The sequence below is a fragment of the Trichomycterus rosablanca genome, chromosome 12 (genome assembly GCF_030014385.1).
Source record: "Trichomycterus rosablanca isolate fTriRos1 chromosome 12, fTriRos1.hap1, whole genome shotgun sequence".
In the NCBI taxonomy this organism is placed as follows: Eukaryota; Metazoa; Chordata; class Actinopteri; order Siluriformes; family Trichomycteridae; genus Trichomycterus; species Trichomycterus rosablanca.
In genome coordinates, this window is record NC_085999.1 from 8,277,261 (window position 1) to 8,349,349 (window position 72,089).

Below are 72,089 nucleotides of genomic sequence, written 5' to 3' on the forward strand. Positions count from 1 at the left end.
GTGTGTGTAAAAGAGAGAGAGAGAGAGAGAGAGAGAGAGAGAGAGAGAGAGATGCTGCAAGTGCCATTTTCATACTATTTAATAATATTAAATAGGAATTAAAAGCAATCACCATTACCAAACACAGTATGCATGCTCAGAACAGCTGGCTAAGATTGAATACAGCTGTTTGTCTAGTTAGGTCCAACAAATGTTGTATTACTTTAAACACTTTTCTGTTTTAACACGTTCAATGTGTTCTGATTTAAAACACAAATCAGTCGGAAAATAAACTTTTTGTGTAATTCAAAATCTTAAAATATTAAAATGATTATATGTATTGTTGTGTTTATACACATAGCAGCATATTACAATTTTGTAATAAACTAAAAATTAAAAGTTATTAAAAGTTTGAGTAGTTTATTATATTACTATAGACTAGATTGACACTACTTTGTTAGGTTTTCTGTTAATATTTCCTTTGTACATACAGTTGTTTGAAATAAATTACTTATCAATAGGTATTGTTAACTGAATAATTGTATGTATATGGATGTGGAGTGGTATTTATGTTTAAAAATAACATTAACGTTATGAAAAGCATGTTCACGTCGTGTCTGTAAAACCAAACTATTCCATAGTACATGGATGTAAAGCTGAGGTAATTTGAAGTTTTTGCGTCGACCATATACTCCCCTAGAACCGAATCTGTGACCGTGATTTTTTTACACAAATTCGGTTCTACAGGGTATATATAGACGACGGAATTTATGCGACCAATTTCTGCTTCTGGTCAACATTTATTCTTGCTAAAGTTTTAATGGAAAAGAGCAACTATTAATAAAAAACATGTTTTCTTAATTGCCCTATTTAATTTTAGCAAATGCCCTATTTAATGCACCTCCAAATACCCGATTGTAATGTAGCATATTTGCAGATGCATATCAGTTTCATTATTTCTGACAATATTGCACAATGCATGCTATTTGGATATATAAAAGGACATTTATTATATTTTTAGATATTTTAGCATAGTAAAAATATATGTCTGGCATGTTTCTAGAATCGGAGGGTCTCACACCAGGTCCTCCAATAGACAAAGAGTAAACGTATATAAGCAAAAGATGGAAGGGCGAGGGGTCAACCCCAATCATTTACAACTCACATCACAGAGTTTCATTATTTTTTTAAGCAGTGGTAGCAACATCGGAAGAGCTCTTAAGTTCATAGATTCAGCTTGACCTCGCCATAACCTGCACCAGTGGCTGCTCATTTCCCGCTACGGGAAGCACAATATGAATAAATCACAATAGAAGCGAGAAGGGGGGCATTAAAAAAAAAATATATATATATATATGTATATATATATATATATATATATATATATATATATATATATTGGTCGCTTTTTTATATATAATTTTGTCATGTGATTAAACTCAAAGGATCGTTTACCACATCCGGATGAAACTTTTATTGTTCACTTTGGATTGTCTGTCACTACACTCGACAAAAAAGTATTTGACAATAAAATTTGCATGCCTTTATACAATCTGATAATACTTATATCAATGACAGCAGCAATAACCTCAACAACAGCAACAATAAAAATACATTTCCATAATAAATTATAAAGTTAATAAAATAAGTAATTTTGATCCAGTGAATAACATAAAGCAACGAAGCTTGATTTATGCATAAAACATTTGCTTTCTCTAAATAAGCTAAGTTATGTCTTGTTATGTTCGAAGCGTTCTGCATTTTAATGTGTTAGACAGGTTGACCCGCGTTTCACCTTGCCTTGCGACTTGTTCATGCGGGTCAAAGCCGAGTTACTGATAAACAAAAGAATAGAAAAGTCAACGTTTGACGTGATCTTTGGCTTAAAATTTAACAGGGTCACACTTCTTTTACAAGCATTTCAAAATAATTACAATTCATGCTCCCTCGTCGCGAAATAAAATAATAATAAACATTAAATGTTCCAAAGCGTAGCCTGGGTGTATTTTTTAATCTAATTTGGGAATTCTAATCTAATTTTTACTGTTTTTATATTTTAAAGTTATTTATGTTATTTTATATAATATAAGTTAAAACATGTTGATTAAACAAAAAAAACAAACAAAAAAGAAATATCCCTTTCTAAATTACCTGCAGGCAAATAAACATTGACAGTCTTTACTTATACAGTTAAGCTTCCTTATAATTCTCCTAAATTCATACGTAATAACACAAATAATCAAAAGGCGAACACCTCTACCTATTCATTTTGGTTTGTATTGTTTATTCTGGTTTTAAATTAAAAAAAATACACATTTCAATATTTAGCATTGCCATATGTAGAAAAATAATGACATTACGGTCAAACGTGGTCTAAATTAAAATTATACTTCGTCAAATAACATTGTTTTAATTGATCATAATACATCTTAGTCTGCTATAATTTTGGCATACTGTAATTGGTTTATAGCACTTAGCATATTAAATAATTTAATGCCAAAGACATTTAATCTGGGACTGAGGGCGCTAGTGAGCATAATTTTAATGAATAAAAAAATTACAGTTTACATTCAAGTAAAACGAAAATTTAAAAGACATTTGTGATTAAGGTAAAGAATTCGTTTGTTTGTATCCATGTTCAATCTCGCTGCCAATATCAACAGTTTTATCTCATTTCAATGGCAAATTTTTGCCATTTTATCTACGCTTAATATCTATCACCTCTCTTTTAAGGTTTTTCGTTTAAATATGAATTGATTAATTCACGGAGTGCCAGCCCGTAACATTTTTTTCTACTGAAAACGTGGCACCCGTACAATTATGTAAAACGTATCATGATACAACAACTAATCTAAATACGCGCAGTTTCACCCTTCACAAATACTCTGTTGTAAGCGCGCTTACCTCGAGGGACTTGCTGGTCCTGGAAAGCGCAAAAAGAAGCGTGGATATCCATGTTTTTAACTAAACCAGCACTTATGCTGCCTCACGCACCGACACTGTGATCTACTCAAATCGTCTGCAAGGCCTTTCCAATACACAATGTGAATTATATTTTGGCTTGTCAACTCCCTGGTCATAAAACAAAGTTTAATGGTATCACGTGCTTCCCAACAGCCATTCATGACAGCGCGCGGGTGCCATAAATAACCCTGCAAGTTGCACTTATTCAATAAGAACGATTACACTGATGTGAAGAGGAAATAAAATAATTAATTTTTCTCATAAGGGAAAACATTTGACTACTGAAAGAGAACAAAAACATGATTTCTTTCTTTACACAACTATATGTTTGTTGTAGGTTATTTGAATGTGTGGTCAGTTTTGCCAGTGCTCCGTACAGCCCATGTGCACTATAGCCGTGATGTGCATTTAAAAAGACCAACGTGTGAACTTCTCTGGGGTTTTTTCTCACTACAGGTTTAAAGCAGTAAACAGCAATAAATCGCATTCATGTTGTAAGCCCTCGATGTGAACTAATTTAAAGTCCACGTCCTTTATCTATTTGGCGACAGTATAAAATGCTGCTATTTAGCTTTAAAGATGTGTATTTGTAGCCAAGAATTCATTTTGTACAATATGCAGCATTCCAAAACAGATCTACTAAAAACCCAAGTAGAAATAAGGCAACACATCCTCTGAATGTAACCTATTTTCTGAATTTAACATGTAAACAACTAAATATGAGAACAGCCGAAAAAACATATAGACAAAAAACTTTAAAAAATATTTAAATGGGCCATTACTTTCACACCTAATTTGTACCAATTCCCATTCTAAGTTCAGTAAATAAACAACTGTTTCTTAAAATAAGTTTGTTTTTGAAACCTAATTTTCATTTGTACTGTTTTATATTTTAAAGTCATGTATGTTATTTTGCATAATGTATTAAGTAAAACATGCTGATTTAAAAAATAATCTAAAGAAAAAAATATCTGAAGACTAAAAAACGTTGTCAGTCTTTACTAAAACAGTTAAGCTTCCTTATAATACTGCTAAATTCAAACGTAATAAAAGTATTGTTCATTTGCCACCTAAAAAATAAATGCAGCATGGATCTTGACCAAAAATGCAACATTTGCATAAAATGCTTTTTTGGAAAAACAAACTGTTGCTACCACAGGCAGTGAACTGCCTTAGTAATATAATTAAAAAATTGAAGATTTTTGTAGTTAATGATTTTATAACCCCCCCCCCCTTCCCCCCAAATGTCATTGTTTATTTACCAACTAGCTTCAGAATTTAAGAAATGGCAGAATAAAGATGACGCAAACACGGCCACGGAAGTCTCTGTGTGAGACAATAGTGCCGTCTATCGGTAAATGCGGTAATTTCACACACACACACACACACACACACACACACACACACACACACACACACACACACACACACTCACACACAAACACACACACACACACACAAACACACACACACATACACCGCCCTTATTTTCTTTATTTGTATAACATGTTTACAGTTAACAAAACTTGTTACACTGTAGCAATAGCAATTCGGCTGTCATTATTCTTCATATCATGGAAATATATACTTTAGGCGTTCAACATGCACCGTTGCAATACAAAAACCCTTTAATGTTCTTTTTTCGATTTTGATTCTCTAACATTTTGTTTTATTTGTTGTTTTGTTTTTGTGGTGTGTTCATTTGATTTGCGTTAAAATATTAAAGCCATTAATAAACCACGTGTCTCACAATGTGATCAGCACATAGCCAAATTCGTCATCCTCAGCTATCTTTTTTTATAGCTATATTTATTATGCGTAACACTGACATACGTTTTTTTTTTTTTACCTTCAACCACGATTTTATTTAGGATTATCTTAAAGAACTGGGTATGTTGCATATTGTTAAAGTAACCAGATTTCTCACAGTCTAAACAAAACCTGCTTGAAGCGTTAAAATCACGAAATAATTGAATTTATGCTTGGCTGTTCTTGATACATTAGCGTCTCTTTTGTAAATTTGTAAGAAATAGAACGAACTGTTTGCTAGCGACTGTGCGCTATAGTTATTATGCTCTCGATTCTGCACATTTCTCTCCTTCTCTTGCCGCATTGCAGTAAGGCTGTAAATAGTTGTGCAGCTGTCTGTCAGCTATTGGTGAAATACTGTCTTTGTTCCGCAACCCCCAACTGCCCACAAGACTGCACCATTCTTACAGCTTGGAATGAAATGCACTATAAACACAACTTCTGCAGTTTTTTCCCCTTCATGTATTTTATACTTAGAACGAAACGTTTCTTATTTAATATTGTAGAAGAAGGTATTACCTGACAAATGTTCCTGTTGTTTACAGTATTGTAGATTATTGAATTTTCGTTTGCAATAATTGGAAAATGTTTTCAGAGTTGGGATTTTTTTTTTTACATTAATTTATCATTAAGTACGCTTTTTTTTGTCGAACTCTGCTATTACAACAATAATACAACCAAAACAATACATTGTCATTGAGGATAATGGTGATGATAATGATATCAAATTATTATGATATAATGATTTTTGTTATTATTTTAAATAATAATACTATATTATTTTTATTAATATCAATAACACCAACAACACCAGCAATACTACTAGTGCTACTACTACTAATAATAATAATAATTATTATTATAACACAAATAATAATAATAATAAAAATTATAATCATAATAATAATAATAAAATGATATATAACAATATATTATTGTTGTTGTTATAATAATAATAATAATAACAATAATAATAAAATATTAATAATAATAATAATTGTTATTCTATTATTATATATTTTATTATTATATATTATTATTATTATTATTATTATTATTATTATTGTAGCAGAAAATATCTTATGACATTTTACACGTTTGAGAGTGTTGTATTAATTGTACAGTACAACTTTCAAAGCCCTCAAAATAACACTAAAAAATAAAAATGGTAATCAGCCGTAGTTTGTAGTACCTGTGAAGCTGTATGGAAATTTCAGTTGGAGTTAAACGTTCAGCCTTCTTGTTCTTTTAATGTCATGTTAAGAAAATGTTTTTTTATGTTTATTTTGAAAAACATAATTTAAAAAATCAAAAACCCGAAAAAGCTTTTAATACACTAAACTAGTTGATATTAGCCTGTAAGTGAGCTATTAGTGTCAGTTTAAACAAAAAAAACTTGACAAATCGTTGGTGGTGCTGGCTATACATGAAAAACTTAATAAAAATACAACTTACCCAACAAATCCGGATAATCCATATCGTTGAGTCAATTGTCAATACGAAACACTTTTATGTTTTGAAACCATACAGTATGGGCGCTCTGTCGTCGAAAAGAAAAGAAAAAAGGCTTTGCGAGAAGCGCGTTTATCTCACTTCATAATCTTATAATTGTATGAAAAACTAATGCGAGCACAGAAAATGTGTTTGGGTTTCAAGGCTTTAGCTGCAGAATGCGGTAAAAAAATCGCTCGTGAAATCAGGAAAAGGGGCCATGAAGACGCTTGCCTTATGCACATGACCAGTGGCATCCAATGACAGGCAATGCAGGCCCATAAAATGCTTTATTGCCAAGCCGTAAATTGTCTTCTAACAAAAAGGAATGCAGGGGCTGCTGCAAATTCTCTCTGTTCTGCGTATATGTCAAAGGTTGTCTTACTGCTGCGAAAAATGCACAATTTAATATAACAAAATGAAAGTATATATATATATATATATATATATATATATATATATATATATATATATATATATATATATATATATATATATATATATATATATATATACAAGACAATTTCTACTACTACAGTAAATAAATAAATTACATGACATCTAACCGTATTTCTAGGTGGAGTCTTTCTTAGAGGCATGCTTGGTATCTGCAAATAATAAGCAGATATAATCATCGGCAACCTTGAGAGCTCGTGCAAGTGGACGTTGTAGAAGAAGGGAAATTCTGATTTAGGCGCCGATATTAACCGAGGTACAATTTGAAGTTGGACTATAGTAGTAGGCCAGCCTGTTGCGGTGTCGTAAAGAGCTTCTGTCTTACAGTCTTCCTGAAATGTAATTCCACATACACAATTCCACGTAATTCTACAAGCGCTTGGCTAATAATTTGCAGCTTCTACCTATGAAGCTTTTTTAAAAATCACATTGCGTAATATTCGGACGTGAATACACTAAAAAATACGCGGTCGATTCTGTATGGTGGTTGGGACAAAACAATTTAAATGCTAAAATACGCTGAACAAATGTAATTAAATGCAGGTGTTATTGAACGTTATTTAATCAATCACACACTAAAAAAGAATGTTTTATACACTGTGTCCATATTACAGTATCTAAAACATATTATTTGTTTTAAAATAAATTTGTCTTAAAAGAATGCTTTCGTCCTATTGTATATTGTGTTTGTTTACAAGCCTTTGTTTGGTTTTATAATACAAATACATACAAACAAATATAATTTATTTGCAGTACCCATTGGTACTTTTGGCAGTTTTGTCTGTTAATTGCTTCATATTTAAATATGTGTAAAGTTGTATATTTATAGACACTAGTTTTATTTTTCACCACCATCTCGAAAATATTTTTTAGTTTAGTTGCACATCACCATTTTCTGGATTTCTGTGGTGTAATTATTAAACAATTCGTTTGTATTTGAACATTTTTAAGCGTGAGTGAACGACTTACGCATTTACTTGAAACAGCCACTAAACGCAGTAGCCTAATTCCAAAGAACCATATTGCCCTCTAGCGGTAACATTTTATTAAAACCTTTTACATGTTAATAAAATTAAGCCTTACATTTATTTTTGAAACAAACTTAGTTAAAACATTTATTAAAACTAATTTCCCTGAAACATTGATGATTAGTGACAAGAATTTTTTTTATTAAAATTTGCCCTACTGAGAAAATGACTTTTTTATTTACATTTTTAAAAACTCCATTGATCAAGTAAAACAAATCGTTTACCGATAGTACTACGTACATCTAATAAGTGACAATTAGATTTTAAGCGACAGTCAAAGTTAAGTGTCGAGTGGAAATGCATTTGGCGAATAAACCTGACTTTCTGTGTGTCGGGGGTCGATTTCTTTTCAGTCTCACCGACAGGCAATTTATAGACCAGGCACCCCGTAAGAAAGTGTCTGCATTTTTGTTTGTCAGCAACAGACTCAAACACCCAAATAGAACGTTTTCAAAGCAAAGTGCAATTACTGTCTTCGACCATAAACTCATTTAGACCAGACGTCTGGTCTTCTCTATGGCTTTATTGGACCATGTTTCCTGCTCTTACACAATTCTAAAGTAAGATAAAATATATTGGGGTTCTATATAGCAGCATTTCTCAGTGACTTATAAAATATGTATTTTAACATTGTAACTGTTTTATAGAAATGTTTTTAAACACTACACATTTTGTCTTAACAGTGTTTATTATTGCAGATACAGTATATATTGTAAAAATGCATGTTTTATTCAGTGTAGACCATGCATAGACGTGCATTACTTTGCCAACAGGAAGGACAAGTATTGCGGAAAACATAAAAATAAAAGACAACAATCCTTCGTCTACACGTTATGTGTATGGCCATCGTTGAATGCAGTTGTGATCTCTTCTTTTAATGACATTGGGGACAGACACAAATTAGATACTACGAACAATGATATCCTAAAGTTAAGCTTTATTTTTAACAATATTTTAAAGCCTAAATGAAGCGTGTAACTTGTCTTACGTCTATAAAATTAATATAGACCTATAAGTAGATCGGCCTTGTGCACTATTTAGATAAATTAAGTGCATTAAAAAAAACACCAGCAAAATGCAGGAGCATAATTGGCGGGTTTACATATTTGTTCAAACATTTGTAATACGAACTAACACATATGAATTATTCTACAACTTTCCAGTCCAAGATCTCCCAGTTCAAGAGAACGCAAATGTAATGTAATGTCTTCTCCATGGGGTTTTGAAAAAAAATATCCAATGAGGCCCTAAACAACCTGTATGTAAATGTTACATATTCCCCATATACAGAGAGGACACGAAGCGATACTGTCCGCAGTTATTTATTGAAGCTCTTGGCTACCCCTTTCTCTGTTCATCTTTTTCATTTTCATTCTTCTATTTTGAAACCAAATCTTCACTTGCCTCTCTGTCAAATTAAGAATTCGTGCAACTTCGTAACGACGATCTCTCGTTAGATACATGTTATAAAGAAATTCCTTCTCCAGTTCCAGTGTCTGGTATTTTGTGTACGGACATCGCTTCTTTCTCGTTGAACGTGCATGAATCCAGTTTGCAGCTGGGTTGCCTGTAAAAAAAGTAATAACCCAATAAATTTAGGTTACAAAAGTAATAAACAGCTGTACAACTTACACGAACGGGGAGGTGGTGATTTTAAATTAAGTGATTGCATTTTTTTCTCCTGTGTTTTGTTTATATGTAAACACGTATGTAAATATTATTAATAGCATTAATGCAGTTAATATTACGATTGTTACAAATGCCTGGTTTACAACATCATACATTTCCTAGGGCCTGCGGTAGCAGTTCAGACACTTTTATTGGTTAGTAAAACCTTCAGCTTTACACACCCTGCTCGTACAGTCCTGACGGTTGTAAATCGAGAAACAATTTCTTTCACTTACTTGAGTCAAGTTGTGGATGTTTTTCGTCTTTTGGTTCGCTTTGGTTCGAAAAATCGTTGCCAGTCGTTTCTTTGGTAGTTTTTTGTGCGCACTCTACCAACGCACTGCAGCTGTAGTCAGGGGTCGCTGAGGAATCTGGGCCACACTCCGAACCTTCAGTTCTTTTCGGCGGCAAATTTTCCGTCTTTGTCCCGTACTGGCGACTGCTCGAATGGAAGCCAGAAAAAGAGAAGTGGTTTGAGATCGGATCAACCCAAGAGCGCACGTATCTGTTGTCTGCACATGAAGTATGAGACTGGTGAATGTACGGATGATAAATTCCGGACACCGTGGACGGCTGATGAACAGATGACCAGGATGTGGGGAACATGGTTGTCTTGGGAGCGAAGCTACACGCATTAAAATCCGTATTTTCCTCTACACCTGACGGCCTTATGGTCGCCGAATTGGAGCTCTGAACACAACGCGCTGCGTACACGTCCTCCGGCTCGTGCCCCATTATAGAGTCCACATAATAGTTGCTTAAAGCTGAACTGCTCGTCATTTTCGGATCCCCTCGTAGTCATATAAAAGGTTACACTGTTACGGAAACGTTGCCTCCACAATCATAGTATTTTTGCTGGCTCAAACTTCAGTGATTGGATACATGAATCACGTGATCATATTTACCAATACAGAGACTAAATCAATCCGCTGATAACGGTATGGCTAATTTTGTATTTGGACAAGATTAAACGTAAAGAGGAATATTTTAGTGAGAACGGATATCTTGGTAGCATTTTTAAGAATATCTGCGTGTTTGTAATTCGCTGAAAGAATAAAAAGGGGGAGGGGAACGGACTATTTTTATATACCCAAATTAATATTAATATTTTTATATAACCCAATTAATTGATACACCCAAACATTTTCAAAGATTGCCTCTTTTCTCAGTATTGGTGCCTGCATTTAAAATTTTAAGAGTAAAATCTTACAGGCTCTCGTCTTGATATGCTCTATGTTCCAACCTTGTGAATTAATAGAGTAGTGAGTTTTAAGCCCTTGTAAAATAAACGCAATAGCATGCCATAAAGTTACGAACCACATTTCTTCGTAGATCCAAACAATTATTTTACCTTATTTGCATGGTTTTTTATTTTGCCTTGTTTCGTTCATAAACTGTTTATTGATCGTATTTATTTTAAATAAAGTATGTGATTATGCCTATCAATAAAATCTTTATGAGAAGCATCTGACTGTGTATTAAGATATCATTTATAGAACAGACTGTTGACGGTATAAAGTAAAATATGTATCTATGGCTGCTTTAAAAATAATAATGTAACGACACATCGTCTATCCTCGGCTTATTTCACCATTTAAATTCTTGCAAGTTAATATAATTAATTATTATAATATAATATTAAGGCAGATATAATAATATAATACTATAATACTACAATACTACTATAATAATATATTACTTGCCTGTCAAAAGTAGTTTTTTTTGCTATCTAACAACTAATTTATTTACACATTATCACTATAAAGCATTTTATATATTTGGTAATGCTTTACATATTAAATATACACAAGTAAATTTATTGTTAGAATGCATTTGACATCAATTTCTTATCCTTATTTGCAAATAATGCGCTTATCATTGTAATACTTTCTGCGATATATTGAAACGGGACTATATACATTTTCTGTTCAATTACAATTAAAAATACATAGAATACATAAAAAATCAGTTATTAAATTGTATTTTAAACTATAGTGTGTATTTGTTTTCTTGTGAATGTAAATTGAACTCTTGTTCATGTAAACAGTGTATATTCGTGTGTTAGAAAGCAAGAGAGAAGTACTTCGCTAAAGTATCGTATAAAAATCTTTTGTATTTTGTACAATAAAAAAAAATTAAGATGTTTTTTTGTTTATTCACGAATAAATCACTGTTTTGTATTAGAATGCATATGTTGTTTTTAAAACACATTATAACCTAAATTAAACATCGTAAATTCTAAAAAAAAAACAGACAAAAAAAAGATACTTTGCGAAATCATTATCATTCAAATTACGACCAATTTAAGCATAAAAAGCAAAAGTTTGAATTTCTGCTTAAAAGAAAACAGACCTTCTATTACTGGCCTAACATCTATTGTCAATATTTGATTTGACCCATTATAGTTAAAATTAATAAAATATTTTTTATATAAATAACATTTTATTAACGGTTATTTAAATAAAACTGTATTGATTTACAGCAATTACTGATGCCATAGCCCAATATATTGCCATAGACTCAACCTTTAATACACACGTTTGAAGTGGAGTTATGACAATATCGCAATAACAGATCAACAAAACGATTTTACAAAGGCAAGAAAGACAAGACCATACCATTAACAGAGTTCGTGCCATATTTACATTTTATGGCTTTTGATAATGGAGTGGTTAGGGGAACAGTGTTTACACATAAATAGCTACTTTGACAAACTATTTATTACCGGATACATGCCACAAACATGCACTGTGGATAAATATTTTAAATTTAGATATCACGTTTACTATACAGAACCATTCACATGGTAAGAATTCACATAAATCTACAAGTTTATTTGAAGATGAATGGATAGCATACTCTTTGCTTAAAAACCGTAAATGTGCTTTCAGGTCCAAAGAAACAGTTTTCCACGAATTTCAGTTTTGTCTCGTATATTATACTGTCCCCAATGAAAATAAGCACACAATGATTTGTGTTTTTGTCACATTTAGACCACTCCATAACCCGTGAAACATAAATGATATAAACAAGCCATAATAATACTTAATTACTGGTACGTACAGTAAAATAATATTCTGGTGGATTTTACGATCACAGTATCTTAGCGCGAAAAAACTACAATTGTTCAATGTCCGATAGCATCATGTTAAAGCATGTCATGTAAAGACAGAGAAAGGAGGTCGATCTGGAGCATAAACTTCACGAAATGTTCACGAAAAGGTAAGATTTGAGTTAAGTTCCCGGATTCGGTTTTCTCTGCTCATCTTCTTTAGCTTCATCCTGCGGTTTTGGAACCAAATCTTCACTTGTCTGTCGGTGAGGTTTACGCTTTTACTGATCTCTAGACGGCGCTCTCGAGTCAGGTACATGTTGAATAAAAATTCCTTTTCTAATTCCAATGTTTGATACTTTGTATATGGGCATCTCTTTTTCCTGCCACTCTTCGCAGTTAACCAGTTGCTTGTAGGTGTATCCGTTTTGCAATCTGTAAAACAAACATAAAAATTACATTAATTAGCATGGGCTTTCTGCTGTTTTCTTCGTTATTAAGCTATTGATTAAGCTATTGCCTGAAAGTAATAAATAAACAAATAAAATACCCATTTAAAGATTAAATAAAATTATTATAGAATATTGAATTGAATACGAAAGTTGTTTATAAGAATGATCATATTTTAATTTGTTTACACAACACGTTAACACGTTAGTACTTTATGTTCTAAAGTTCAAGTGCTGTAGAACAATTTACACTATCATTGTTATTGTCTCGTTCATGTTTAGGCTTTAAAAGAGGCTAATCATTTAGACTAGTTGCATAATTACATTATTAATACAATATTTTATCTTATTAGAATTTCTGGGGAAAATGTATTTGTATTTAATTATTTAATTTGTACGAATTTTTCCGATTAAAAATACATCGTATGTAGATGTGTTGCAAATATAATATTACAGCTACATTATCCAAGGAAATAAAAGTCTTTTCAGGAACCGGCAACAAAAGGAAAGCTATTTAATGTCAACGCGCGGCGCCGTTTCCTGTAAAGTCTTTTACTGCAACCCGAGCAAGCCTCTCATTAAACATTACGACTTTCGGGGTTGTTTGTGTTTTATATTGGGTTTTATGATGGTGGAGCGTTCGTATTACAGCACGACGCGATTAAATCCTTTTATTGTGCCCACCTTTCGTTTCCTTGTGTGGCAATTCCGGGCTGGAGACAGACGCTTCGGCAGTGCTACTCTTCTCCTCCTGAGAACTCGCCGTGTTCTCCGGACTTGGGCTGCGCGTCTCTTCCTCGGTCTCCGAAATCTTCTTTTCCGCTTCGGCAATGGAAGCGGAGTGCGGTTTTGGAGTCAGTCGGTTCAGCTGCATCAGTGTATTTGGCGTGTTCGTCTCATGGCTATAGTCCTGGTTTTTTGCCGTCGTGTACGTTTGACTCAGTCTGAAATAACCCGGGACCGGAATCTCCGGACCGTCCACTGTACACGGCTCTGACATTAGATTCGAGTACGCGGGCATCTCGGACGAGCTGACCTTTGCTCTCTTGTCGGAGTACATGCAGCAGTTGCTTTCTTCTTTTATGTTCTGGGAAAATGTGCAAGAGGGCATCTGGTTAGACGCCTGCTCTATTCGGCAGGATCTAGTCGGGTCTGCCCAGTTATCAAGCTGAGGTATGTACGAGTGCACGTTCATGCCAACATTTTGGTGGTTTACTTCCCCCCGTTTGGCAAGAGACGGCAGGAGTCCACAGGTTTGCATTCCATAACTTCCCAATTCTGCACTGGATGGCATATACATAGCGCTGCTGGAATAGAAATTATCTGTTCTGCACGCCCCAATCAAGGAATCTACCAAAAAGGTGTTAGCGGTTGGAGAGCTGCTGGGGTAGGACATTTTGGAGCGGTTTTAAAGAAGACAGAGGTGTCCTTTGTAAGCTGACATATCTAGCAAAACAATCCCCGCGTAACCCGGAGGGTCTCTCTGCAACCACATGACAATCTCACCAATGAAATTTGAAAATGGACTTGAGACGCAGGCTCTTCCCTGTCACGTGTGCAAGCGGACACTTGATTTGAAGCTACATGCGTGTTTAACAGCGACACCTAGAACGCAGACTTGAAATTGGTTTCAAGACGGACAAAAGACGAAGGATTTTAAACACAAATGTTTGTTTTACATGTACAATTAATAACAAAAGCTAAACTTGGAAAGCAGAATTGCCTTTATTTTCAGAAGGCATTTAATCAAATACTATTTGCAGTATACTTTATATGACAAGGAAAATACAACGAACATTGTTATTTAATAATTACTCGTGTTTTCCAACACTGAATTGTAAAAATGTAATTTGTGATAATGCAATAATATTTACTAATATTTTGACGTATTTAATCATGTATATGAAAGCCGGCTAATTCCTATTTGATCATATATAACAGACACCTACACTTTTTGCACCTAAAATTTTGTTCCGTTTGCTGCAGTTTTTTCTCTGGAAGTTGTTTTTTTAATTATTATTTTAATTAAATGCCAGAGTGTGTAAGACTTAATTTAATTACTACTATGTAGTAGTTGGAAAAATCATAATAGTAACAGCAGCAAAATAAATCATTTAAGGTTTATGTTTGTGTTTTAAATTCTGACTTCATAGTGTGTAAGTAAAAATATGATTAAAATAATTAATAAATCTCTAAGTGTTACATGTAGCATAATGAAATCAATGTGAACATAATTCAGTTCATGATGTAAATAAATAATCATGGTTAGTACGTAGTATTTGTATCTTGTAGTTTGTCTTTAGAAACTAAAACAAAGCATTAGTAGTCTTTTTTTGTTGTCTTGATGTAATGCATGTGTAGCTTAATCAGTAAACAAAAATAATTTAAACAAAATAATTTAAATGAAAAGTATTTTATTAAAAACCAAAATACTTATAATACTATATTGTGTGTATGTATGTTTGTGTGTGATGTGATATAAATATATATATATATATATATATATATATATATATATATATATATATATATATATATATATATATACATTTATAGATAGATTAGTTAATACTAATAAATAAAATTCTTGAAATATTATATTCTATATGCTAGTATTTTATACTTGAAAAATACTTGACTAATCCCATAAAGTTCAAACATTTCTATATGTTTTTTGTTTACAGTAATCTGTTTTATATTTTGCATCTCCTACCAAATTGTTGTTACCAACATAAAGTTATTAATAATATTTTCTTTCAAGCGCAGCTGACGATCGAACCTTTGACAAGTCGAAAGAAATCAAATACGCAAACGTTTCTCACATTTTGTATTGCCTTTATGTTTTAATTTATTTTATATAAATGAAATATGTGTTTTCTTTTTTCTCCTACGAATACAAACATTCTGGTTTACACATCAATTTTATTCACTTATTTTCTAAATTAAAAGGCATCAAAATTATATTTACTAAATACATTCTATTCTATATTCTAATTACATTTGCGTATTTGTGCGTTTTTCGTGCTTAATAAATACGTGCTTAATAAATACTGTAGCCATATAATGTATTATTTTAAGGCTTGTTAAACGCATATGATGGTCTATGTATTTAAGTCAAATAAACCATAAGAAACCACTGACCGGAAAATGAAAATAAAAGCAATGCTTGTTAGCAGTAATAGTTAATCTGTGACAACTCAAATCATAATATACAATAACAGCTTCACTGAAATGTGTGGTATGTGTAGCGTCAACTACATTAATGTTATGGATACTAAAATGACTTTCTCGTTACGATGAAAATATGCTATTTGTTTATCTCTTCGGAACCTAAAATCAGAATGGCTAACGATTCTATATTTAAATATAATTAGCCTATTTTAAATATTATTGACTCAGTATTTCATTTATAGTTTGCTTTTATTTAAAGCATTTGACTATGGACTGTGGTCTATTTACATACTGCCACAGTGATATGCTGTTTATACATTTTTTAGAATAAATAAAAACGAAACAATTTACAGTACTATAGTAATATAAATCTTTTACATTCTACATGGAAAACTGTGTATTTTAAAAATCGTTATGTTGCACTGACGACAAGAAGACGAAAAGATTAGTGAAAAAGAACAACAACAAAAAACAGCATTTTATCTAAAATATATAAAATATTTTTAATATTTAAATATTATTAAACAAAACGTGTATTCATTCTTAAGGATCCTGGAAAAAAACATTTTAACCAGACTACTATGTTTGCACGATAACTCAGATGTTGAAAAGAAGATACCTTCAAGATCACAGTCATTGTTGTTGGGGTGACTACACACTTGAATTACACTGCAGCAGTTTCAAACATGTTGTAACTGTGCCCTCGTGTGGCCGCAGAGTGTATGACATCATACCAAGCAAATTTTAGTTTTAACCTCATTTTACAGAAAATATGGGTAACTTTACCTAAACATTAACAGTAGCTCAAACAGCAGCAGTCTAAACATAAACTAAACAGCCTAGTTGAAAAGTATGTGTACTTTAAACAGTTAAACTGTTTAATAGCGTCTAAAAAGTCTTTCAATAAGACATTTGATATATTAGATTATAGATATTTACCACGTCTAAATCTAAATTAATGTTATAATGATGTTATAAACTATATCATTATAAACTGATATTATATATATATATATATATGTATGTATAATTTGTCCTGAATTACACGTGGTATAATAACATTTTAACATTAATAGAGTATTATATATTATATATATATATATATATATATATGCACTAATTTTTATTATTTGCACATGGGTTTATAATATCATTATAACATTAATACAAAACAGTATAACTGTTTAAAGAACACATACTATTTAAACTAGACTGTTTAGTTTATGTTTAGACGCTGCTGTTCATGTAAAGATACGCATAGCATATATATATATATATATATATATATATATATATATATATATATATATATATATATATATATATATACATACACACACACACACACACACACACATATTCATTAGTCGTATTTTAGAGCAAAACAGTTAACTGAAAGGTTGCAGTGTTACCATGTTGTAGATTATACAAGTATTAGGCTAAAATAATTTTTATTATATTATTTTAAAATAGAAAGATCACAGCTGCTTGTATTTACAAATTTATTGTCATTTAACAATGCATAAAGATGTAAGATTGTGTAACATTACTATTAATTATTAATGCGACACATCTCAAATAATTAAAACATCTCAATTGCGATTTGGCAATTATGTATTGATCATGACCTGCCTAGTCAGAATACCAGAAATGTTTGGTGCCATGTATTTTAGAACTCAAATCATTTTACAATAAAGCTACGTAAATTCGTTTAATCTTATATAGAACTGACTGCATTATATGTGTGCATTTTTTGTGGAACCATAGCCTTGTTCAGGCTAGAGAGCTAAGGAATGCAGCTGGTTTTCAATGGGAGGAAGCAGAGCGTTGCGCAGCCATGTTTGTTTATGCTGCAGTGTGGTATATTTCGGAGGGCGTTTCTCAGTTACAACCGTGGAAAATAGGTACTGTTGCTTATTCAGTTAGGTTTAGGTGTCGACCTTGACATTAGAGAAGTTCACATCCAATTTTAATATTTTTGTACACGTTCTATTTTATGCAGTTATTTAAATAAGACATATGCTGTCAATATGCATGCAAAACATGTCTTTATATAGCAATGAATTGAAATAATGTGTAAGATTTTCGTACTTCGACGACTTTTTTATTTTGAAAATTAGTTTTTGTTTCTGTCTGAATATCTATGTTTTTACATACACTTACCTATTAAAAAAAACAGTAAAGCCATGTGCAGCTTTCAGCGCCAAAGTCGCATTTACCCTGGTCAGAGGCTCGAATTGCCCCCAATTTAGACCTTTACAGCTAGACTTAATTGTACTGTCTAGACGCGGTTCAAGGTTTGGTAAACATCCTTGGTGTAAATGAACAAAAAAGTATAAAAGGCATTGAGCGTTAGGCCTTCATGGATCCTTACGCGTTTAGACCATGTACGTTAAGATTTCTCAGTTTTAAAGAAGTCTGCCAACCAAACCATTGTTATATAACTCAATATTAACGAATAAATATAAATTGTGTATATTTTCTCTTTCTACTCCCATTCATACATACATACACACACATACATACATGCACGCCTGTATATAACGAATACATTTAAAGCAGATCTTAAAGAAAGTTTAAAGTATGTACGTTTATTTACTACATTAATATCACATGCTACCAAAACAAATGCATACACCATCCTAATCTAAGGGAAACACGTACTGATTATTGTAATCAAAAAATAGTTGATGCTTACTGCAATTGTGACTTACGTAACCTTACATGTACCATGTAAATTGCAATAAATAAAAATAGATATACAATGTAAGTATAGATTTCAGTGGTAATCATAATCACACAAAAGTTCATGTAAAGATTGTCGTATGTCGAGGTAAGCTTTTTTTTTATGTTTCTTGCCAACGGATCAATTTAGATCCATTTTACATACAATGTACTTAAACTGACATGATACTTTATTGTTTTAATACCAAAAGTTTGCATAGTTAAAAATATACATTAGACCATGTGGTTTTTGCGCATGTGTTTGGTTGAATGCACAGTGTCCCAAGAACATACATAATCATGACGCTGTGGTCTGGCAAAGTGGTCAAAGTCATCATTTTAGAATAAAGGGTTTCCTGTAAAGTACTGTAGACGATCTCGGTTGAGCTTTTTCTCTTTCATTCTTCTGTTTTGGAACCAGATCTTCACTTGTCGGTCTGTAAGGTTTAGCATTCTTGACAACTGCAGACGCTTCTCTTTATTTATGTACACGTTAAAAAAGAATTCTCGTTCAAGTTCTCGGATCTGGTATTTTGTATATGGACACCTCTTCTTTCTGGATTTTGAGCCTAAAAACAAAACAAACCAAAAGATATATCAGGGTTACATAGCCATGCATGTAAACAGAAATTTTGCTCATAATTTAAAGCAAAAACTTATCTTGTTTACATGAAGAACACAAATAGCAACATATGTATATGTAGGCATAATAAACGAACAATTAATATAGCTGATCGTGCACAAATATACATTTTGTACAAAATATACACTTTGTATTTACTTTTCAACAAAAAACTGATAGATGATTTATAGAGACAGAATATCGAGAAACTTAGACGCGTTTGGTTGCAGCAACACTGAATTTGTTGTGTATATGACAAGAAGCTGCTCATGAACATATATATCTTGTAATTAATTAAAATGTTCACCACTCATGTCATTGTTACAGGTTTTTAAAGCAGCTTTTCTGTCATAAAACATTTACAACATTCTTATTGGGTATATAAAACATTTGTATGCTTATAAAGCTCCACATAAAATCGAACCGACAAAGTAATCGTTTAATGTGTTGAATGCGTTTACATACTTGAGGCGTTGTTCCTTTCCTCCTGTCTGTATGTTGATTGTGAAGATTCTTCCTCTGTGGTTTCAGCTGCGTCTTTTTTCGTTTGCTCCATGCTATTTGAGGACATTTTATTACATGCTACATCTCCGGGGACAGTAGACTCAGTCTTTTGTCTGGAGGCCTCAGGGTTGGGCTTTCCACCACTTTCGAAAAACTGGTCAAAACCCTGAGGAAGTACTCCGTTTCGGCCGACGTTGGTAAAAAAATTGCACGCCGAGTTAGAGCTACCGTGATGACTGTAAACTGCCTCGTTTTTAAATAACATTTCTGCCCTGTTTGATGACTGGAGTAGCTCTCGGTGCATTAACTCGTCCGTTGAATAGTAAGAAGCGTAATTTCCCCGGTAATGCCATTTGCTCGGGTGATCCAGTCCATAGTCCCTGAAAGCCACTTCTCGAACAGGTTGTACTTGAGCAATGTTGGACGAGTACGGGAAATTTACTTGACACGACGATGACTGCGGTAAAAACGACGATACTGATGAGAAATCAGGCGCGGAAACATAGTATGTGCAGTTCGATAAATACATATTAGACGCACAGTTTCCGTGATCATCGTACTCCGTCATATCTTGGTTTGGCGTAAGAGAGCACAAACAGGCAGCTTGACTGCGTTAAACTTTGTTCATCTATTGCACCATAGGCGTGTGTTCAGGACTAGTGAGAGAGAAAAAAATCGGAAACCTATGCTGACGTGCAATTCATCTTGATCGATTCTTGAGGTAATTGTGTCATGTGATCCAGCAGAGAAATTATCATATATCAATATCGGTCATCAAAACAGTCTCGAACGGCTAATATGCAAAAGCGCATAGCATGCTATTGGTTGCCTGCGTATTTAGAAACTTCAGCGATTATCTCCCTGTCTCCCTGTCTGCACAACGACAGTAGTAAGTAATAACTAAAACGTTGCAAAGCATAAACGGTTTTGCTATATAAATACGTACTATACACAAAAGAAAGTATATAATAACAATATAAATAACACTATACATTTACACTGGTCAGAGCTAAATTAAGTTAAAATTTTAACTCATACATAAGAAGTATTTCTTAGATAGATTAGAATTTATATGCTTAGGCTTAATCCATATTTTATTAGTTTGTCATTTTTTCTTTACTCAAAAATTCAGTGTCCAGTAGCACATGTTGACTGTCTTTTACCTCTTTTCACATTTTAGATCATTGGCTTTAACACCAGACCCATACAATTTTATTGTCACGCAACATTTAATAACAATAGGAGGAAAATTTGTAAGAAAATTAAATGTAAGTTATTGACTTAAATTATGGTGTTATATTGCGTATTTTATTCCGACATCAAACAGTACTTAAATCATAAACCATGTGGTCTAAATTTTGCGTATATTTCCTCTGCAAAACATGTACACAAACAATAACATTCAAAACCTTTTTCTACTACTTCTTTCATTACTACTACTATTATTATTACTACTACTACTACTACTACTAATAATAATAATAATAATAATAATATTAACTATTCTTATTCTTACTCTTATTATTATTATAGTAAGGTAATACGTTTACGAATATTGCTGCTACTACTGCAGATACTACTACTACTACTACTACTACTACTACTACTACTACTAATAATAATAATAATAATAATAATAATAATAATAATAATAATAATAATAATAATTTATGTTGTCGAATTCTTTGTAGTATTTGTTGTAACAGAAATATTAGGGATTTTACTTACGTCTTTTATTTACAAATCCAAATCAAATTTGTCGAATGTTGTTGTTAAACATCACAACTGAACAAGTAAAATGCGTTAAAGGCTCTTGAAATTGAAGCTGCAGTGGAATTACACTGCCAAGTCCAAAACAACTGGCTTTGAACGTCTGCGGTCTGAGACGACGCGCAGCCGGCAGTCGCTAATAACCGTCAGCACCTAAATCATTTTATTGCTCAGACAAAAGGATGAGCTCTGGTTTTAGCGCCTCTTGAGTGAGTTGTGTAAAAGAATATAGTTCGACACTGGCGCTTTGCTTTCATAATTACAAAAAAATCCACGTACATTTTCATTTTATTTTGTGGATTATTTAATTTCGCATTTGTAAAATTATCCTTTGACTTTATGACTTAAAAGGGTATACTGAGCCTACTGAATGAAAAAACTTTTTTTCTTATTTATTGTATTGTAGTGTTTAAGACTCACTTTTAAAACCGAAATCATGTAGCTTATTTTAGTCTATCTGTAATTCTTAGTTCAACTTTTTTTCTAAACAAGCCAAATCACATATCACATATAATAAATACAATAAATAGTACATATCCACATTGCTAAAGAAGTGAAAATGTGAAAGTAAAAAACAAAAAAAATGCATGGTTGCTCTGTTAGCCGTAAACTAGCACAACAACAAACAGTTGTGGAGTTTTTTAATTTGAATAACTCATTGCAGATTGGTCAAGCCTTTTAATGAGCCAAGTAATATTAGTTTTGAAGATTTCTAACTCAATATATGAATAGGATGATCTGTTTAACGTAGATATTCATGTTAGATGTATTTATTTATTGACTTTAACCTGGCCTGGGTCGCGGTAGATAATGTGTGAATGTGGCTGTAGTAGTGCAAGAGTTCGGACTAACTTGACCTTAACTTTCAGATGGTATATTTTTCGCGCTAAAACAAACCCTTCTCCTGCTAAACACGTGTAACGTGTATTTCTAAATGTTTTATCTTCATGTATTTTCAACGTAGCGTAGTAAGAATGAATTAAAGTTCTGTAATGTTCTGATTTTTATCAATCATATCAATTATAGATTACAATGGTAATATTGTACTAAATAACAAACACAGTGAACAACGATAACCATTTAACATCATATGTGAAAAAGAGTATAAAATATTAAAATAAAAACTTGTTGATAAAAATTAAAAAGCGAACCTTTAGGGTTCATAGAAAAAGAAATAAAAGACTGGAAATCGGAAAATGCATTTGTACTTTTATTTTCAATTTGTATTTCTACAGCTTTTATTCAGACTGATTATACATCAGAAATGTACTTGATTTGATGAATATTCAGTCCGTATGAACGCGGTGTAAAAACTAATTAAAAACAGAAGTGCAATGTACTGTCTAATTTTATGCAGTTATTTTAAATACCTCCGTCAAAATTTTCGCCTGCAAACTTGTGTTCAGAATAGATTATACAATATGCATTATTTCCTTATTATTATTGTTTAATAGCAAATCGCCAGTCAGCATGTCTACCCAGATTTCTTAAATGTCCATGCGCCTTGTTTTAAATACTGTGTTAAAACGTTTAGAACCACAAATAGTCATAATAATAATAATTATTATTATTATTAAACAATTATAAATAAAAGCATATTAGGTCCTAAAACAACAGAAGACAGGACAACACTTGACTGTAATACAGTGATTCACAACAACAGGACATTTGCATAGTAGTAAATCATTCTCAGTAAAGCTAAAATCAGGTAAGATAGGCCTATTTGATGTATAAAATTGTAAAGTTTTCAGTTTACATAAAGGAGATTCGAGTTGAGTGTGAGCCTTTAAACAAACATTTTTATTATGAAACATAAAGGCCTTTAAGAGCAAAATATCTAAAACAATAGTCGTAGGTAAATAATTTAACACAATATATCTTACATTGTAATACGCCCGATTAAATAAAACACTCACATACACACACGTCACTTATCGTTAAAGACAAAGTTAAATGTAATGTTTATACTTTATATTAAAATTATATATCATACAATAAATACGTAATATGTATAAAGAGTAAAATCGAAAATTGATACATTGAAAAAGTGAAAGTTTATGTTCTTGTGCCCATGCAGCAAACATCATTAGCAAATATATCTGCGATATTAATATAATACAAATTTAGCTTAAATGTCCAGGTGCCTTTAACAGTCTTATGCACTTGTAAATCATTGCCAAGGTGAGAAGCCACTTGTCCTCTGGGGTCAAAGCAACCTTTGGTTTTCCTTTAGTAAATGGACAAAGCTTGCTCTCGCAATAACAGCCGTTTCTTTTTCATCCTACGGTTCTGAAACCAAATTTTTATTTGCTGATCACTTAAGTCCAGTCTGCCCGACAGTTCCCTTCGTTTCTGTCGGTTTATGAATTCATTTATCATAAATTCATTTTCAAGTTCAGCCAGCTGTGGCTTTGTGTAAGGTTTTCTCTTTTTTCTGGATCTCACTTGAGTGGGGCTCCTAGATAAACCTATGAGGAAGAAAGACAACAGAATTTAGTTTTACCATTGTGAATCCCAGACATTTCATTTATAAAATATTACGATTGCACACGTTAACAGGGACAGCTGTAAAAGTAAAATAATGCTCTAATATTCTTAAATAAATGCAGCAATACATGTAATTGCTCAAAGAAAACCAATCATCGGACAATACTGACTTAGACCTAAATTGTGCCTCACAATAAAATTACTTTCATAACAAGTCAAAATTAATTTGCGTACCATCCGAAAAAACTGCACCGGTGTTCTGTAAAATCGATGAGGGTTGAACTGGGTGCACAGGCTGCTCAATGCCACTGGTTATCACACGGTCGCTGGAATCCCCTTCAACTTGTGCCAATGTATTTTGCATCTGTCTGCCATAGTTAGAAAACTTACATTTGCTGGTTATTTTAATTCCATGTTCACTGAGAAAAGCGGTCGTTTGTCTCTCCGACAACACTTCATTGGGGTTTGCGTACTGGACGTAGTATTTGCTGCAACTTTCCAAAGAACCATTGTAATGTCCATTTACAGCCACTGAGTTAAGGAACGGTTGCGAATAGCCACTAAAGGCGAGGCTTTGTGGCAAGATCGTGCCTGAACTTGGACAATCCCGCGAATGTGAGCACACCTCTCTCCTGTCGTAGAGCTGTGTGAGCCCGGATGGATGGGCACCGTTGGGCCGCAAGTTGGAAAAGTGCAACGATTCCGCAGAAGGATAATTCAACAGAGAGCTAGCATAGCCAGTGCGGAGCAGACTGTGCTCACACATTTTAAGGAGCAAACCCGTGCGATTCTTTCATAGGTTTTAGTAGCCTCTTAAAAATAAAAGCCACAATAATTGTTGCTGCTGGTATGGCATAGTCACGTGGTATGTGCGACCCGCCCTTGTTCCACTCCACTCCACAACATGACACAAAAGCGGTTTATTTTAGGAAAATCTTTAAAAAGGCCTGCATTACACCATACTTTAGATTTTTCCATCTTTATGCATTATAATTAATAGGGTTTTTTTTGTTTAAAAACCCAATAAGGTGTAAAATAAAATAAAAAAAACACTGGTTTTGATAATTCCTCAAACAGGCAGAAATCTTCCATTTAACTTTTATTACAAATGTCTGTCATTAGCCTACTAAAGCATATATTAATCTATTTTAAACTCTCCGTTTTATGTAAAAAATAAAAAGCACGTATATTTACTATTTTGACGTGTTAAATATTTTAAACATGTATATACACACAAATATGGTCTAATTTAAAGCATTAACATTGTTGTGAATTAATTTTATTTCATAAAAACATCAAACTGGCGAACATTTTAATTACAACCTATTATTTAAATAAAATGTATTTTTACCTGTGTCTAAATACGTGTCTAAATCTTGTTTTTCATGTTTTGCATTTTTTTTAATCATGCATTGCGTAATTATTGTGTTTATTGATTTTCTTGTAATCTGAGTACATTCATTCAATGTTAACATAAACTGAAAATGTCACTAATACTGCTTCATTTAAATGTGCAAATTATTTTCATGTCAGTAAAACCTTGACTCTGTACAAACTCAATAAACATAACAACGGTAAAGGCTACTTAAAATATTACAACAAAAATTTATACAAAAATAATAATAATAACCGGAAGCAATAATTCTTCCAATTTCTTTGCATGAAATTGCATTGCACTTTTCAATGCAATGTGAAAAACCCATAAAATTGATGTGCAACTGCATTATTTGGAAATGTTTTAAACATTTTGGAGACTAATCCAAACGTTTTTACGTAGATTATTAACTTCTTTGCTGCATAATTTATTTTAAAGGCATATTCTTCGCAACAATAATTTACTATTTAACATTTACACAAAAACATTTGTTAATATCAAAGATAAAAAAATGTTCATTCGTTTATCTGTCTTACAGTTTCTTTATTGGTAAAAGTTCCATTTGCAATTTGCTTTACTCTTTGTAATGGAAACACAATAATGTATTCATGTAAGACACAGTAATTACAAGGAAAAAGGGAATCATTTGTGGAAATAACTGAATGGCGTATTTATTTTTGCACTAAATTTAAAATGAAATTAGATCTGAGCTATTAACAATGCTAAGCCTAAATTTTAATAATTCGTATTCTAAAACATTTCGTATATTGTTTAAAACTGTAGTCATTAAATCGACATAATTTCCTAGACTATTGCCTGGTGAGCACATTTAGCCTTTAAAATTATTTAAGCAAATTTAATGGCAAAAACAATCATCAGAAAAAGTAAAAAGTTAACAAGGCAGCATTTTCACTTAACTTAGGATGGCAGGGAACATAAAAATAGGCAGCGTAAAATTATTAGACACTAAAGGATTCTTGAAAGGTAGACGCCTTAGAGTATTATACGGGAATTTTACGTTCAGATATCTTACCTTAAGTAACTATATCCAGTAACTATTATCCTTTTGCGCGGTTAGATCATGTGGCAAACGGTAAACGGGCCTGGAAAGACATGGCGACCTCCTGGCTTTTACAAGCCTTGTAAATACATAAAGGCATTGAAACAAGATTCTTTCCAACGCTCCGAATTAATCGCGCAGACCTGTCTATCGCATCTACTTAACGTGCTAATATTCAACGACATCAACATTTTAAAATCACGAGTTCAAGTCCAGGCGCAGTTTAGCTGATGAAGTCCAAGTGCACTGAATCTACAGATCATGTTGTAGCTTTGACATCAAATAATATAGACTAGTACCTTTTTCTTTTACACAAAATCGTTCCATTAGGCCTATATTGTTTATGTTATGATGACAGTTGACGATGCAATGTAAAACCAACTTGATGTTCTGCTTTAGTTTAGTCTCGCTGTCAAGAGATGCTTCCGCATGCTTTTGACCATTTAGCGGAGAAGTGGGAAGTGCCTTAGCACTACAAGAACTTGAGGGTGTAAGTTATCATTTTGGATTACAATCCTTTTCTTAAATAACTTTTTGAAGAAAAAAATTATTAACTCATTATCTTTCTTTACTAAACGTTTATTAAAATCGTTGAAATTACATTGTTATTGCACTATTGTGTAGCAAAATGTTCACTACAAAACCAGTAGATGGCAACATTCTACCAAAAATAGTTCATGTTTATTCGAGACAGACATTGCAGTCAAGGTCGAAGCTGTGATTAGTGAGTCAAGGTCAACGGTAAAGACAAAAGTTATTTTAGATATTTAGAAAATTATTGTATAACGTCACGTTATTGGTTTTATTAAAAAATAGTCCAAAAAAGTCAAATGTAGAGCAGCCCATACATTAAGAAAGCGAAATGTCTTTGTAATATGTAATACAGGGTATTTCTTAACACGGTTATGTAAAGTGATAAATGTGTTTTTAACAATATGTAGAGCACCAAGTCCCACACATTAAAGGCCAAAAGGCCATAACAGTATTACAAAGAAAGTGAAAACTGTTTTACAATTCCAAAACTAAAAGTGAGATACCAAAATTATATTACATTAAGTTCTTTAAACAATAAAATGCAACATTTCAACTTATTTATTCACAAAAGTAAGGTTATCGATTAAAAATAATAACGTCTAAAATACTAACTAATTTTGTGATTATTACCACTAATAGCTTAAAATAGCATGGCAGTCTTTTGCTCTATTTTGTCCCAATTATGACTGGCACAAGACTTTAATGTTTTTATAACTGTCAACAAATAAAAGGGCACACTGTAATCACTTTAAAACAAAGAATTACTTTTTTTAATTTTATAATGAATAAATGTAAGTATATTATGTTTTTTAAAAATATTTAGGCATATAATACAATAGATCACTTAAAATGTTCCCCTTATTTATAGAATTAACAGTAGTATATCTTAGGTTTAATTTTTTTCATTATGAATTGTCTATAAAATTACAATTTATCATATTGTTATAAGAGCTATGTACATTACATTTCGATATAATAGATCCCCATTTCTGTTAGTCCACACTACTTCAAGTAATTGGTGTTACAAATAATGTTTAAAAAAAAAAGATTGCATGGCATCATATCAACTCCAAATTCAAAAGCGAGAAGTCAAAAACTTCATGTAAAGTTCTAACAACTAAATGCAATTTGTTTAACTTGTACTGCTTTTATACAAAAAAACTAATATAGTATGCAATCAAAACGTTTGTATGCATGATTGGAATCGCTGGATTGTTGAAAATCATAATGATTTAAACAAATAATTTTGATTATTAAATAATGCATAATTTTATTAAACATTTTAGGTAAACTGACCTGTAAAATATGGGGCATATTTACAAGTAAGTAGCAAAATGTTGGGCATCGACTCATTCATTATATACATTTATGTGGACATTCATAAGGTTCAAAGTCTTTAGATGTTTTAGAAATTACTTTTTTGTCCTTGACCCGGCGATTTTGAAACCAAATGGTGACTTGTCTTTCTGACAAGTTCGTGGAAGAAGCTATCCGGCGTCTCTTCTCTTTGGTTATAAACTGTGTAGCTGTGTACTCATGCTCGAGTTCCTTTAGCTGGAGTTTGGAGTATGGAACCCGTTTTCTTCTCCCCCGACGAAGAAAATCATTGTTATTATCATTCTGAGACAGCGTTGTGTCTTCTGCAAAGATTTCATAAATCCACAGTCAAACATACTTCTACAAACAATACTAAAAAACTCTCCAACTGTCTGAAAAGATATTACATATATATTCACTTTGTTACTGAAGTATTACCAACTTAACATATATTAGGCTACTCATACAAGTATGAAATTTGTAAACTGGGAGCTACATTATCCAACACATCTTACCTGTCAGTGGCTGCTCTTTTGGACAATACATTTGATTACTCCAACTGGTTGGCCACTTCCAAGACTGGTGGCCGTCTGCGACAGGTCTTTCATGTGTAGAATCACTTGTTATGGCCTGGTGAACTACAGGCACGTCAAAAGGTATCCTGCTGTATGGTGATGTGTAACTCTGATACACTCCTATATCACGAATCCTTGCCGGAGGTTCCCCGCAGTGTACCACTGATCTGCTGAAACCCACCACGTTTTGCTTATCATCTGAGCGTCCAGTTGCCTTCTGATTAACATCTTGGTGGTTAATTACACGCTGCTGAAACACTGCGCTCGGAAGAGGTTTGCAACTGTAGTAACTGTTGGTGAAGTGGCATCCGAAACCAATCTGGCTGTTAGCACAACAGGATGTGTCGGGGAACGATAGAGACTCGGGACTAAGTGAGCTCAGTGAATCCGACAGCGAGTAGGACGAAGATCGATTTGAATGTGCCCCAAACGCAGACGGGTAAAAACTTAGGCTGTGAACTGATTTTCTCTCCCCGAAAAACTCCTCCATATCCATGCTCATAACCGGTACAGCCTTACATGAAGTTTAAACAGTCATCAATTATCCTCATCTGTTAATACAATCCAGGTCACCCAACATATTAGTTGACAGCGGAGGTTTTATATTTGTTCTGACTAATTACACATCCTGACAACTTGGTATATTATTGGTTAGTGCTGACCATGTGACATGCAAATGACTATGTTGACGTTGGATAACGTTAACGCTTCAAAGAGATTAGTCTGTCCACAGCATGTTCAAATCGCTTCACTTTAAGAATTAGTTACTCACCTACGGTTATGTATACATAATTTATAATTAATACATATGCAGCGGATAAACAATGAATATATTATAGCTTGTTTTAAAATTAAACAGCTGTTGTATTACTTTATAATAAAAATGTAATAGTCTATTAAAATAATAACAAAGATAATACAAAACAAAAAAAATCAACTTAAAACAGATGAAGTTCTTAAGCTTGAAAAGTGTGAAAAGGCTATAAACATCAACATCTGCATATCACATGAAGCTTAGAATTATTGCCACTTCAGCCAACACAAATAAATAAATTTATTTTTTATTCATTTATTTATACATGTGTAAATATAGTGTACCATGTAAAAATAATATGACAAAATGTTAATTGATAAAAATGTTTACATACTTCTATATGTCTCCAATTATTCAATCCTTAAACATGGAGCGACTTTGTAATCAATACCTCTTTATCAAGTGACAAGCAATGCAGAAGATTCATATTCGACAATCATTACATCATCGTAATAGTAAACTAAATAGTAGACAGCTAGTAAGCTTACTAGTCAAACTTACACATGGTTAACCATGGATGATCGCCAAAAATCAATGTACTGTTTATCTACAGTTTATCTTAATTTAAGAGTCATTTAAGCAATGTTTTAATTACACATTTATTCTGTGTTTGTAAGTCAGTGGTAAATCTCTCAACCAAAATTACAAATTGTAAACAAACAAAAATTTGATTAAAGCCTGATTTGTTACATCTAACCCATCAGTGTATAATATAAAACAATCTTTCCTTGCGGTTGTATGCGAACACTTTGCTTTAACCAATTTAAAATACGTGTGCCAAATATTTATGGTTTATCTAGTAAATATTTAATATTTTTAAATATTATTTTACATGCACAAAGATATACTACAAGTATAAAACAAAACAAAGAATGAAATCTATATTAAGGCCTGGGAAAAACATTCCTGCCATATCAACAACTAAGCATTATGCAAGTGGGATATGTTTTGTAATATAATTTTACAACAGTATATGGGGGGGAGGGTCATTGTAAGCATACCCCCCATATATTGTGTTTACTGCCTTGATTTATATATTATAATATATATTATATTGTTATAGCTGTCTTCAACAAACAGTATAGATTTAAAGCACCAAACTCACAGTTGAAAGGGTGTCTACATCGATCATTTCAGCTTTGAGTTTGGTGCTAAAAAAGTATGTTAAGAGTACTTTCTGCGTAACCCCCTCTAGACAGCTCAAATATCATTGGAGTTTTGCATACATGACATTAGCTAGAGAATGTTACCTTGCAATTTAACAACGTTAAACGTGTACCGCCAATAGTGTGGTGATGAAATATGATAAACTTATACGTTTTCTAAAGTAATTTTTATCATTTACAAAAACTTAGTGAATAGTTTATTGGCAGTTGCAACCCCCAGCATAGGCCCACATGCAGTAATATTATTTTATCACTAGGTGGCTCTATTAGTCCACTATCAGGAACACCATCACCAACTGCAACGACACGGATCAAACAACCTAGATTTTTCGGGAACCATTTACAATGTACCACATATACAAACTAGTTTCTATATCAGTTGGTACTGTAGGTAAATGCAAATAACAGCAGAAAGGTGTTATCTGACTTTTCAGGTATTAATTGAAAATAGCATACTAAATACAGTGTTTACCTTTTTACTGAAAGCAGTTTAAAACTGTACAACTCAAAGACGAACCCATACATCAACGACAGTCAGAAATGTCACCAATTTCTTTGGGCTCAAGGTAATCTGGGACGGACCGAAACAAAGTGGAAACTCATGCTGTGGTCTGGCACATCCACCCTGCAAACTATGCGTCAGTGCCAATTGCATGGGGTAACAACATTTTGGAGCAATATGTGCTGCCATTCAGACGTCTCTTTCATTCCTGCTTGTTTCAGCAAGAGAATGCCTAGCCACACTCTGCACATGTTATAACAATGTGGTTTTTAAGTAAGAAAGTGCATATGCTAGACTGGCTTGCCTTTAGTCCAGATGTGTCTCATATTGAAATGTGTGATGCATTATGAAGTGCAAAATATGAGAACAGAGACCGTGGACTGTTGAACAGCTGAAACATTATATTAAGCAAAAATGGGAAATACTTCCCCTTTACCATCTACAACAATCAGTGTACTAATTTCCAAATAAACATAGAATGCTACCAAAAGAAAAGATGTTAAACATGCTGTCCTAAAAACCTTTTTTTGAGTTGGTGGTGAATCCATCAAATTTAGAAACAACAAAAACACTAACAAAGCACTGTTTTAGGTACACTTAGTACATAAATTCACTGATTTACTTATAAAAGAATACATTCACTGATTCACTTATAAAAGAATACATATCATTTTTGTGCGTTTACAATTGCTGGCAGTATCTTGTTTTTTGCTCTGTGTACTTTGCCGCCGCCCTTGTGTACTTTACCCCATTTATTATCCGAAAGGGACCACCATACAGTGACACTAACATGATGACATAATAGTGTGTTTTTCTGGTATGAAGGTATTAGATACAGCAGTGTTGTAGGGATTTTTAATTACTGTTAGATACTACAGTTTTTTAATGCACACTATGTGTAATATTTCTCTAGTTTATCAGTCTATCTTTTTAAGTGGACATTTTTTTAATTTACGTGATACTGTTGGCTTTATATTTTTGGTTGACAACCTATTCTTCTCCCAGCATAGACAGTGAAGTGTTTAAAAATTACAGCAACACCGCTGCCATTTATTACCATATTAGTGTCACTAGAGTCCACCATCAAAATAACATCTGGGCAGTTGGAGTCATATGGGGGTCCCTTTCTATTGATACAAAAGATAAAAGGTGTTCAAAGTGTAGGAAGGAACTGATGCTACTGTCAGAAGTATACATAGAAAGTTCATCATCAAATAATAGACATACCAGACAGATGTACTTAAGCGCTGAATGAGTATTTAATACTTAAGTGTGTGTGTGTGTGTGTGTGTGTGTGTGTGTTTAATGTTTAGTAGCATTTTAGTTGCTTGACCGTTTCACTTTAAATTGTTCGATAGATTAAGCCACGCATTTTTTTTAAATGGGTAATGACTTCATAAAGATTGGATTATTTCTAGAATTGAGAGCAATACAAATACTGTAGAATAAGCTCCATCAGGCTGCGTATAAAGGATGTAATAACTGAAACCTCTCAATCTTTCATTTACAAATAATTTATATGTACAAATGTGATGTGTTGTTATTTCCGTTTGTTGACTTAAAAATAAAATGTTTAATTTTATTTATAAGCTAAGTTCAATAATAAAAAAATTGGACCTTCACATTATTTATGCATACACGCACACAAACTGTTTGATGGGTTTTTATGGCGTTTTCGCCATATCACCATAATTGGTTATTTTACCTCAATATTACCTGAGCAGTGTATTGTTTATAGTTGTACTTTAAAGCACAAACATTTGTATTTTGCAATAATTGTAAAATAATATTTAATGTAGTACTGAAACGTGTAGCAAAACGGTTGCCTGATTGATCTGAATTCACCCTATATGGAGAGATGAAAAAACATCCACTTGGCAAGTAGACCAGTTAAAATACTGTTCAAAATGCGTGTTGGCTACCTTGCCAGTGCACAGGTTAGAAGCTAAGCATATGGGACTAAATACAATAAACATTTTTATTATTTTTTTGATACTGTATAAAAATGCAAATGTAATAATTTTTTGGCGTGTGACAAAACCCTTACTGCCTTATAAAAACTGGTGGGGGCGCCAAAGAACGTGAAAGTGCTTCTGTGTGGGTTCTGAACACCGTTGCTCAAAAAATAAAAACACCTCTCACTTAACCTTACCTTCAGACTCCGTTCACTCCCTGAAGTGCACACTTGATCTGATAAGCATCATACGGAACATGTTTAGATATCAATGCACAGTAGATTAAATATTAAAATGTCAAGAGTTAATAAAGCAATTATTTTAAATGTGGTCCTTTTTTAACTGGTTAAACTTAATTGTCAAATACAGGTGTAATTCGCTGCGCTGTTACATTGCTAATACTCTCTAAAAAGGCTTATTAACAGAAATAAGTCCACACACAAAAAGGAGAGTTTTTTTCTATTCATTTTTTTAAGACTCATTTGATATTTGCAAATGGAAAGTGAACAGCAAGGCAATTGTGCCAGTTTCGATTGATTTTCGAACATTCATGTGTAGAAAATTATATACAATTGTAGAACTAAGATTCTTTTAACATATCGACTCCAATGGAGTTGACTGGAGAAAATAAAACTTACATACCATAGGACCAGATTTTAACTTTTATTTATATTATCACATAACCTTTACGAAACATTTAAATATAATAAAAACATTATATAAATGTTATAAATATTGTGGTTTTTTGTTATTATTTAACACTACAGAAAAAATGGCACCTTTATAAAGAATATATATATAAATATATATATATATATATATATATATATATATATATATATATATATATATATATATATATATATATATATAATTTATATATACACACATTTTCTTCCAAAACGTTCAAGCAAAAATCGTCTGAGAAGTGGAGAAGTATGTAGAATCAGGGATGCGGGACGGGGAGGAGGCAAAATCTGAGCAGAAGGGAGGAACAATAGAGAATCAAAGCATAATGATATTCCTAAATGAAGAGGGAAATGTTGCCTCGCTCATTTTATTAATCAGACTGTCAATTTCACCCAAGAGGCCAAACCCAGGAGCCATCTAAAGCAGGCGCAGATCAGCGATGGGACAGCAGCTTTTCTCCTCACTTCTCTTTTCTCCCTCCACCTGGATATGAGGCTCAGAGCAAGCACGGCCTGACTCCATTATTTCTCTGACAGTCCCGCTCCTATTTATTTGCTTATAAACCTCTTACAATAAATGATCATTCAAGCAGCATCACGTGCACCTTTAACGACGAAGCAGCGAAGCTCTTTTTTTGATGAACGACATTTCGGACCGGTGAGGATGCGCGGGTCATTTTGAGCAGTCAGTCGTTGCTCGCACTGGCATTCATTCGTCTGTTGTTGTTTTTTTTTTTCATTTTTTCTTTTTTAATTCTCTTGTTCGTCTCGCTCAAAAAGGTGTTACATTATTTAGACTTAGCAGCAAAGTCGAAGGCGGATTAGCTCCGCGCCACATATTCTTTGGAGCATCAACAACACAAGGGGTTTCGTTTATTTTATCTTATTATTTTTTTTTTTTTTTTGATTCTTCATGATGGAGAGAATAAGAAAAGAGATGATTCTGATGGAAAGAGGGCTGCACAGTCCCGTACCAGGCAAAAGACTTCCGAATCTATCCGACTCAAATGGAAACGCGGTGCTAGAGGCCCTAGAAAATTCTCAGCACGCCGGGCGACTAAGCCCGAGAATTACCGCTTCTCTTCACGCTAGTCTGGGCGAGGTGCCCAGCAAAGGAAAATTCGAAATCGACAGCTTGTTCGGAAACCACCACACAAGCGACAACAGCACGTCTGCGGAAATCTCCTCCTCCGAAAACAGAAAGAAACCAAGCCTCTACCCTGAAGTTTCTACTGACTCCGAAATGAACAGCGATGTGGAAGTGGGTTGCCCATCGCATCGGTCCCCGGGCAGTGTCAGCCAGCACAAGGAAAATAATAATAAAGGTAAGAAGAATAGACTGGAAAAATGTAACATTTTACATAATTTAAATGTTAAAATAAATGTGATATACAAAAACAAGCGTGGCTGTTAATTTACCAATTTCTGGAAACAATTCCGTTGACGTAAGATAATATTGGAATTATGTGGACATATAAATGTGTAAATTTATTAAAAAAAATAAGTTTTTTAATGTAGATTTTTTAAAAATGTATAATATTATATTTTCTTCGTTTAATACACAGAAAGTACATAAATCTAAAAGTACAGAAATAAAAATTATAAATGACAAAATCCTAACTATTAATACAATCATACACCAAATTAATTTCAAGTTACATGATGTTATGCACATGTGTATCATTCATACAAAAATACTTAAAAAAGTATTAGTTTTTAAACGAACACATAAAAATACTCACCCCGCGCGCACACACAACACTTTTAATTTGTTAATTTTTTTATGATAAATTGTGCTATATTGCATTTGTTTAAATGTACAGTCTGCAGATAACAGCCTCAAAACTATAGATAACAATTTAGACATTTGACAAACGATTTAATCTAAAACAAATTACAGCTGAGAAAAGGTGCATAAAAAACATTGACAATTATATAATAACACAAATGTGGCTTACTAAACTGTTGTAATATTGTTTATTTGTTGTTATTTCCCCGGTCTCGTTAGGTTTTTCTGACAGCAATTGTGGGACTTCCAATTCAAGCTCATCATCTGTCTCCAATCATAACGGAAACTCTATTGGCAGCTCGACCAACTCAAACGCGGACCAGGTGAGAAGGTACCGGACGGCCTTCACCAGGGAACAAATCGGAAGACTGGAGAAAGAATTTTACAGGGAAAACTACGTCTCAAGACCCAGGAGGTGTGAGCTAGCAGCAGCTTTAAACCTTCCGGAAACAACTATAAAGGTAATATACTTCTTTTAAATGTTACAGGCTGTAAAATGAGATAAATGGCGTTTTAAATAAACACATACTTTATGTATATGCATTTGAGGTGTGCATTATAAAAGTTAACATGAAATGTTTTAAATCCACAAATAACATTTATAAAAAAGTATTTGTAAACCTGACAATCAATATAATTTTACACAGGCTATTTCACACTAGCGAATTAAATAAAACGAATTAATTTATAAATAAAACTAAAAATATATATAGTGTTCAGGTGCATGGGCATTTTAAGTAAATACGAAATTTGATTAAAAGTAATACATTTGTAGTAAAAATTATCATAATTTACTTTCACTGAAAATACCGTTTAATAAAAGCAGATAATTTTTAGCTGGACAATGCAAAGAGCCAAATAATAGTGGTCAAATAATGATAATTTTGGTTGCATATTGCGTGTTAAGTAAGGTTGTTTTTTGTTTTTGTTTTTATTGATTTAAAAGCGTAATAGTGCTAAACCGGTGTAAATTTGGTTTAGGTTCTTCTTTTTATGTTTGGTGTGTTTAGTGTCACTGCAATGTTCGTGTTTTAGATCAGTTAACAATTCTACGTTTTCTTATGATTAAAAAGCTTTCCTATGGACACTTTCTAAAACTCCAGTAGGCTACTGTATCTCGTTGCTTACTTTTAGACTTTTTTATTACACAGCATTTACAATCTACAATTTACACACACACAATCTACCCCATCTCACACACAAAATCTATATTTACGTGCAGTGTTTTGAATAATGTTGTTTTCGTTATTTTCGCTTTTGAAATGACGTCCTGGTATTTTACGCAAATTGTAAATTGTAAAATGTGTACCAAACGAAATGCTGTCAAATTTTGGCAATTGCGCGTCATTCGCTATGCAACAGTTTTAAGGTGCTGTCTATATTGGCGTGTGTGTGTGTGCGTGCGTGTGTGTGTGTGCGTGTAGGTGTGGTTCCAGAACCGACGAATGAAGGACAAGAGGCAGCGCCTGGCGATGTCCTGGCCACATCCGGCAGATCCCAGCTTCTATACTTACATGATGACGCACGCAGCGGCCACCGGAAGTCTGCCGTACCCGTTCCATTCGCACATGCCCCTGCACTACTACCCACACGTGGGCGTGACGGCCGCGGCGGCGGCAGCTGCAGCTTCAGGGGCCGCGTCTTCACCCTTTGCCACCTCCATTCGGCCCCTCGACACTTTCCGAGCGCTTTCCCATCCGTACTCGCGCCCGGAGTTACTCTGCAGTTTCCGGCACCCCGGACTGTACCAGTCGCCAGCGGGCCTCAACAGTTCAGCAGCGGCGGCGGCTGCGGCGGCAGCAGCGGCGGTTAGCGTACCCTCAGTCAGCGCGTGCTCATGCCTCAGCTGCCATAGCGGAGGCGCACTGGGCTCCCGCAGCGCAGGCTCGGACTTCACATGCACAGCGAGTGTGCCCAGATCCGAAAGCGGATTTCTACCCTACTCGGCCGCTGTGCTAAGCAAAACCGCAGTGCCCTCGCCGGACCAGAGAGATGAAAGCGCACTTAATAGATAACTTGCCATTTAAACATTTAACAAAATATATTTTATTCGATCATCGTGTTCTGTTAGCATATTTATAAAAAAAAAAAATAGGGGCAAAATTGTAAATCATTCCAAACAAACCTATTGTCCGAAACAATAATATTATAAATTTTATACAATTATATTGATTTAGTAATTGGAACTTAGGTCTTAGGCCTGTGGAACCAACGTGCTAAACACAAAAAAAGGCTATATTGTAATTACAGTACTACAGTGCATTTTAAAATTAGTCTTTATTTTATTTTATTTTACTTTATATACAAACATTTACTGAGACAGCTCATACACAAACCAAAAGGTAATAAGACAATACAACACGTGTGCCCCGAAAAATTCACTTGATTTACCTGTATGCATGATTTCCACATGAATAAACTATATCACATTAACACAATTATTGCCAAAAGTAAGGGCATTTTAAGAAACGATTGTGATAATGTAATATATTCTGTTTTCAAGTAAATTACTTAAATTAAATGAATCAAAGCAGCCCCCTTTTAGTGCACTTTTAATGTCTGTAAGGTACTAGGATAAGGATAACGGTCATGCCGTTCGGGGACTCCCATGATACAATAAAGCCATAGGCGCTGAGACTCTGCACTGCTTCCACAGTGTCAATTCTTGTGTTAATAATGTGAAGATTATGACGAAAATTGCCAATCATGCACCTTGATGGAGCTCCTTTGAAAGCGAAAATGCAGTAAGTTTCCTGTTCTGAGACATGTCACACCATAACAACCCGCTGTGGGAAGTCATTAGAGCAGGCAGATAAAGGACCTTGTGCATCTCACAATGTTCTTGGCGCATGTTGTACAGTAACAAATGTGGTATTCCTTATCAGTATCTAAAAAAATCTCATTCCGACGAGTCCTATTTTCAGTCCTTTTATTGGAGCTCTAGCTTTCGTGGGTAGAATTTAATCTCAGCTGTGTTTCGCTGATGCGAGAAGCCTCATTAAATTCGAACCGATATTTCCATAATGCTCCCAACAGAGACTCTTCACTCACAGTGTAACTCGCAGAAGCCCAGCATTAGACAAATTGCTCATCCATTTCTCGTCCGCATGCACAGTTTCGTCACCAAGATAACATTTTTTTACCGATAGGAAATTTAACTTTAACAAACGCAAAAGAGCATTTATATGTCCTGTTACGAATACGTTGTCTCATTTGGATAGGATCAAACCAATACATAAACAGCCACGTTGAACATTATTTGTTAATTTATTTATGTATTTATTTATTTATTATTTTATTTATTTATTTATTTATTTATTTAAATTGTATTAATAGGATTGGTTGAATGTTCATTTTATTTCGTCTTAGGTGCTATACCAATTCTTCACACGTTATATCGATGCCAGAGTTCGAAACACAAGTGGAACACGTGTGGTCTATTCAAATCACTGCATTGGACATATACATGCCACAACACATTGGTCACACTCATTGTATATAATACATTTTACATTGCTGTCAGTTTTTTTCCTACGTTAGTAGAGGGGCGAAGGGCTGGATATCGCAGTAGAAATAGTTAATTCGTACAATAACTGGGAGTAATACAAATCCTGTGTTTTGCCCTTCTTCCCAGGGTCGCTGTGATTAATGACTCTGTAAATCACGTCTCTGTATTTTAAATATTACCAAGTGTATTCATTTTTATTATTTTCACTTGAAAAATATGTGCAATATAAAATGTATAATATGCTATTTATTGACTGTGTTTGTTCTTGGGAAATAAATATTTAAAACACATTTAGCTTTGGTAAAATGTTGTTCCTTGCAAATAAATTACAAAATTAAATGCAAATTAAAATGTAAAACGTTAACTTTCGTTTTAAAAACTAGGATACATACTTGCACATCGCTTCTTACAAAAGCATGCATATAAATTATTTCGTATTTTTTTATGTTACACTGTACATTGCAATAACTTATTATTTATAACAAAATGTCCTATTTAAACAAAACGACCTATTTTTGCAAATACTTGCATAGTAACTTTGGAGTCAGTATTTCGAAGAAAAATAACTTACTAGTAATTTTAACTGTTGCGTATCGTAAGTAAAAAGACTACACTGAATTTAAAGCGCGCAATCGCCGGTCTTTCCGACAGTATAATTAACCATTATGTTTACATTACCTCTAAATGATACAAGCTGATAAAGTCTTTAAATTCAGCTCGTTTAAATATTCTTCTGAGCACCCACAGGAGAGTTGTTTTCTTTTCCCCATTAAAGAAATTGGATTAGGCTCATCTTTGAATGTTATGTACTGTGGTTCGATATGCGTACCACAGAAAGGGTTACACTCCATCCAAGAAAGGCATTGAGATAGATGGAAAGCTAAACAGGGAAAGACAAGAGGGCAGAAAACACTGGTTACAATAACAGTATCTTGTGTCCAATGTGCAAAGAGTAAAACAAATCATAAAAATGCAGACGCTGTCTGTCACCTTAACCGACTGTTTTTGACAAGAAAATATATCTGCGGCTTGTTTAATACAGTTTATATGTTCTTTATTTTGGTGCTAATAGAAAACCCAAATTAAATGTCCACTGGCGAAATAGAAATGCAAAGATCGATGATCCTCCCCTACTGTCCAATCACCCCTATTTAATTGACTGTATTTTCTGGGTAATTGAACTGCTTGTTGTAAATTGAAGATTTTATAGAAACGACATGAAAACTACATTTACTGACATTCATCGCGTCTTTGACATTGATTATCTGATCAGCGCGTGTCATCCTAACCTCCAATTCTTCATTACACACTGTTTATGAGCTGCTGCAGAACAACTCGCTTGTTCCACAGTGATTGATTGCCTTATTAACGCGTGTTCTTGTAAGTGTGACCGAACTGATTACGATGCATATGTTTAGAATAATGTTTCATTTAGCTGACTGCGAGTAATGCGAGGTGACAGCTGCTGCTAGGAGGACAAAAAACCTAAACTACAGGGAGCATGTGGGGCCAAAAGACTCAAGCGTGTTAAGGTGAAACAACTACAGAGAAATGGCAGTATAGACTAAAGCACACTGCAGTGAGTGGCTGACATAGCCTGTGAATTCATATAGTAAATACGTTAACACCAACAACAACAGTAAAAATAATAATAATTATAACACTACTACTAATAATAACAGTGATAATAACAATAGGCGGCAAGGTGACGCAGTGGGTTGCGCTGTCGCCTCACAGCCGGCGTCCTTTCTGTGTGAAGTTTGCATTTTGCATATTCACCTTGTATCTGGGTTTCCTCCGTGTGCTCCGGTTTCGTCCCACAAGTCCAGACATGTGTGCGCGTGTTTTACCTGGGCCTGTGCAGTTTACTGCACGGTTCCTTTTTATTTGATGTACCTCAAAATTAAATTAAAAAAACATGAAAACGTCATGTCAAAAAGTTTGAATACACCTCTAAGTCAGTATTTAGTTACATTAATTAAGGTTTTAAGCAATAATGATTCCATCCTACAAAGTTTCCTGTATTACTGTGCACAACCTTAAAGCATAATATATCCAACAGCTGTCAAGGTGTTTTCTATATGCTGCTTTTCTAATCAATCATTTAGTGGTGTTGGGCACGTATTTTATTTTATGTTTTATCAGTCCACGACACTTTTTTGGATGTCTTTGCCTTATCTAGATGTAATTTTGCATACCTTGAACGGTGACATGTGTAATGTTTTTTTTCCTAATGATCCCTCCATGCATCCTCTTTGTACATGCTTTTTTGCTATTCATTTAATGCCAAATTAAAATGTGGTTTTGCTGTTTTGGTCGGCATGCAAGCAGTTTTGTCTATGAGTTTTCTATTGTTTTAGATTTTTCCTTGTTTTTTACAGTTACAACCCTATTGTTATTGACATTTCGGATAGTGGAAATTGTGAACTGGAGAACGTTTAATGTCTTTTAATAACCTCCCATGCATTCTAGGCATTACTTATCTCCAGTCTAGTGCTTAAAAAAGCCTATTGTTATTGGGTGATGGCTCCACATTTGAGGAGTCAATTAATTCAAGTCAATTAGGACCTAACAAGTTAATTAAGTTTTGAAACTGTAAGGGCTATTCTTAAACGTTTTAAAACTACACTTTCATTAATACATGAATCAGATGTAAAGTATTGTTGCAAAAACATTTGTAAAAAAAAAACTAAAAAAAAGTTACTAAAAAGCGCAAGCTGCAAAGGTCGTGTTTTTTTTCTTAAAATACATCAAACATCAGAATATGTTATTTGGCCAGAGGTGCCTTACAAACAAAATGCTACTTTTATATAACGGGATTAATGGATTAATTTAACCACAGATCATTAAGGCAGAATAAATGGTTAAATTAACTTATCAACCCATAATGATGATGAATGGGGTATTAATTTAGATAAGAGCTGGGCAATTTGCAAGTTTACGCATTAAGCTGCTAAAAATCCAGAGCAGGTCACACTAGCTTTCATGCATATGTCTTAAAACTTATACACTATCCACGCATATGATAAAAAAGCTTTAATACAATGGAAACTTAGTCGAAAAGGTTAATTTGATTAGAAGGTGATTCAGTAATTTAAACAGCAATTCAGATTCATTACCCGCTTTCAGACATTTAAATACATGATAGTTTTTTTTGTTTTTCTTCTTTACTGCTACTATTAACTAAATAAGGCGTGTTTATTAAGTTCAACCAGTGGTAGTTCGCCCTTGCTGGTTGATAATACAAGACAATACAACATCCAAAGTGTTTCCATGGTTTATTTGTCTATATTGCTCTGTCAGTGCAACATTACTTTTGGTAACTACTGGAATTAACAATCATTAAAAACAGAAATACAATAAACCACATTGACCACATCTTTCGTAAATGTTATATGTCCTAGATTGTCATTGGAACATTTTAAATGTGTCACGCAAACTACAGCCTCATCCACCCTGAACCACGTAAATGCAGTCGTAAAATGAGCTAATTGCACAAAAATAAATAAGAAAATATTAAAAATTATTAAAATTATTTAAAATTGGCTCATTTTAAATAATGTTGTAGCAAAAACTACTGAGGATTTTTTTTTAAAGAAACGAGACTAAGTAAAGGGAAGGCGGGCTGAGTTAAGCTGTTCTACGTATAAGAGAGCGTCATCTTGAAAAGCAGAAGCGGCTGCTCAGACAGGGTCAGGTTCGAACCAGACACGTATAGCATATAGCTAGCAAATCATTTACCCCTAGTGACACCTCTCAGGAGGTATCTGTAGGATACACGTTTCCAAAAAAACTTAAACAAATATGCTGTAATAACCACAATTAGCTTCATTGGCACGAATTTATATTAATTATGTACTGATGCCTTTTTACTCTTGGTTTGTGTCACAACAAAACAAAACACTTTTTTATACCCTTTTAAAATTTTTGCTGAGTCATTTAGACTACAAGAACTTTCCATCCTTGGTCACAGACAAAAGTAAAGGAAATGATTTTCCTTTATATATATGGGGGTATTTTAATTTCCTAATCCTAATAAATAAATAAACAATGGGATTTTGGGAGCTGTTTTTTTTAAATGAAAAACAAAAATTGCAAAATTTAGTTAAATAAAAAAAAAACTGGTCAGTTTGTTGGGGGGATAGTATAGGAATATTTTATTACACGAAACAAGTCATCATTTAGAACATTCTGGTTCTCTCCCACAGTTCATGTAAGTTAGGTGATTGGAGATACAAAATTTGCCAGTGATGGTGTGTGACCTGTAACTACCCGTCCTGTCATAATGCCAAAAGAGTAAAACATTAAACGTTAAAATCCAAACAAACAAACATTATTTAGAACAACAATAAATTGCAGTGATCCATTTGTCTAAAAAATTTGGATCCAAACCATGGCAGCTAAATGCTTTTCAAAACACCTGCACTCTAGTTTCCCCACTGATTATACCGCCTGTTTTTAATTGCACATTAAAAACTTTTCTTACATTAATTTACTCACACTAACAACAGGTCTTAATTCTATTGTTAGCATTTTTAATTAAACTTGATGCCTGCAACACATTTCCAAAAAAACAAAAAACAATGGCACAGGGACAACCGCTTATCCAATTATGGTCGCAAAGGTGCTGGAACCTATGCCAGTTTTTCAATGGGCGCAAGGCACACAGTAACACCCTGGATGGGGCGCCAGTCCATAGCAGGGTAGACACACACACACACACACACACACACACACACACATAGGGCAATTCAGTGTCTCCAATTAACCTAACTGCATGTTTTTGGACTGTTGGAGGAAACCAGCGCTCCCGGAGGAAACCCACACAGACACGGGGAGAACATGCAAACTCCGCACAGAAAGGACCCGAACTGCCCCGCCTGGGGATCAAACCCAAGACTTTCTTGCTGTGAGGAGACAGTGCTACCCACTTAGCCACCGTGCCGCCCGACATTACATCATTGTGTCCTTAAACAACACTTTCGAATTGTTTTGGGACTAAAGACACCTCCAGTTTTAAAAATGCAACTATACAGGGCTTTGTTGTTACATGCACTATATCTTATACAATATACAAACCCTAATTCTGCAAATTTTTGGACATTTTGTACAATGCAGGAATCTGTGATTTGTTACTTTTTGAGTCTTTATTTAACTGATCATTTAACAATTATAGTAATTATAAACATATTTAAATCATTTAACTCACACAAAAATATTGGATAGGGGCAAAGTCAGAGTGAAATTCACAAAATATTCAAAGATGGTGCTAAACTTTATGAGACATTTGGCAATAAGCTCTAAACGAACATTTCTCAGAGCAAGGTCGCAAATAATGTAGATCTTTTACCATCTACTGTACATAATATTTCAGAAATATCATGAGAAATGTGAATTCGTGCGGGGCATGGCATAAATCACTGTTAAATGTGCATGGCTTTCAAGTCGTTAATAAATATTTTATTGAATTTTGACTGTCATTAGTGCATTAGTGTATTAGCCAATACTTACCTTTGTTAAAGTAAAAAGGAATACATTTAAATAACTGTTACAGTGCAAATCCCACATCAGAAACAAAGCATCTTACAATAAACTAAACAGAAAATGAAAGAACATACTCTTTTTAAAAAGTGACCAAAATGAAAATATTAGCCATGAGGTGCCCAAAAATTCAAAAATGTTTAAAATTCAGCACAACTGCAACATATGTAGTTATTTTTTTTAATATTTATTTATTTACAGTTGCAGATTTTTAGAAGCAAACATCAAAGTGCATGTTATTTATGCAAAAGTAGTGATTTTTGCTGCTGGAACCAATGCTCATGCTAATTGTGAGGTTTGAGCAAAATATTTGCCCATTGTGTCATTATTTTTTTTTTTTATCAGAGAGGTTTGTTATATGTTAAAAAATCTTTTAAAACAATTATATATTTAAACTTACAAGTGTGGCACACACTATTGAGATTTTAGTGCTATGCTCAGGGGTCCAAAGGTGGCAACCTGGCTGCAAGACTCTAACAGCAACCTACTGAATGTTATTACAATACATTGCTGAGCTACCACTGCCCTTCTAACTTTTCTTTTTTTTTTTCTCCACAGAAATCAATCACGTACATTTGGAAACTCCGAAAATGTTTTCCATGTCTTTAGGGGCGGCACGGTGGCTCAGTGGGTAGCACTGACGCCTCACAACAAGAAGGTCCTGGGTTCGATCCCAAGGTGGGGCGGTCCGGGTCCTTTCTGTGTGGTGTTTGCATGTTCTCCCCATGTTTGCATGTTCAAACTCATGCAAAGCTCCCCCAACACATCCAACCAACCCACCTAATCTGTTTAAACGAGCTTACATACAATAATGTTGTTTATATATGTGTTGTTTTTACAGTTTTAAACACCTGGATTAGTAATATTGCTGATTTGTTAATTAGGATGCGTGGGTTTACTCCGGGTGCTCTGGTTTCCTCCCACAGTCCAAAGACATGCAAGTGAGGTGATTTGGAGACACTAAATTGTCCATGACTGTGTTCGATATAATCAGTAGGTGAACTGATTAACCTTGTGTAATGAGTGACTACCATTGCTGTCATGAATGTAACCAAAGTGTAAAACATGAGGTTAAAATCCTAATTAACAAATCAGCAATATTACTAATCCAGGTGTTTAAAACTGTAAAAACAACACATATATAAACAACATTATTGTATGTAAGCTCGTTTAAACAGATTAGGTGGGTTGGTTGGATGTGTTGGGGGAGCTTTGCATGAGTTTGAAACCCACTGCAGTTGAACAGTCTGAGCAATGTTAACTTCTCTAGCCTTTGTGGAAGTGAATAATCACGTGACCAACTAAACGAATAGGACTCTGCAGCAGGGGGTTGTGGGAAATATTTGATGACGTTTACTAAACAAGTAGTATGTGAGCTGTACTTCCGACGCTTGTTAAATGTGAGTATAAAACACGTTTGTGATTTTGTTGTCTGTTACTGTTGCTTTTACCTGCTGTGCAGCAGAACTGTTTTATCTTGTTGTTTGTATGATTGCAGCGCTCATGCTAAATTAGGTTTGATCCGCTACTCGCTTGGTTTAAATTCAGATTGTGCACACAGTTTGTTTGCATGCTTGAGCGAAAGTAGTAGTGGGGATTAAAACAATATTTAAATACATTTTATACGCATTTTGCAAATCGTGCCGGTATTTAAAACACTTGCTAAACACGTGTGCTCCCAAGTTTTATCCTTATTGTTTTAGTACACTTGGTTCTCTGTACAGTTAAGCTGTATAGTGAAGAAGTATCCACATGATCTTATGTGTAATAATAGATGCTATATGTGTGCTTTTATACAAACACATTCATTTTTTCAGTAAAAATGCCTTCATTTAAAATGTTCACATGAACCAGGGATCTAAGCTGCTTTTTATACATTACTTTGTTCATATAAGATACATATTTTAAATAATTTCCCAACAAAAACTTTCCATATGGGCAGTCTGATTTTCCACAAAACTTAAATTTACACATGAGATTACACATGTGGATACTTCTTCACTATACAGCTTAACTGTATAGAGAACCAAGTCGTTAGGTTGGTTGAAAACCAGCTCGCCTGGTTTTTAACCAACCTAAACACTGCCACATCACCCCACTGCAATCTCTGCACTGGCTTCTTGTAGCTGCACGCATTCAATTTAAAACACTGATGCTCGCCTACAAAGCCAAAAATGGACCAGCCCCAAGCTACCTTCAAGGTCTAATCAAACCCCGCTCTGTACCAAGCAACCTCCGAGCCACTAGATCCTCCACCCAGGACTAGAGGAAGACAAGCATCAAGGCTCTTCTTTGTTCTGGCACCCAAATGTTGGAACGAACTTCCTCTGTCTGTCCGAACATTTGAGTCTCTTGCTGTCTTTAAAAAACGATTAAAAACTCACCTTTTTACTAAACACTTAATCTGACATTTACTTACTAATGCTCTTTTTCATTTCTTAAAAAAAAACAACTTTGGTTCTAACAGCAGGGTTTCAGCAGATTTGTGTTCTTGGACTGTTGTCTACTTAAACTAGAGTAAGGAAATGTTTACTATGGAAGCACTTCTGTAAGTCGCTCTGGATAAGAGCGTCTGCTAAATGCCGAAAATGTATATGTAATAAAACACACCAATATACAAAATACTTTTTTATTTGATATTTCACAATCAAATAAAGAAATGTTTCAGCATACTAGATCATTACACTAATAGATAAATATTTTAGATCGATTCAACTTTGTCATTGCTCAGTACAGGTACAAGGCAACGAAATGCAGCTAGCATCTACCAGAAGTGCAAATAGTAGCATTGTGCAATAAAACAGAGAATATCAGTAAAGTTACATATTTATGAGTAATATTAATATATAGTTATAACTAGAGCTATTTACATATATGGAATTATATTTATGTACATATTACTATATACATAATAGCAAAAATAATAATAATAAGCATATGAATAAAATGGGATTAGTTAGGTATGTATTATAATAACAGTAATATAATAACAGTAATATTATAAATATTACATTATACTAAGTAAAAAGAATTTGGTACATTGCTATTATATATCTTTATTGCTTTATTAGATTCTAATTCATGTCCCAGATAGTTTTCATAGCAAGTGTGGATAGTATGTCATGATGTTCTGAAATCCAGATTGTACATATTGACAGAAAATTAAGCAATTAGTATGAAATAGTTCAGTTATTGTGAGCACAAAGAAGACAATAGTATCAGTACTTATAAAATCACCAGCTGTAAACTTTTATCCACAGTGCATATGTCCCAGTCCTCATTTCCAAAGGTAAAATTTTGATTTAAGTATCATGGCGTATGAGTAGTGAAAATTGATCATCTTGTACACCTAACCAGTTTGTGTGTTTTATAATTCTGTAAAAATGATAAAGAACTAAGAACAACCCCAAAACGAAAAACATAGATTTTTACTTTTTAGTGGCTTTTCATAGAATGTGACGTTTATGTCTAGAACTTGCTTGTCTGATACATTTTAAAAACAGTGTATCCTCCACCAAGAACTAATTTTTGTTTTACATTTCATTAGCTGGTGAGGTTTGGCACTGTTAAATAGGTCTGCGCTGAAAGAAAAGCACTTTCTCCAAGATGGGAGGTTGGGTTTCTCGGTGGAGGGTAGGTACTTTGTTACTTAACTATTTATAACAATTTAAAACATCATATCACAAAATTGTTAATGAGATTCTGATGCACATAGGATTAAGAACTGTGTGCTCTGTGTAGAATATATTTATATAATATTAGTGTATATAACTACAATATCTGAAAGCTAGTTATTTTTCAGTACAATGTATTAAATATAACTGTTATTGTCTTACAGGCAAAGCCAACCACTGTGGATGTTTTGGAGGGACTTGATAAGGTGAGGATTGGTTTGACTTTAGGCCAACACTAAAACTAAATTGTAATTTAGTCTTACTGAATACTACATGTATTTTGAATGATTGGGCCAATGTTAGCTTGCTTTAAAAATGAAACGTTTCATTTTATTAACACTTGCAACACTATCTATGCTTCATTGGAAGTCTAAAGCACTGACAGAAACTGAACTACAGTTATTACTAGACTGACAGACACATGTGCTGCTCTGCGCTGTTTATAACCCTTCTAAGGCTCTGACTCTTAGATTACTCTTAGGTATTTTTGGAAAGTGGTTATTTAATACCACTTACTGTAGTCCTTGAGATTGTGCTGACAGAGAAACTTGTAATGTTTATTTTACACAACTGAACTGCATGTTTGAATTAAAATTAAACAAGTCAGGGGGATAAAGTGGGTAATTTGTTAGAAACAGAATAATAGGATTACTGCCTAGCTATCCACCTAAAGACTATGCCTATCTCTGCTGGCATGTAAGCAGTATGTGAGTGAGAGAGAGGGGGAGAGATATGGGTAGTGGAATTAGTAATTAGTTTAATCCCTATCTTTGTGAAGACTGGGGATCTGATCTGACCCTTAGCTTTAAAATAATGTTGCGGTGAGACTGTGCAATATTTAGTCACTGTACTCATAGGTTTTTCATCTGTCTTTCTAAAATGTCATTTATTTTCAGGATTTTTCAGCTGGGGGGGGCTAAGACATTACACCTCATTAAAACCTTAAAAACTTATTACATTTGATTTTGTAACAGTTGTAACAGTATTGAGATTTATTAGTGGAGAACATTAAAACAACTGCTAACATGGCCAGGTCAGCCCGTCCTAGCAAGTTCAGCCCAAGAGCAGATCTTTCATCAAAATGTGTAAAGAAATGTCATCACGGGACCTACAGATAGCTCCTTCCACAGTTGATGTCAGAGTAAGTATGTGTAAGTGAAAGTGGACCAAGCAACATGATAATGACCCAAAACATTTAAGTAATCCACCAAACAATGGCCAATTCAAAGCCCAGATCTTATTCCTATTGAGATGCTGCTGGGTGATATAAAACTGGCTGTGCATGCATAAAGCCATGAAACACCACAAATCTCCTTATCTTTATATTTAAAAGTATTCATGTTTTGTTTTTAGATGTTGACATCTTCAATTGTTTCTCATTTTCAGAATATCCAAACTCTGGAGGAACACAGAGAAAAGACTCAAAAGCAGCTGAAATTATGGGTTTACAGATTAATTCTATATTCAAGCCTTCTGTACTTCATGGCCTGCACAGTTGTTTATAGCTGGTACATCCCAGAACAATTAATGGGAAAACTCATAGTGGCATCACCTTTTTTAATATTTCCACCACTGTAAGTATTTTTGTAGTGAATATTTATTGTATTCTTGGCAAGACAATGCTATGTCCCTACATTTTCTCATCTAGCTTTAACTGCATAACTTTTGGACCTATTTTTGGACTCTGAAAAAATCTGAAAATTTGAAATTCTGATCTGGAATTATTAAAATTGCTATAGTACACAGGAAGTATAATATAAAACATATGTACCTTTAATTATTTTTATTTTATAGTGTCATTATTTGGCCCAAATTGTGGATTGATTTCTACACTTTTTCTCCAAATCAGCACTTGGTACAGTGAGCTAGTCCTTAAAATGTGAGGGAGTGCAAGCAAGTAATTGGCACAGTGCTCAGGATTTAGTTACAGATGGCTGCCTAAACTATTACAGATCCACCACTGTGTTGTATGAAGTAACCTTGTGGGTTAAATGCATACACTTGCAAGCATGTCTAGATGTAGGACTGACAGAGTTTTTTTTTTTTGTCTGGGGAATGGGGGGTACTTAGTCAGACAATGTTTAACTAGAAGGTTGTAGTCTGTCATTATGGACATACAGTGGTTCCTTAAGTTTACAGAGCTCTGTTATAATGGGAAATCAAACTATCTAAGCTACTATTTTAACCTTAGTTTACAGTAGCAAAGTGGTGTAACATAGTGATGTATAACTGGAAAACCTGTGAATATAAGAGTAAGGCAACAGGCCAGATAAAAATTTGTTCCTAGGCTTTTTGTCTCTGGCTCACACTTTAAACATGCTTACTTTGGTACTTTGTTGGGTGTTAAATACATAATTTTGCAATTTATATATTGTATATATATATACACACAGGGTATGGCTTCTAAGGAAATTACTGATTGCATTACATTCAAGAAGAACAGAAAGAAATGGTAAAATAAAATTGTATATAACCTTTTTTTATGAAGTAATACCAGCTACAGGCAGTTTATGTCATCTTTCATGTTATCCCTTACCATTTTTACCCAGATGAAAAATTAGAAGAATTGAAATCTGAAAAGAAGAGAATTGTAAGTATTATTCATATTGCTTTTGCCCTCTAAATGCCACATTCAGTTTCATCGCTGTTAATTGTAGTTCATTTGACCAGAAAGCCCCCTGCTCTTGTGACAGATTGTACCTACATACCTGTGTAAAACACTTAAAGTGTAGTTATTTCATGTGGGGTCAAAGCAGAGTGCAGACCCTCTCAGAAATGTCAGGTATCTTTGCTCCTGTAATGTGAGAGTTAACCTTAAATGCTAATGTGTTGGCTTTGCCCTTGTAGGGCATCCAGCTTTCCTTTCAACAGCAGGCTAGCGGTATGCTACCACTATCACAGGAGCATCATTTCTTTATCACATTTATGCAGTTGTTATAGAAAGAAATTTCCTTCTTCTAATAGATCATTTCAGCTTGCTGCAGTGCTTGGTAAATGTGTTGCTTATGTTTTGTCTTTAAATTAATATTGTTTAGTGCTTGGAGGAAATAAATCTGAGAAATTGCATGTCATCTACTGTCAGGTCTAATAACGTTCAATAATTATTGTTGATGGATTTTTACACTCTCTATTATAAGAATAGGTCTTGTAATTATTCTTTTCATTAAATATAATCAGTTATCTCTGCTCATGTTTCTGAAAATGAGTTTTAATACAAAATTAAATGAAACAAAATGTAAAAACCATCGGGAGACTTCTGGCTAACAAGATATCTTATCAAGACACTGTTGTGTTGTCTACATTACTAAAAACAGAGGTCCCCTTTAGTTTGAAAAAGACTAATGTTCATGATGTGGAACTTATTGTTTATTTTTATTTACAATAATTATAATAATGGTCATTTTTCAGCTGGAGCAGGTGATGGAAACGGAAACCTACAAAAATGCCAAGCTGATTCTAGAACGATTTGATCCAGACTCCAAGAAAAAAATTGTAAGTTTTTGACAACAATTAGACACTAATCATACAATTCATAATTTAAAGGGCTTTTTATGATAAGATTTTTTTTTTTTTTGAAGGAGCTGGAAGAAACACCTGTCAGACCATCTATGACTCCTCGACCAGGTCAAGGTTAGAAAAAGTATTTGTTAATGTCTTCATAAACTTAAGCAGGTGAGACTGTTTCAATAAGCATAATCTCTTGCTATGTTTTAGAGCTTCGTCAGAGGCTTGTGACTCCTCGTGCTCCTGTTGCTTTGACTCCGAACTCAGCAGCAGCACGTCCTCCTTCCGCCCCAGCTGCCCCTCCTGCTCTGATCTCCGCCCCTGGTGGGCCTCCAGAGAGGGGCCTGTCTGCTTCTGCCCAACACCACATCCTGCTGAGGAGAAGTGCCACCCCCACAGGAACCCCTGTCCCTGGCATGGGTCAGTCCCTTACACACATACCTACACACACACACACACGCACACTTATTTTACCAAAACAATACTATACTTTTAAACAGATATTAAGGGTTTTATTTGATGTTATCACAAGTCACGTGCAATATGTTACTAAATTTTCTATTATGGGTCATCAGACTACAAACAGAAGATTAATTTTAATTCAATTAAATGTACATTTTAAATGATTAAATTACACCTGCAGTATGTGATAGCAGTCTGAATTATTCAGCATCCCTTACTTTAAAATGTATTATGATGACGTGTTTAGAATTAAATGAAAATATACAAGAAAAAACAGTAAACATTTAAAAGATTTTTTTATTGATAAACAACACATTTTATTGTGGAAGTAGACATGTAGGTCTCTTGACAAATGTTCATGTGCACTATTATTCAACCCCCAGCCTCAGTACTTGGTGAAACATTTTTTGTAAGTCTTTTGTGGTAAAACAGGTGTTTTTCTTCCTTGTACTGATCAGCTTGCTAAGACCTCTCGAAGAAGTTTTTGGCTTTCTCCCATGGCCAGACGGGTTTGCTGGTTTGAACTTTGTCAGTGCTCCCAATAGTGCCTTTAGGAATGTTCAAGGTCTTAAAGATGTTTTGATACCCATTGCCTTTTTGGCACAAGTCAACCCTGGAATTTAATAGCAGTCACCTCCACCAAGTGTTTTCTATAGCTGCAAATAAGATTTGCCCATTGCTCATGAGGAACTCTGGACCATTCCTCACTGCTAATGTATTTCAGTTCATCCATATTTCTGGAATATGCACAGCCTTATTCAAGTGATGCCTTGGCATCTTGATAGATTCTTTAGTTCTTTTGCCCTTATATTCTCCTGTAAAATGTTTTAATAAACCTTTGAATTCATTGTTCCTTTAGTAATCGCAAGGTGTCTAGGTTCTGATGCTTCCCCCATGATGCTTCACAGTTGTGATATGGCTTTGGTGTTAGTGTGCAGTATTGTTTCTTCCAAACAGTGTTTCTAAAGTGTTCCCCTTTTTTATCTGTTCATAGAACACTTTGTCAACAGTATTGTAGTACATCCAGGTGCTCTCTGGCAAACTAGAGATTTTTTTGGGGCAGCCATGCAACTACTTTGCAGTATTTTTGATAGTGGACACATGAACATAGGTTTCTGCACTATGTAGAGTCTTTAGTAAGTATTGTGCTGTCAGCCTTGGGTTTCTTCTTACCTCTTTCAGCATTGCCAGTTGTCCTCTTGGAGTAATTTTTAACAGGACGCCCACACGTAGGGAGAGTAGCTACAAAACCTGATTTTCCTATTAGTAGACATTTTGTCTAATTGTTGATTAGTGTACACTCAGGCCTTTAGCAGTGTTTGTAGCCTTTGCCAGTGTCATACCTCTACGCTTCTTCTTCTGACAGTTATTTGGCTCGAAGCCATTAACACAGAGGTTTACTTACTTTTTCTCCTTGGCATGACATGACATGAACAGACATGACAAACATGTTTAAGTGTTATTAGTTTAGTTCACTTACTTTTTCTTGCAACTGTAGGCCTTGACTTTTGAGATTGTTCCATATTCGTTCTTTGAAACTTTGTTAGTTGCCTTATGTTGAACTCTCACATCAGAGAGCTGTCAAACCTCTTTATTAGATTTTTGTTGTGCAGATGTGATTGTGATTTGCAAGTGATAAATACAGGAACCTAACAAAGCAAGAAATTCTTACATTTTCTTAATTTATAAGAGACTTTATTTAAAAAGAGGTTCAAATAGGTTGTTTATAAATCCAGCATTTTATATAATGTGTGGTACCCATACAGAATTAATATAAATGAAAATACTATCAAAACTGTAGTTCTATTAGGGCAATAGACATAAATTATGTAATAAGGGAGATTTATAAGAAATTATTTTAATTGGTGTAAGTGTTAGACTCTAAATGCTAGAGGAATGACAGTGAACCAATGTAGTAATTTTTGCTAGTACATGGATATTTCAGCCACCTGTGTTCAAAAGGGCTCATGTGTTGATGTTACCGTTGGTAATATTGTTTGATGATGAATATTAAAAACCACATACATCGATCAGCTACATTTTGCAGCTCATGTAATAAATTTTTTTTATTAGACACTGTATTTGAAATGTAAAGTGTACTGTGTTTGATGTCTTCATTTCTGATTTTTTATCTTTATGAATGATCTGTCAGAGGTGAATGACGTTTGGCACCCTGCCCATGCCTACAGCAATGTAGCTTTTCCTAATGCTGGAATATTTTTTGTTTTCTTGTCAGCACATTAAAGGTGGCCAATCAAAGCACGCTCGTTTTTGCTGAAAATTGGTAGCAAAAAGCAATTTGATACGAGAGAGGTACCACAGTGATTCCATATGCTTGTAAATTAATAAGCAGCAGGATATCAGGACTTTGCCAAGTCTGCTAGAAATGACCAGTCATCTCACTATGATCACTCTTGATGTTAAATTATATTAATTAGGGATGGGGATCGCAGCAGGCTCAAAGTTGTCTGTAGAGAGGACTATTTTTGGTCTGTTATCCCTTTTTTATGGCTTTTTTAAGTATTGCAGGCTACCTCTGTACTGGTTCACTGTCTGAAATAATTTTATATTTGATATTAATTTATATATAATTTGTGTGTGTGTGCATGCATTTGCAGGAATGCATCCTCCTGGTCCACCCTTGGCTCGGCCTATTTTGCCTCGGGAAAGAGGAGCTTTGGACAAGGTCATTGAGTACTTAGTGGGTGATGGGCCACAGAACAGGTACCTTGCAGAAAACAATAAATACTCTACAGAAAACTTGGGTTTAATTTAATTTTATGAGTAGATGTTGTGTTTTTACATGTAAAATACCTGAATATGTTTATATGCTTGTTGTTTATACATACTGTCATGCATGCACATGTGCAGCTGGCACTAGTTTTCAGACATGAACTGTTTCCAAGAATTAATTAAAATACATTTTTAGCTGCTTGGAATAAGTGGTGTCTATCTGTGCGTACCATTTAATAATATGTGTAAAATTTTATTTTCTTTCTTATAGATATGCCCTTGTATGCCAGCAGTGTCTGTCTCATAATGGTATGGCATTAAAGGAGGAATTTGAATACATTGGTAAGAAAAAAAAACACATACTACCAGTTTCTTTTAAACACACTGCTTTTATTTCTTCTCTTCACATTTAACAGCTCAACATTTCATAGATTTTGTAAATACTTGGACCATATCTAATCTTCTAAAAGCAGGAAAGAATTAAAGTAAATATCATTCAACATTTTTCTGCATCTTTCAGGTTCCACGTTAACCTTTTGTGTGAATAAACATGGATGATAACCCAGTTCTGTGCTTTCTGTTTCAGCATTCAGATGTGCCTACTGCTACTTCCTGAATCCTGCCAGGAAGACACGCCCACAGGCCCCTCATCTTCTTGAATTTGTTGAAGCCAAGATGAGCTTAGGACCCTCTGATACTGCCCTGGAGACAGACCAGGGTGTACCCGCCTCTTTTCCCGGTAGTTACTTTGTATATTTCTCCTAAAAAAAACAATGAAGCATGGATGACAAGTGGTTGTCCTTCCCCTTAGAAGCACTAGGGCTTAAAAACACCATATAAAATATAAAAAAAACAGTTAAACCCCACACCCTCACAGTGATGCAAACAACACCCTAATCCCTATGCACACAAGTAAAGAAACAAATTGACCCCCCCGCTTTCACTGTTTAAGGACGGAAACTATTATACAGCCATAGCAGCTGACATGACATTAAGAATCAGACAAACAAAACTATTGTTTTAATATTTTTGTTCGGATTTGGCAACTTGGAATCAAAAGCTGCTGATTATCAGTACTCTGTGAAATAATTATTGATGGTTTAGATTTATTATAAATTATTATATTATACACAATTTCATGATTGTTAGTATTATTATTTGCCATTTGGCACCATGCCCATACCTACGGCAATGTAGATTTTACTAATACTGAAAAATAATTTCGTCAGCACATTGAAGGTGGCCAATCAAAGCACGCTCATTTTTGCAGCCAGCAGTGGCATCAGGTGTTTTTTTTTTCTCCACTGGTGGCAGTGCCTTGATCAGCTAGTGGGAGTTGTTGTTGCAGTGGCAGTAAGGTGAACCCACATACGTTACCCCTTCCTCAGACACAGCTAGTTGTGTTTTTTGAGTGCCTGGTCAGACCAGTGGCACCTTGACTCAAAACTCAAGAGTTGAGTCTCAGGGTTGTGGGCTAATGTATTAGACTGCTGAACCTGCTATGCTAATTATTTCCTTCCAACTCATTTAGATTGACTCTTATTAAGGACATTACGTGAATGAGTGAAAGTTAATTACACACATTCTTATTGATGAGCAGTTTGTGTGTATGGCAACAATATAACTCATCAGTACCAGCTGTTGTGAGGTGGCATTGTATCTCATGTACAGGAGGATAAAATAACAATTATATTTTCAAGGAGCTTGCTAATTGACTTTTTTATATTTTGATTGTAAGAAAGAAACTTGCAGGCTGCTCTGTTCGGTTTGTTCTCTGCCCATTAGTTTTTGCAGTGTGTGAGTTGCATCATGGAGTGAATAAATCCCTTTAGCTTATTGCTTCTAAAGGGATGTTTCCTTGATCTTCCGCTGAATCTGAGAGCAAATCTACTAAGTGATTAAAGGATTTGTATACCTTTTGTGGTGTTCTCCCCACAGCACTGACTGCTTTGTTGGGGTCCAGCTTCCTACCTCTCTCTTGTACTGATTATCCTGCTTAATATCAGGGTTGGTTGATAATGTCTTGAAAAAGTGTTTTTTACCCTGTGTATTTTTAATTCACATAATACACATTTTTATATACAGTCAGTAAGTTGTTAAAAGGTTTTTGTTTTTGATTAAAAGAGGAAAATATTTACTTATATTTAATATGTACTATTTTTAGTTGTAAAACTCAAGAGTCCATGCCAAAGTAAACTGAGGATCTGATATTTTTCATAATACCTTGCATGTCATAAATGACACAAATATGTGCTGAACATGGTAAATAATAAATAAATACAACCCCAAATCAGAAAAAGTTGGGACAGTATGGAAAATGCAAATAAAATAAAAATTCAGTGTTCCTTACATTTAGTTTGACTTTTATTTGATTGCAGACAGGATTAACCTGAGATATTTCATGTTTTATCTGCTCAACTTAATTTAATTTCTTAATAAACATCCATTCCTGCATTTCAGGCCTGCAACAAAAAGTTGGGACGGGGGCAATTTAGGGCTAGTAATGAGGGGCTCTGAGACATCTAGGATGGACCATCACACAGTGGAAACGTGTATTGTGGTCAGATGAATCGGCATTCCAGGTATTTTTTGGAAAAATGAACGCTGTGTGCTCCGGACCAAAGATGAAAAGGACCATCCAGACTATTATCAGCAAGAAGTCCAAAAGCCAGTGTCTGTCATGGTATGTGGTCGTGTCAGTGCCCTTGGCAAAGGTCATTTACACTTCTGTGATGGCAGCATTAATGCAGAAAAGTACATTAAGATCTTAGAGCAACATGTGCTGCCTTCAAGACGTCATCTTATCCAGGGACGTCCATGCATTATTCAACAAGACAATGCAAAACCACATGCTGCACACATTACAAAGGCATGGCTGTGGAAGAAGAGGGTATGGGTACTGGACTGGACTGGCCTGCCTGCAGCCCTGACCTGTTCCCAATAAAGAACTTTGAAAGGAAACCCTGTACTGTTTCACATCTTAAGACGTGTTTGCAGGAAGAATGAGACAAAATAAAAGCTGAAACACTAAATCACTTGGTCTCTACGGTGCCAAAACGTATTTTAAGTGTGGTGAAAAGGAATGGCAACATTACAAAGTGGTAAATGCTTTACTGTCCCAACTTTTTTTGGAATGTGTTGCAGACCTGAAATGCAGGAATGGATGTTTATTAATAAATGAAATTAAGTTGAGCAGATAAAGCATTAAATATCTCAGGTTCATCCTGTCTGCAATCAAATAAAAGTCAAAGTAAATGTAAGAAACATCCCAACCTTTTTCTGATTTGGGGTTGTAAGTAAAATAAATAAATAAATAAATCTGCTGTTTTAATAGCTTTACAAGGATAAATGGCCTAATCTCTTATTTTTGTTTGATTATTTATTTATTTTAATAAAGTGCTTTTCAAATGCAAATTCTGGCATCAAGAGTTCATTCACCTGCCCAGAGAAACCCACACTGACACAGGGTGAACATGCTAAATTATTTTGCTTGATCAAAATCAAGTGTAAATACTGGCTCTGCATGTGGAGTTATGATTTATATATCTAAGAATATTTTAAAGCACAAAGGGAAAGGAAAAAAAAAAACATACAGTAGTTTTATACACATTTTATACAACAATGTTAATGTTATTAACTTTTTTTCATGCGGTCATTGTTATAAAAGAAAATAGATTTTTTTTTGTTTCTTTTTTATAAAGAAATAGTATTTTTCCACTAAAATAACAGTTATTGCTATAAGAAGAAATGCAAGTTCATGCTAAATGTCACAAAGATACACATCATCAAAGTCAGCATATTATCTTACTGTGCATCTTGCCTGCTCATTTACCTGCAGATAAATCTGAGGCCGTCGATCCTGTAGAGGTGTCAGAGCCCAAAGAAGAGCAGACATCAGAAATCCAGTCAGATGGGAATAAATTGGGAGTTCCAGAATCTGCCACAAAACTGGAGGATATTGCTGACATTGCTGACAAATCGGACAATGAACACGAAGTTTCGGCGATGGAGGTGGAATAATGTGAGGTTTTGTGAATGTGTTCAGTCACTCCACAATGTGTTCAATCACCGCATATTTAAAGTGTGTATGAGAATGCATTCGGTGTGTAGGCTTGAGTTTTTGATTTAACTTCGTTTGGATAGCTCGGTCTCTTTAGGTATTGTGAATATACTGTTATAATCTGGAGGTAATGTTTAATAATGGTTAAAGATACTAAAGCCAGTGGTTAGGTTCTTCAGGGATTTTCTTTAGGCTGACTCTGTTCAAAACGTTATTTTTATGTTCAAGTAGCCATAAAATTGTTTCTTTGTAAACTTAGTTTACATGTTTTTTTTTTAGAATGCACTTCTGTCGAACAGCATGAAATGAATTCACAGAGCAGTTCAACTCCCTCATACGTGTTCATACGTGTTCGTCTTTTGACTGTAGAAATCATAGAGCTTTTTATTTTAACATCACATTAGTACTGTTTGTAACTGAATGTATTTAATGTACGGTTTTTCTATGAGTACAGCAATGCAATAAGAAGCTGCTTTAGTCTGTTACTAAGAAATATTCCTCATATTTTTGTATCTTTATTACAGTGCCTCCTTTGAAAGTGTCGGGTCGGTTTATAGGTTTTTAAACACATGCAGCGAAATCTGTTTCATGTTTACACAAACTATCATTGGAAAATGCTGAAATATTTATTTCTTTATGGAACATAGAGCAGTATTATAAATGTATGTGCCTTTCTATATTATATTTCTCTAAACAATAAATATAAGCTATTTAATTCATTCCTTTTTTGTTTTTTGTTTTGCTTAATAAGTGCCATTTTATTTTTGCATGGTATTCACAAAAATAAAGTACCCCACCCACCTCTCAGAAACATACAGAAGGTGGATTATCTACTCTTAAGTTGCCCCCAGGTGTGAGTAAATGTGTAAGGATGTACAGGGGAGTATTCAGAATTTCTTCCTGCCTTGCTGCTGGCAGTTCTTTTCGGTGACCCTGACTAGGGTAAAGCAGTTTGTAAAAATGCATAAATGTCATAAATGCTAAATTCTTTTGACGTATTGTTTCAAGCTTATTTATGAATTAATGTTGCTGCAATTTGTTTGAAAGCAGTGGGAATTAAGCTTTTTAATAGGTGTGTTTTGCTGAGCATGGTGTTGTCAGAGATTAGGGGTCAGTCAGACTACCAAGCTGAATGGTTAATTGAACCTGTATATCTAGAGAGGAAAATGCATGTGTCCTCTAAAGAAATTGGTTATTAGGGTTGTTAGTGGGCTGCTTTATTGCTCACTCTCCATCCTGTCGGGGTTGCATCTATCCTGACATGGAGGGACATTGAAAGGAATCTGTTAAAACCCAGTCTATTTTCATTAGCCGGCCTATTTTGGATTGTGATCATTTTATTTTATCTCATTGATCATTTCAGACAGTGTTAGATAATGGGACTGACACCCAAGCCCGGCCCAGCTTGATTGCTTGACCCTCTTCATTTGCAAAAAAAAGAAATGTCTCTACCCACATTGCCCCTCTGACAAACACACACCTCCCATTTTTCTCTCTCTCTTTCTCAGGTCATCCTCCCACATTTGTCTTTGGGTTTTGATAATGCATGTTTACAGAGACATGACCCTCTGTGTGTAGCAATGCATCACTGTCAGCAGGACAGTAGCACCTGATACCAGCACGCTCCGCCTCAGCTTGACCCCTGACAGCGGCACAGGCAATGGAAAAAAAATAACATGTCAATAGGACGTTTGAACACTTACCAGCAAATATGATGTAGAGTAAGTGGTTGTGAATGAACACTTTTGGGGGGTTAAAGCTGCATGTTGGCTTGTATTTTTATTGGTGGAGTGGGTTCCTGTACACACCTCTTTTTAAGAGGCTTTACTAGGATGACTGTCCTATTATTTTTTGTGCTTTGGTTTTTCATAGCATTTGACTAGTGCAGTTTTCCCACTTTTTGTATTAGCAATGCATTCATATACATTTTTATACAATCTTAGACAGTTTTTTTAAATGAATGGTTTCTGTCAAGCCTAACAAATCCAGAATATCTCCTCTTCTTTTAATAGCGGTATTTAGATTTTATGTAGTCCTGAGATTTGTTTACAGTAGGTATTGCATATGCAAGCAGCAGTACATAAATGGAAAAAATACATTAATAGGATTTTTATATTAGGTCATTGCCTACCTGTATTGTAGTCACTTCTCTTTTGCGTTAGTATCAGTGCTGGTTCACTCTATAATAGCTTTCTACAGCCATCATAAATGCTGCCAGACAACTCTCCAGAGTTATATGTGGAGTATGAGGTGAAAAACACCTACATGAATACATCAATTTTGGCCCTACAAGGCCCCGTTTGTCCATTCAGCAGAGCGAGCCCATCAGCTTTGTGCTATCACAGGGCCACTAATTGATTTTCAAGGATGACAAATGATGCGGTAGGCAGTGAAGCTAAAGTAATGCAGTAAGGAATGGACGAGTACAGCGAGGCCTGTCCAGGCTTCTGAGATTTCTCAAACGCTATCTCTCACGAATGCAGTCTGAACCACTTGACTAAAATTTATACTGATCTTTTATTTATGCCCAGAAAGAATGGCAGATAAGAAACATAAGCGTTCTTGATGCTGTGTTTTGTCATATCTCTGAGCCAAAGATTGGAATCCTGGGAAACAATTTTCTGTCGAAATGAAAGAGCGTGGCCTTGTGAACCCTTGAGGAAAATAACAGCACTAGTCGAGGCAGAATATGAGACTGAAGGAGAGTAAGTAAAACGGACAAGAGCAGCCTCCATGACACTTTTCCATTTACTCACTTTAAGAGAGAACAATTCAAAATCGGTGCCGTTTTAAAAGAGATGACCTTGTCATTATTTTTATTTATATACTTCAATTCAAACCAAAACTTTGCACTAGAACACTGAAATTTCATACTCGCCCACTTTGTTGCTTTTCTTGGCACCCTGTTCTCCATGTTTATCTGCAGGTGTATCATTTCAGCATTGCATTTTTAGCAAAGCACCCACTGTTTCCTCCTTGAGAAGAATATGAGAGAATAATGTAAAATAATGAGACGAGTGTCATAAATGCAATTAACATTCCCTCTATATTAAAATTCACCACTGGTTGATGACAACTGCATCATTATCAAAGCCATCACAGAGCAACAGTGGCCTAGGGAGGCATTAAAATCAAATTAGAGTTATACCAGCGTATGCTGCTGCTATGACCTAAATGAGGAGATGCTCTCCAAGTAGTTGATATCTGGCGATTAGTTCTTGGCTCTGTGGTCTTTAAATGCCACAAGACAAAGTTGAGTGTCATCAATTCATTTAACGAAAAGGTCATGAGGTGCCAAAAATATGTTGATTTGAATGGCTTTACCATTTAAACCACAAACCACAGTTAGCCAAACTAATTTCCATCCCTCCCTGCTCACTGGGGCTTGTCATAAATCGTTAAACAGGAACAATAGGTTTCTATGGGCCAGACAAGTCATTCAACATGATGCTGTTGCTCAAATTGAAATTTGCACTTCAAATATATTTAAACACATCATAACAGTTGGAAATGCCAGCTCCTCATCACTCACAATGTTTATAGACCCTTGCTAAATTAACCTCCAAAAGGGCACCAATGTTTATTTTATATTGAAGGATCATTCTGTATTAAATGAAAGTAGATAAAAACAAACCTGACCTTGCTGCTGATTGGATGGCTGGCTTTCCATATCAGAGTTTTCACATTTGCATGCTCTTGCTCTCTGTGTTTATCGTTTAGTCTGTTAGGCTGTTCATGTTCTTATGCGTCTCTGGTAGGTGCATGAACTTTGACCCTGATTATTCCTCCTGCTATGTAAGAACTGTTTTCGTACTTGTTATAATACACCCACTCGATTTGTTTTGAATGTTATGGGTTATCCTAGTAAACAACAACAATATGCCTACCAATGCTATGAGTCTTTAGAGCTTTACTAAAAGAGCACATACTGTATTTTAAACCACCATGGTTTGAAAGTACATGTCTTTTCAGATTTATAGCAGAGATGTTTTCTGTAGTTAACAGTATAAATAATAACTTTGCTTGTATTAATGAACCTAAGTTGCAAATGGCCACAGCTGTTTAGAAATTGCATTTTGCCAACAACCAAAACCATTGGCCATTGTAGGAACCCTACTTTGCTCAGAACATCTATTTTTGTTAAATGGAATCCACGTCTAAGAAGCATACATTTGAGATTGTGGTCTATATAAAAAAAATGACATCAGTTAAATGTTGCAGATTTGTAACATTATATAACACCCAAAAAGGATTTATGCTATTTATAGCAAATCCTGGCCCTAGCATCTGCATGTCACAGCAGAAATCAAAATTAATTTGGGACAGTGGTAGCCTAGTGGGTAGAACTTCGGGCTGTCTTTCGAAAGGTTGAGGGTTAAAATCTTAGCTCTGCCATGCAGCCACTGTTGGGAACTTAAACAAGGCCCTTAACCCTCTCGGCTCCAGAGGTGCCGTACAATAGCTGACCCTGTATTCTGACCCCAGCTTCAGAAAAAGCTGGGATATGCAAAAAAGAATGTCATTGTACTGTATTTGTGTATATGTCTATATGACAAATAAAGGCATTCAATTTTATTCTAATTATTCTAAGAATTAGACCAGGCATTTGGTGTGCCTGTGCCCAGTATATCCTCAGGGTTCCAATGTGGTCTATTGCAGTTCTAACCCATCTGCCATAAGATTCCATTTGTAGATGATTTTATACTCAGCATGGTTGGACTTCTCTGGGCTCGGAGGCATCTAGGATGGACCATCACACAGTGGAAACGTGTATTGTGGTCAGATGAATCAGCATTCCAAGTCTTTTTTGGAAAAAAATGGACGTCATGTGCTCCGGACCAAAGACGAAAAGGACCATCTAGACTGTTATCAGCTAGAAGTCCAAAAGCCAGTGTCTGTCATGGTATGGGGCTGTGTCAGTGCTCTTGGCAAAGGTCATTTACACTTCTGTGTGTCACGTGGGAAGAAAGGACGCAAATGCAGAAGTAAATAAAAATAATAATATTTTATTTAATTATAAGGACAACAGAAAGATAAACAGCAAACGAAAAACAGAACACAAAAAACCCGATCGGAAACTCCGACGGAGCTGCTGGCGCAACTAAATGAAAAATAAACAAAGTGAAACCAAAACAGAAGGAAGCGGGACGCGAACCCCGGTCAGCCGCGTGGCAGCCGGGAGCGTTACCACCGCACTGTAGTGGTGCTGGAAAACGGGAGCGCGAGAACCTCTAATACGCTTAGGAGCGAAGGGAGAGGAGGGGAACTCCGAGGAGCGCTAGACCCAACACCGCGACTAACAATCGCAGTGACCGGTCGGCGCGCCCTGGATCGCGGAGCTGACACACCAATATGAAACCAGAAAGAAACAAATAAACAAAGTTAGGCAGTTCTAGACTGCGGATTCGAACCGGGGTCTTTAGCACGGCAACCGCTTGCTCAGCGGAGTCGCCACCCAGCGGTTGGAGAATCCAATGTTCAGAATAACTGAAGGCACTGATGCCAGAATACTTTCAGCGCTTTAACACAGCGCTGAGTGAAACCGCTAACGCTAACTGCTAGCGCAAAATGAACTGCAGTTCGAGGACTGCACCGCGTCGCACCACACTATATCTACGAGACCAACAGAACATACCAGTTACCTCAAACCTTGCGGTTTTACTTACCCGAATGGCATACGCCACCAGGGCTACCAGCTAAGGCTACGAACGTGTGGACGACTGCCACCACGGACCGGAAAACAAACAAAGGTGCGACACCCGCTGCTGTGTGGAGCTGGCTTAAGTAGTCAGCCCCACGGCTGCGGGTGATCAGCACTAATTAGGAGGCCTGGTATAAGAGGCCTTTGTTCTCTGAGCTCTGTAATGTCTGCTTCGCTGGGAACCCGGGGCACGTTCACCAGCTACCACAGACCTCGTTATAGAACCCCCTCCTCTAGGGACAGCTCCTGAGGTCCCAAGACCCGCAGCTCGGTTGCGCCGGAACTCGCGGATCAGTTTAGGGTCCAGGATCTGGCGAGCCGGTACCCATGAACGTTCCTCAGGGCCGTAACCTTCCCAATCCACCAAGTATTGGGTGCTACCCTGAACCTTCCTGCTGTCAAGCAACCGGCGGACGGTGAAGGCAGGGGCACCCTGGATGATACGAGGGGCGGGAGGTTGGGGAGGGGGTAAAACTCCCCCGCACATAAATGGTCGGAGATGGGAGACATGAAAGGTTGGATGCACTTTCATACGGGGAGGAAGCTCCAACCTATACGTCACCGGATTAATCCGCTTTACCACCTTGAACGGACCAATGTACTTGGGTGCCAACTTATGTGGGGCACCTCGAACGGGGAGATCCCTCGTTGACACAAGTACTCGTTGGCCTGGCCGGAAGGTAAGAGCCGGCTGCCGCCTGCGGTCAGCTTTGCGCTTCACAGAGCGCTGGGTGGCCACAAGTGCCTGCCTAGCTTTGCGCCAGGCGGCGCGGCAGCGGCGGACATGAAGCTGTACAGACGGGACCGCTACCTGCTGCTCCTGCTCAGGAAAGAGCGGCGGAGGGTACCCGAACTGAGCCTCAAACGGTGACATTCCAATCGCCGAATGATGCAGGGTGTTGTGAGCAAACTCTGCCCATATCAACTTATCCGACCACGTGGTCGGATTCCCTGCCGTCAGGCACCTGAGCATATTGCTCAGATCCTGGATCAGCCTCTCCGACTGCCCATTCGACTCCGGGTGGTAGCCGGAGGATAAGCTGGCCGTGGCGCCAAGAAGTTGGCAAAAGGCCCGCCAGCACTGGCTTACAAACTGTGGACCCCGATCAGACACAATGTCTGATGGGACCCCATGTGCTCTCACCACATGATTCAGGATGATTTGCGCAGTACCCATGGCGGATGGTAGCTTGGGCAGTGGGATAAAAAGGCAAGATTTGGTAAACCGGTCGACAATTACCAATACCGCCGTGAACCCTCTGGATTTTGGCAAGCCTGTCACAAAGTCCAGAGAAATGTGGGACCACGGTCTAGCAGGTATTGGCAACGGATGAAGGAGGCCCCGCGGGCGCTCTCTGGGTGTCTTGTTCAGAGCACACACAGAGCAAGCACGGACAAAGTCACGTACCTGGTTCTCCATCCCCGGCCACCAAAATCTTCGGCGCAGCAAGACCAGGGACTTAGTCACACCTGGGTGCGCCGAAAATGGGGAAGCATGGGCCCATTCAAAAACCTGACGCCGTACGGATGAAGGTACGTACAGTCTGTCAGGAGGTCCCCCACCGGGGTCGGGTTCAGCCCGGTGGGCATCCCGAATGACCTTCGATATGCCCCATGTGACTGGGGCCGCTATCAGGGTCGAGGGGATCACGGGATCAGGTCCGGTCTCCGGCCTGGTCGGTTCCCACTGTCTAGACAGAGCGTCCGGTTTGACGTTTCTGGACCCCGGTCTATAAGACAGTGTAAAATTGAACCTTCCAAAAAATAAGGACCACCGGGCCTGACGGGAGTTCATCCTCTTGACTTGCTGGATGAATGACAGATTTTTGTGATCCGTCCAGACAAGAAAAGGATGATTGGCCCCCTCGAGCCAGTGTCGCCACTCCTCTAACGCCAACTTAATGGCCAAGAGTTCCCTGTCTCCAACCGGGTAGTTCCGCTCGGCTGGAGTCAGGCGGTGCGAGAAGAAGGCACATGGATGCAGCTTCTTCTCTGGCCCCACTCTTTGGGACAAAACTGCCCCAGCTCCGACCTCGGAGGCATCCACTTCGACAACGAAGGGTTCCTCTGGGTCGGGCAACTGTAAAACGGGAGCAGTTGTCAAGAGTGTTTTTAGCTCGTCAAAAGCTTGTTGGGCCTGCACCGTCCATCGGAACGGACCTTTTCCTGTAAGGTCCGTTAACGGAGAGGCGACTGAGCTAAAGTTCTTAATGAAACGCCGAAAAAAGTTTGCAAAGCCCAAAAACCTTTGCAGTTGGCGTAAAGAACTTGGAGTTGGCCACTTCTCCACAGCTGATACCTTAGCCGAGTCCATGCGCAGGGTGCCCTCGGCCACTACAAACCCCAGGAACGAAACCGTGGGGGAGTGAAAGACTGACTTCTCCAGTTTGACAAACAAATGGTTGTCAAGCAAAAGCTGGAGAACTCGTCGGACATGCCCTATATGCTCGTCGATGGACCGACTAAAGATAAGAATATCGTCTAAGTAAACATAGACGAATTTACCAAGAGTCTCCCGCAAGACCTCATTGATAAATCTCTGGAAGACTGCGGGGGCATTCATTAACCCAAATGGCATCACCCGGTATTCATAGTGGCCAGTGGGCGTAATGAACGCAGTCTTCCACTCATCCCCCTGCCTGATCCGGATCAAATTGTACGCGCTGCGAAGATCGAGCTTGGAAAAAACAGAAGCTCGCTGAAGGGCTTCGAAAGCCGTGGCCATCAGCGGCAGCGGGTACCGATCCTTGATCGTAACGGCGTTCAGACCGCGATAATCGATACAGGGGCGCAGGGTGCCGTCCTTTTTGTTCACAAAAAAGAACCCTGCCCCAGCTGGGGAGGAGGAAGGACGGATGAACCCCTGTTTAAGTGCCTCACGCACATACTCCTCCATAGCCACCTTCTCTGGACCGGAGAGCGAAAAAAGGCGCCCCCTAGGAGGAGTAGTGCCGGACAAAAGATTGATGGCGCAATCGAACGGTCTGTGGGGGGGCAAGTCCTGCGCCCGGGACTTGCTAAAAACTTCCCGTAAGTCATGGTACACAGGGGGAACAGCTGCCAAATCCGGCACCTCCATCTTCGGTTCCGTCGGAGCAGAACCCGTGCCACCTTGCAGCAAACACGAGTCGCGACACCGCGTTCCCCAGATGAAGATTGATCCGGTGGCCCAGTCGATCTGAGGGTTGTGTCTTTGCAGCCACGAATACCCCAAAACCACCTGGAGGTGAGGAACGTGAGTTACAAGAAAGGTAATCCGTTCCTCGTGGTTTTGCAGACGCAACGTGAGAGGTCTTGTCCGTTGGGTTATCGGGCTGCCCGCTACAGGTCGGCCATCCACCGCATGGACCGACACTGGTGATGCTAGCGGTTGGACCTCAATCCCCAGCCTGTGTACCAGATCGCTGTCAATGAAATTCTCCACCGCACCTGAATCGACACAAACCTGAAGGTTTGTGTTCCCGAGGCCCCAGGACAACCGGGCCTGCAAAAGCAGACCTTGGGCAGGGATGGTAGGTCGGCTCACTCCCGAGTCCCTGACTCGAGAGCGGCCTAGATGTTTTCCGGCCGCCGAGGTCGGGAGAACGAACCCGATGCCGAACGGGCATTGGCACGGGCTGAGCCCAACTGCATGGGTTCGGGATCCAGGGCCGGTGGAGGAGACTTAGGGGGCGCCAGCAAGCGGGTAAACGGGGGGCAGGTACCCCGCTCCCGGTTTCGCTGGCGAAGACGGGTATCGATGGCTGTGGCCAGCGTATAGGAGGCCTTAAGGGTCGTTGGACAGTCCCTGGTGGCCAGCTCATCCTTTATCTTCTCCGATAAGCCACGATGAAAGATGGCGGTGAGAGAGCCCTCATCCCACCCACACTCCGCCGCTAGTGTCCTAAATTCGATTACGTAATCTACGACTGGCCGATTACCTTGGGTTAGCTCAAGTAAGCGTGGGCCTGCCTCACGACCCCCCGAGGGGTGGAAGAAGGTCTCCTTTAAGGCCTCCTTAAAGGCGCTTTCGGATGAGCATTCCGGAGCGTTCTGCTCCCAGAGGGCGGTAGCCCATTCCAAGGCTCGGCCAGTCAATAGAGAAACGATATAGGCAACCCTCGACCGCTCTGTGGGGTAGCGGGAGGGCTGCAACTCGAAGGCTAGCGCGCACTGGAGGAGGAAGCCACGGCACCTCTTGGCCTCTCCCGAATATCTTTCAGGAGGAGGAATGGGGGTGTCGCGGCTTCCACATCCTCCCGAATGGGGTGGGGGGTGTGGGCCGGCTCCTAAAGCTGGAGACTGCTGGCTAAGCGCAGCTACCTGCTGCGCCAATTGGCTAATGGCCACCTCGTGCCTGCCTAACGCCACACCCTGGTGGCGTAATACGTCGATAGGGGGTGGCGTTTCTGCTGCGTCCATGGTTGGTCGCACCTTTCTGTCACGTGGGAAGAAAGGACGCAAATGCAGAAGTAAATAAAAATAATAATATTTTATTTAATTATAAGGACAACAGAAAGATAAACAGCAAACGAAAAACAGAACACAACAAACCCGATCGGAAACTCCGACGGAGCTGCTGGCGCAACTAAATGAAAAATAAACAAAGTGAAACCAAAACAGAAGGAAGCGGGACGCGAACCCCGGTCAGCCGCGTGGCAGCCGGGAGCGTTACCACCGCACTGTAGTGGTGCTGGAAAACGGGAGCGCGAGAACCTCTAATACGCTTAGGAGCGAAGGGAGAGGAGGGGAACTCCGAGGAGCGCTAGACCCAACACCGCGACTAACAATCGCAGTGACCGGTCGGCGCGCCCTGGATCGCGGAGCTGACACACCAATCTGAAACCAGAAAGAAACAAATAAACAAAGTTAGGCAGTTCTAGACTGCGGATTCGAACCGGGGTCTTTAGCACGGCAACCGCTTGCTCAGCGGAGTCGCCACCCAGCGGTTGGAGAATCCAATGTTCAGAATAACTGAAGGCACTGATGCCAGAATACTTTCAGCGCTTTAACACAGCGCTGAGTGAAACCGCTAACGCTAACTGCTAGCGCAAAATGAACTGCAGTTCGAGGACTGCACCGCGTCGCACCACACTATATCTACGAGACCAACAGAACATACCAGTTACCTCAAACCTTGCGGTTTTACTTACCCGAATGGCATACGCCACCAGGGCTACCAGCTAAGGCTACGAACGTGTGGACGACTGCCACCACGGACCGGAAAACAAACAAAGGTGCGACACCCGCTGCTGTGTGGAGCTGGCTTAAGTAGTCAGCCCCACGGCTGCGGGTGATCAGCACTAATTAGGAGGCCTGGTATAAGAGGCCTTTGTTCTCTGAGCTCTGTAATGTCTGCTTCGCTGGGAACCCGGGGCACGTTCACCAGCTACCACAGACCTCGTTATACTGTGATGGCAGAATTAATGCAGAAAAGTACATTGAGATCTTAGAGCAACAAATAGAGCATTTTGAAAGGAAAAATGTGACAATGACGACCCTGTACTGTTGCACATTTTAAGACGTGTTTGCAGGAAGAATAAGACAAAATAAAAGCTGAAACACTAAATCACTTGGTATCCTCGGTGCCAAAACGTATTTTGAGTGTGGTGAAAAGGAACGGCAACATTACAAAGTGGTAAATGCTTTACTGTCCAAACTTTTTTTTGGAATGTGTTGCAGACCTGAAATGCAGGAATGGATGTTTATTAATAAATGAAATTAAGTTGAGCAGATAAAACATGAAATATCTCAGGTTTATTCTGTCTGCAATCAAATAAAAGTCAAAGTAAATGTAAGAAACTCTGTTTTTTTTATTATTATTTGCATTTTCCATGCCGTCCCAACTTTTTCTGATTTGTGGTTGTAATATTATTTGAATCAAAAATTTTGAGTGGTCTCATAATTTATTATAAAATAATCTTTATAGGAATATCTACTGTTAAGAACATACAATCTGACCTTCATTTTCCCTTTATTATATAGCCATGCTGTAATATCTAAAATATTGATTTACTCTGCAATGTTGCTTGAAAAAATATTGAATTAGAAATCAATGTAATGAAAGAGATTTACCTAGCTAAGATAATTTCCACAAGTGTTCGATAATGTTCTGATTCCTTTAGAATTAATGTATTGCCCTCTTTGATCTCCTTCAGTGGTAAAATACGGTATGTATCTCTCTCAAGCATAGGCTGCCCATAAACCTGCCCGTTTTTCACCATGTAGCATGTAGTGGTGTTGGAATAAGCTTCTGTGGAAATCATATGAAACATCCTGAACGCTCCAGCCTCATTTTATGGCTTCATCTATTACCACTCTGTCATTGTTAATTGTCTTCTTTTTACCTCTGCAGGATTCTCCAAATTGGCCCTATCGAATGTGACAGGAGGAAGAGCATTAAGCATCTGACAAGATGATATCTAAGTTCAATTTCCTCCCCTTGCGCTGATATATACCTGCAGCACATCATTTTCCTTTCTGTCATAAAGAGCGCAATAAATCAGCGGTGCTTATGGAGGCACGGCAGAAAACAGGGCCTCTGAATTTGTGTTCCCCAGCTTTATCCAATACGGAGCCTTTACAGCCATGTACCTCTCCTTAAAACAAAAATGATCAAATTTAATGTTTCTGAGATTAGAGGGAATTAAAAGAGGAAATTAGAGGGTAAGGTTGTTAAAAACACAGACATCTTCTCTAAACAATCGGTGCTAAACTTAAATAATTATAATAAAAACCTTGTTACCTCCTCCTCTAGCTGACACCATTATCCATCTGTTTGGCTGAAGTTGCTGCATCATGGTATAAACCTGAGATACAAGTGACACATCCTCTAAAATAAAAGGGAACATTAACTGCTCTATCTTCCCGAGACCCTGAGAGCCGCTGGATATAAGCTCACTCAAGTGTGGTGGCAGTTATACTGTGTTTTACTAGACTGCAGACAATTATCCTTTGCTCCTCTTGCCTCTGAAGAC

General features: G+C 36.2%; 7 protein-coding genes across 7 annotated transcripts; 2 read left to right on the plus strand and 5 right to left on the minus strand.

Annotated features, from left to right (window-relative positions):
• Window positions 1-8,938: 8,938 nt before the first annotated feature.
• On the minus strand, window positions 8,939-10,175 carry hoxd9a (homeobox D9a). Its single transcript, XM_063005449.1, has 2 exons — window positions 9,632-10,175; window positions 8,939-9,294 (listed from the first exon to the last, which is right to left on the minus strand). The coding sequence occupies exons 1-2, from the start codon at window positions 10,173-10,175 to the stop codon at window positions 9,050-9,052; spliced, it is 789 nt and encodes a 262-aa protein (XP_062861519.1). The 3' UTR covers window positions 8,939-9,049.
• Window positions 10,176-12,607: 2,432 nt separating this feature from the next.
• Window positions 12,608-14,292, minus strand: hoxd10a (homeobox D10a). Its single transcript, XM_063005448.1, has 2 exons — window positions 13,581-14,292; window positions 12,608-12,882 (listed from the first exon to the last, which is right to left on the minus strand). Exons 1-2 carry the CDS (start codon window positions 14,290-14,292, stop codon window positions 12,608-12,610), a joined length of 987 nt encoding a protein of 328 aa, XP_062861518.1.
• Window positions 14,293-19,017: 4,725 nt separating this feature from the next.
• hoxd11a (homeobox D11a) lies at window positions 19,018-20,500 on the minus strand. Its single transcript, XM_063005956.1, has 2 exons — window positions 19,879-20,500; window positions 19,018-19,360 (listed from the first exon to the last, which is right to left on the minus strand). Exons 1-2 carry the CDS (start codon window positions 20,483-20,485, stop codon window positions 19,131-19,133), a joined length of 837 nt encoding a protein of 278 aa, XP_062862026.1. The 5' UTR covers window positions 20,486-20,500; the 3' UTR covers window positions 19,018-19,130.
• A 3,416-nt stretch (window positions 20,501-23,916) lies between these two features.
• On the minus strand, window positions 23,917-24,940 carry hoxd12a (homeobox D12a). The gene is made up of 2 exons (XM_063006415.1): window positions 24,409-24,940; window positions 23,917-24,155 (listed from the first exon to the last, which is right to left on the minus strand). The coding sequence occupies exons 1-2, from the start codon at window positions 24,938-24,940 to the stop codon at window positions 23,917-23,919; spliced, it is 771 nt and encodes a 256-aa protein (XP_062862485.1).
• Window positions 24,941-28,499: 3,559 nt separating this feature from the next.
• Window positions 28,500-29,531, minus strand: hoxd13a (homeobox D13a). The gene is made up of 2 exons (XM_063006669.1): window positions 28,976-29,531; window positions 28,500-28,783 (listed from the first exon to the last, which is right to left on the minus strand). Exons 1-2 carry the CDS (start codon window positions 29,529-29,531, stop codon window positions 28,500-28,502), a joined length of 840 nt encoding a protein of 279 aa, XP_062862739.1.
• Window positions 29,532-35,074: 5,543 nt separating this feature from the next.
• On the plus strand, window positions 35,075-37,965 carry evx2 (even-skipped homeobox 2). Its single transcript, XM_063006512.1, has 3 exons — window positions 35,075-35,486; window positions 36,170-36,411; window positions 37,375-37,965. The coding sequence occupies exons 1-3, from the start codon at window positions 35,075-35,077 to the stop codon at window positions 37,963-37,965; spliced, it is 1,245 nt and encodes a 414-aa protein (XP_062862582.1).
• Window positions 37,966-46,357: 8,392 nt separating this feature from the next.
• lnpa (limb and neural patterns a) lies at window positions 46,358-60,147 on the plus strand. The gene is made up of 13 exons (XM_063005612.1): window positions 46,358-46,399; window positions 48,547-48,632; window positions 48,838-48,879; window positions 50,060-50,247; window positions 51,067-51,125; window positions 51,223-51,263; window positions 52,082-52,165; window positions 52,252-52,303; window positions 52,388-52,597; window positions 55,258-55,363; window positions 55,644-55,714; window positions 55,959-56,111; window positions 59,211-60,147. The coding sequence occupies exons 2-13, from the start codon at window positions 48,606-48,608 to the stop codon at window positions 59,390-59,392; spliced, it is 1,215 nt and encodes a 404-aa protein (XP_062861682.1). The 5' UTR covers window positions 46,358-46,399; window positions 48,547-48,605; the 3' UTR covers window positions 59,393-60,147.
• The last annotated feature ends 11,942 nt before the right edge of the window (window positions 60,148-72,089 follow it).

Excerpts from the sequence above, each read along its gene's own strand:
- hoxd9a (XM_063005449.1), bottom strand. The coding sequence starts at position 10,175 with ATGACGAGCAGTTCAGCTTTAAGCAACTATTATGTGGACTCTATAATG. Across the intron at positions 9,295-9,631 it reads ACATCCACAACTTGACTCAA|GCAACCCAGCTGCAAACTGG; the intron begins GTAAGTGAAAGA and ends CTTTTTTTACAG.
- hoxd13a (XM_063006669.1), bottom strand. The coding sequence starts at position 29,531 with ATGGATATGGAGGAGTTTTTCGGGGAGAGAAAATCAGTTCACAGCCTA. Across the intron at positions 28,784-28,975 it reads AAAAGAGCAGCCACTGACAG|AAGACACAACGCTGTCTCAG; the intron begins GTAAGATGTGTT and ends AAATCTTTGCAG.
- hoxd12a (XM_063006415.1), bottom strand. The coding sequence starts at position 24,940 with ATGTGTGAGCACAGTCTGCTCCGCACTGGCTATGCTAGCTCTCTGTTG. Across the intron at positions 24,156-24,408 it reads CGGTGCAGTTTTTTCGGATG|GTTTATCTAGGAGCCCCACT; the intron begins GTACGCAAATTA and ends TCTTCCTCATAG.
- evx2 (XM_063006512.1), top strand. The coding sequence starts at position 35,075 with ATGATGGAGAGAATAAGAAAAGAGATGATTCTGATGGAAAGAGGGCTG. Across the intron at positions 35,487-36,169 it reads CAAGGAAAATAATAATAAAG|GTTTTTCTGACAGCAATTGT; the intron begins GTAAGAAGAATA and ends CGGTCTCGTTAG. Across the intron at positions 36,412-37,374 it reads TTCCGGAAACAACTATAAAG|GTGTGGTTCCAGAACCGACG; the intron begins GTAATATACTTC and ends GTGTGCGTGTAG.
- lnpa (XM_063005612.1), top strand. The coding sequence starts at position 48,606 with ATGGGAGGTTGGGTTTCTCGGTGGAGG. Across the intron at positions 52,166-52,251 it reads CAGACTCCAAGAAAAAAATT|GAGCTGGAAGAAACACCTGT; the intron begins GTAAGTTTTTGA and ends TTTTTTTTGAAG. Across the intron at positions 52,598-55,257 it reads AACCCCTGTCCCTGGCATGG|GAATGCATCCTCCTGGTCCA; the intron begins GTCAGTCCCTTA and ends ATGCATTTGCAG.
- hoxd10a (XM_063005448.1), bottom strand. The coding sequence starts at position 14,292 with ATGTCCTACCCCAGCAGCTCTCCAACCGCTAACACCTTTTTGGTAGAT. Across the intron at positions 12,883-13,580 it reads GCCACACAAGGAAACGAAAG|ATTGCAAAACGGATACACCT; the intron begins GTGGGCACAATA and ends TTTGTTTTACAG.
- hoxd11a (XM_063005956.1), bottom strand. The coding sequence starts at position 20,485 with ATGACGGAGTACGATGATCACGGAAACTGTGCGTCTAATATGTATTTA. Across the intron at positions 19,361-19,878 it reads GGAAAGGAACAACGCCTCAA|GCTCAAAATCCAGAAAGAAG; the intron begins GTATGTAAACGC and ends TTTTGTTTTTAG.